A 72089-nucleotide genomic window follows, 5' to 3' on the forward strand; every position below is an offset into this window, starting at 1 on the left:
TGTTCAGTTGTTTCCATCCTGTCCCACTCTTTTCGTTGTAAAGATATTGGAATGGTTGCCATTTCCTTCTTCAGTTCCTTTTTACAGATGAGGAAACAAGGCAAACAAGGTTAAATGACTTGTCCAGAGTCACAGGGTTAGTAAGTGTTTGAGATTAGATTTGAACTCAGGAAGATGAGTCTTCTTGACTCCAGAGCCAGCACTCTCTCCACTGCCCCATGCTTTAGGCCAAAGATCATTTCTGAGTTTAGCAGGCTTAGACTTGCTTAAACTGACCTTTGCAGTAGACAGCTCCGTTATATATTTTCTTCTTAAAAGAGCACACCCATTAAAATGATTTCTTGCAGCCCCTGTTAAACAGAGCACATCTGCACCAAATTGGGGAAAGAATGAAATGGCAAAGATTGAAGTTAGGATGATGGGCCATAGATCTCCAAGTCAAATCAGCCCTGTGATTTATCACCAAACCACACAGAAATTTAGCATCCAGCTAAGAGGGAAGGAAAGAAGACTGAGAAGAGGCATGATTTACAGATGCTAAGAGGTCATTGCTAAATGGAAGCTCACAGAGCATCTGTCATAGTATAGCCTTCCATGCTATGTATGGGGCCACTATGGGGATCTTGCTACTGCCCAAGGGAAAGAGTATTGAACAAAAAGTCAAGAAATCTGAATTTCTAGTCCTAGTTTTGCTGTTTTATGACTATAAAAAGGGAATATACTGCTTGGGCCTCAGTTTCCTCATATGTAAAATGTAAAATGAGGAAGCTTAATTTATATATTCTCTTTAAAAGGCAATGAGACAAAGGGGAAAGACTGTAGGACCTGGAGTTAGGAGAGAGGAGAGCACAGTTCAAATCTTCCATTGTAATATAGTAGAAAGAGTAGGCTATGGAATCAGAAGACATGGGTTCAAATTTACTGCCATTTACTACCTGTAAGCCTTTGGGTCAACTAGTCAAATTTTCTGGGTCTTCTCTTCATCACTAGGGTATTGGTCTCAGGGGTAAGCTAGTAAGCATATAATAACTGATTCTCCAAAAAGAAAATTGTATGATCAACATTATTTTAACATTAATCTCCATTTTTTTTATTTCTCTGTCACTTTCTTAACTTTGTCTAGCCAGCAAAATGATAAATAAAGATCTAATTTATAGCATCTGCTCATTTCTGAAGTGTAAATTCTCACACTGAAATTTAACTATTGACCAAAAAATCTGACTCCAACATAGATCTATTTGAACTAAATGATCTCTAAGGTCTAAATTCCAGATTAAATTCATAATTTATGATCATATAAACTTATTAGCTAAATGTGACTTAGAGTAAGAGTGCATATCCCTTTTTGAGTCAATGACCTCTTTGACAGTCTAGTGAAGTCTATGGGCCTTTTCTCAGAATAATGCCTTTAAATAACAAATGGAAATACTAAATTTCAGTTAGAAGTTAATGAAAACAAAGTTGTGATTTTTCCCCATCTGCTTTGATGGACTCTTAAAAATCTGTTTATCAACTTCTAAATCCCTGGATCTAAGGTTAAGAACCTCTATTTTAAAGACTAATTTTCCTCATCTATAAGTTCACAATAGCCTATGTTGGGAGGGCACAATACTTTGAATTTCACACTTCTTTTGAAAAAAAAAATTCTTGTACTACTCATCTCACAGGATTGTCATAAGAGAAGCACTTTGTGAAATTTTAAGTACTAAAAGATAACTGAGTTATCATTATTACTATCAATAATAAAACTATTATTAGTCAATATCATTCACAAACTATTATCGATAAGATAGTCAACCAATAATTCTATTATTATTATTAATCGCAAACATAAATGAAGCTGCCTACTATGTGCTAGACACTGTGCGCAGTGCTGGGAATGGAGACAAAAAACTGAACAGATCCCAAGTTTCATATCTCTAAGTGGGTGATGGGAATGGTAGTCTAACCCCAAAAGAACTGTCACTAACCAGACAGAAAGGCTCTTCCTGCTTTGACTCACTCTTGGATTTCTATTCCCTTACCCTATAGGGAAGCAATTAATTTTTTTAAAAATCAGCTCTTGGTTAGTCACATATGACTTATTTATTCACCTCATGGATTATTCACAGAAAAGGTTTAAGTTTGGCTTGACTTCCACTAGCTAAACCAGTGGAATCCTTCCTTCTAAAGTCAGGAAGATTTGTTCAGGGAAGAAATGAATTCCTGAAGGAAATGGGTGCTATGTAGACTAGACCAAATCACATTTCAAAGGTATTCTGGTTTGTGGTGAGCAGTCACAGTTACTGACTGTCCTATGCTTGGTGGGGGACAGGAAAGGGTTTAGTTGATGGTCAGTTATCTCAGGTGCTTAGACAAGTATGTTCCAAATATTTCCGTACTGTGATGTGCCAGTGAACTGAATAAGAGAGTCCAAAGTGAGCCAGTGAGTTTCTACAAGTTAGAATTGCCGGATTTATAGTCACAAAGAACTGCATAGGCTATCTAGTTCAACTTCTCATTTTATAGATATCGAAAATGAAGTTCAGAGAAGTTGATAATTGTTCAAAATAACAGATATTGCTAGACATGAAGCAAGGAAGACCTGAATTCAAATTATGCATCAGACATTTATTAGGTATCTGACTCTGAGCAAGTCACTTAATCTAGTGAAGTCATTAATGCTGCCTCAGTTTCCTCATCTGTAAAATGGGGATAACAACAGAACCTGACTCTCAGGGTTGTTGTGAAGACAAAACAAGATTTTTGTAAAGTACTTACCTCAAAATGCCAGATAACTGTTAGAGTTCTTTTTATTAATATTAAAAGATAAGATTAGAATTAAGGTCTTATGATTCCTAGTCCAAAGTTCTCTCAACTTATTGCAGCATGCTGCCATCTTCCCATCCAACCATGTCCCATAGTCCTAAAGACCTAATAAGATGAAAGGGCTGGTAGCCTTTCAATTTAGTTCACCTCAATAGAAAGTTCAGTTCCCTCTATGACCAGAAATGATAGTCCACTTATCTGACTGCATATTCAAATAATATAAAGTTTAATAACTAGTTGGGATTGGAGTTTTTTTCAGCTTCAGACCTGAGGCCAGGCCCCAGAGGCTGGCGGAGGGTTCTCCCACTCCCGTCTACTCTATCTCAGTCCAGTTTTGTCTTTTTTAGAATCTTAGCAGTAGACAGAAAGCAAACAAGAACAGGTCTAACATTCAGAAGAAATTGGACTTGAATCTTCAGGCTGAACCAAGAAAGAGACACACCACACCAGACTGGGCTGACAAACTCCTTCCTCCTCCAACACCAGGAAGCAAGTCCCCACTTGGCAGGAAGGAAGTGCTAGTCACAAGACCCAACTGCCACTCCCAGTTTGCCCCTTCCCCCACAAACTGTCATTCTTAATTTCCTTTCCACACTGGAAAGGTAAAAAGGTCTGGAATAGCATCTGAGGTGAGTTGGATAGTAAATTTGGGATCGATGTGGAGGATGGATTGGATAGTTGAAAGAAGCCTGTTATCAAGTCTAAGCAAAATACACTGGGGCCACTAATAGAGTGGCTGAGTGGTAGGGAAGGAGATAAATATGAGAGATATCATAGCAGAATTTATAAGTCTGGGAAATTCAAGTCAAATCAATAAACATTTATTAAGCAAACAACTACTATCCAGTAGGTACCATGCCAGTGTTTGGATATGTGGTTTGCGAGAGAGAGAAAAATCAGTGATAACTCCAAAATTGCCCACCTGAGTAAATGGCAGGACAGTGGTTCCCTCAACTTTGGAGGAGGGATGATTTTATGAAACATGTAGAGTTTGTATTCTTATCTGGGAATAAATACAAAGCAGGAAGTTGATAACATGAGATTGCAGTTCAAGAGAGAAATTAGAACCAGATATTTTTTGCCCTCATCTATTTATGGAATAGTTTTGTTTAATAATTTGTGACACATTTTAAGAAGGACATTTATCACCTGGAGAATATCTAAAGAATAGCAACCAGATTGGCAAAGGGTTTGAGTATAGATCTTATGATTATAAGTTGAAGACAATGAATATGTTTAAAAGTAGAGAAGACTCATGGGTGTAACAAGGGAATCACTTTAAAAGACTGATATATATTAATTTAAGGTCGCCAAGGAATCAGCTATGTAATTCCTAAATGAAAAACTCAAGTCAGCCGTCAGCCTTTTTTGGAGTTTAATTACAATAGGAGTAAGAAAGGAATTAGAGATAGAGAGAGAGAAAAAGGGAGAGAAGGGAATAGGGCTTAAATACCCCTTCTGTTTAGGCTGGGCCAAAAGGCCCAAGCCCTTAGATAGCTGGGGCAAAGAAAAGAGATCAGTCCCTATTACTCACGTGTCCAAAATGGAGAAACAGTCTCAGAGGCCCCCACCTTCAGCTTCCTTCAGAGCAAGCCTTCTCAGAGCCCACAGGAACCACCCCGACCAACTCTCCACCTCCCCTGGAGTCTTCAGACCCCCTATCTTTAAGGAAACCATCCAAGTTCCTCCCCTCAGTTCTCCCATCTACCAATCACTGTTCATCAATTTCCCTGTGCCAATGGAGGCTCTAGCTTAACCCAGAACCGCCCAGAGGTTTCTGACTTTTGCACATGTCTGTTGAAGGTTATATTTTCAAATGATTAAATCTTTACTCCTTTGCTACAGCCCTTTCTAAATCCTGTTAACCTGAGTAGGGTAGAGATTGGAATAATTAAATTTTGATCTAGGCTGCAGCCCTTACTCAATCCTATTAGGACTGAATAGGGTGGAGATTTATTCCAAGTATCTCCATTGTATCAATTCTAAAATCAATCAAGACTCAAAGAAATTCCTGTTCTATGCTTAAGCATAGGTCAAAGTCCTTTCCATTGTTCAGCAAAGGGTTTCTGTCCTAAAGTAATCTTAAGAAGGGAAGAGAAGGAACCTCCCATGCCAATGGGGTTCCCATTCCAATAGACTATCAGTAAGAAATTTTCCAAGTATGAAATATCCCAATGGTGAAATTTGCAACATTTATAAGTCTAAGGAAATTTGAGGTTTACATGGGGCACATGAAGCTATCTTCACATAAATTTAGAACTAGCATGTAGAGGAGAAATTAGATTATTTTTATTTGGTACCAAAAAGCAGAATCAGGAACAATGGGAGGAACTTGACAAGAGATCAATTCAGACTTGACGTCAGGAAAAAACTTTCTGAAATTTAGAACTGCCCCAAAATGGCAGGGTAAGATAAGGTAAGGATGGTGACTCTTCCATGGAAATGTTCAAACAGGGTGAAAGACCACTTGTTGAGTATGTTACTGAGGTTATTCTGTATTCATGTGGGGAAAGGCTGTTGAAGTTCCTTCTAACTCTCAGATTTTGTGGATTTGTATTAGAGGACCTGAATTCGAATGCTGACTCTATCACTTACTTTCTGGATGACCCTGGAAAATTCACTTTAACATCTATAACTTTTAGTTTCTCCATTTGCAAAATATGGCAATGGATGACCTCTGAATTCTCTTTCAGATCTAAATTTATGATCCTACATATATATATTTGGGAGTCAAGTTCATGGGTACACAGGAAATAATGCTGACCGGTAGAGCAAGAGGACCTAGACTCAAAATCTGCTCCTAATGCTTAACTATGTGACTTGACTTTGGACAAATCCCTAGATTTCAGTTCCTGCTTCTGTAAAATAAAAGGGTGTGTCCAGGTGGTCTATGAAGTCCATCTATCTACAGATATGATCCCAAGATACAGTGAACTCATGGAAGCTGAGATTGCCATGATAGAGAAGGCAGAGAAAAAATAGAAAGGTAGATATCCCATTAGAAAACCTTGGGAAATATCCACACACAGAAAATGACTTGGCAAAGAATGACTAGAGTTGACAAGTGTGGGGAGAGAGAGGGAGAGAAACAGAGAGACAGGAAGAGACAGGGAGGGGTGGGGGTTGAGATCAGTATCATGAAATTCAAGGAAGGAGAGAGTATCCAGAAAGAAAAGAGGAAGGGTTGACAATTTCTGTAGTGGCAGAGAGCTCAAGCAGAATGAAGATTGAAAGAAAACTGGTTTTTAGCAGTTGAGACTACTAGTAACCTTGGAAACAACACTTTCAATTGACTGGTGGAGTCAAGCCAGAGCTCAAGGTACTGAAAAGTAAGTGGGAAGTAAAAAAATATAAATAACAAATACAGATAATTTTCTATAAGAGCTTAGTTGTGAAAGAAACTCAATAGGGTAAGAGTTTGAAGGAATAACGGGGTCAATAAAAGGTTTTATAAGAAAGAAGCAGATTTTGGCACATTTCTCTCTATCTTATATCTTATATATTTCTGGTATTAGGTAGAAAATGATAGATAAGGCAGAAAATGATAGATAAGGAATATTACTGATCTTGAGAACAAAATGATTAAAGTCAAGATATCATGATACAGAAAGTCATAATTCAGCTTCATAACTTATAATATTATAGAAAACCTTCAGAAAAACCAAGATCAAGGTCCCTAAATTTGTATAAACTTCTCCCAAGTGGGTGTGGGCATACTTTGTTCCTAATTTTCTTGGCTATGGTAAGACCTAAAAAGCACACTTATGAGGAATGATCTTGCAAGGAAGAAAGCATAAGGGTCTAAGTATGTAAGAAAATACAAAAATTTACATTTATTCCTATTGGGTATCATATTAGTTTCAGCATGATGACCTTGACCAGAGGTGTCAAATTTGTCAAAATACTCCTGAATGTAGTAGGAACCAGATTGAGGTATAATGTGGGACAGCTATGTAGCATACCAGATAGAACACCAGACCTGGAGTTGGGGGGATCTGAATTTAATTCTGGCCTCAGAGAGTTCAGGTGTCAGGAATCTTGAGTTTAACTTCTGACATTGCCTGCTACTTGCTATGCATATCATTGGATACTATGCATGTGTCAGAGCCCAATAGAGGCAGAGGTGGAAGGGGAAAGGAGAAGTAAAAGGAAGAGCAATTTATTAAGCATTTACTATATACTAGGCACTGTGCTTTAAACTTGTAATAGTTGTAAAATAGTTGTAAATTTATTATCTCAATTGATCCTCACAATGACCCTGGGAGGAAGGTGCTATTATATTCTGCATTTTATAGGTGAGGAAATTGAATCAGAAGTTAAGTGACTTGATGAGGAGGGTCACAGAGTTTGCATGTGTCTGAGACTGGATTTGAACTGAGATTTTCTGTCCAAGAAGCTGAATTAGGTGGAAGTTTAGTTGGCAGCTAGGTGATACAGTAGATAGAATGCCAGTTCTAGAGGCAGAAGTTCCTAAGTTCAAGTCTAGCCTTAGTGTGTGACTCTATACAAGTCACTTAACTGTTTGCCTCAGTTTTCTCATCTGTAAAATGAGCTAGAGGAAGAAATAGCAAACCACTCCAGTAAAAGTCAGATACCACTGAAAGACATGAATAACAACAACTTGGTAGATACAAATATCAGCAATGGAGATTGGGGAAGTGGAAGGATGGGAGATGGAAGTGGAGTGGAGAGTTGGAGTAGGGAACACTTACCACTAGGAAAAAAGCCAACACTAACACTTTGAGATCATATCAAGTAATAAAAACAGTCAAGGTCACAGTGCTACCTGCATTTTGACTTCTTAATCTCATATGATCCTGCCGAGTTCTGAAACTCTGCCTAGAAATGAATCCTCCCTCTTAGATGATGATGATTTAGTAAGGCATGATCATTTTGGGTATTGTGCTTACCTCCTGAGCCTAAAGAATTATGAAGTGAATGATTTTTTAAAAGTTATATATGGTCTGAACTCTCAAATTATGTGACCTCCTAGGTCTAGACAATGGAATCATCTCCCACCAGACAAAGTGAATATCTACTTCTCTTAAATCATTTGGATTATTCTGGACAAAACACCAGAGAATATCTATCATCATCAATACTCTTGACTGGACAAAGGCAGGTCCCAAGTGCTTCTTAAGTATTACTGAGTTATGCTTTTCACAACACTGAGAGGCAAGGGAAAGGCAACTTGTGCTCCTGTCTCCCTGAATTACAACTAATTCTTTGAGATGAGGAGAGAGATGGAAAAAGAATTTAATGTTCTTGTGTGATTTTCTGGCCTTCCCATGACAGCACAACCCTTCAATAAATATAGAAAAAGGGCCACTCAACTAGGTGGCTGCTGTCCTGGGTACTCAGGGACCAAAAATGTCTCCAAATTCATATTTGCTGAATTCTGAAGAAAGCAAAAGGCAGGGCAATGGATAGAGTTCTGAACTTAGAATCAAATAACATCTAGGACTAGTTGTATGACCCTGCGTAAGGACTTGAACTTTTCTAAACCCCAATTTTCCCATCTATAAAATGGGGATCACAATATCTATAGTACCTATAGTGTCTATATGTAGTATATAGCTAGTATATTATATATAGTATGCATATATGTAATATATATATATGATATATTGTTGTGAGGTTCAAAATGGTTAATGATAATTAAGCACTTTGCCAACCTTTAAGATTTGTAGAAAAGTCTGTTATTATGATTATCAGTCAAAATCTAATCACATCTAGAAACTCCATGCCCTTGCCCTCAGGGAAGTTTCCCCCCTTGAAGGACAAGATGAGCATCTATAGAAAAGTCCAGTCCTCCCCTCTGTAGGAGATAATTAAGGCAGCGTTCTCTGAAGTGAAACCAAGCTTTCGATGGCTATCCACATTATATATATTTTCCCAAACATTCACTCATGCAGGTGGATTGCTTCTGTATATAGTCTTCACTTCCAGACAGGATTGACTTCAATGCAAAAGCTTAGGAATCCTGTGAATGTTCTTAGTTGATCAAAATGTAGATGGTGAAATCAAAGGTGAGAGCTTGTTCCTGGAGAATTCCGTTCTGGTCAAACTTAATGGGCTGAAAACTAGTCAGGGAATTTTCTTCTGGAGGCTGCCATCACTTTCTGGAAACCTGAGTTCATGTTTTATTGATATTCTCTGGGCAGGACCTCTGCAGAAATTATTTATATCAGCAGCTTTGAGAAGAATGTCTAAGCCCTTGGTGAATGAACATATAGATTTAATTCCTCTGACTAGATATCGTTCAGTGGGTGAGGGGTTGGGTTGTTTCTAATGGAACAATAAAAGTCTGTAAACTTAGGAAAGTAATGAGACCATTCCTAAGACAAATGTAATAGAAAAAGTTGCCTCTGGAAAATGGGGAACATGGCTGTAAAAATGATGAATGCTGAGAAGCTGACATTTTAATACATTTAAGGAATATGGGGGATCAATGAAGAGAACAGTGCTGGACTGGGAAATGAAACCATGTAATAAAACTGCCCTTTAGGGAAAGGAGTGTTCCAAGGAGAGTCTTTGTAACTCTATCACTTGGCAAAAATCAGGACACCCCTTTGGGATTCTGTAAAAGTTATTTAAATCACTCGTTTTCTATAGTTTCCATCAATGAAACCTAAGGAGAATAGCCAGATGACTGCAATCAAATGTGGGTCCAGTTCCAACAGGTTGAACTTCCCCAGGAGTTGACTTGGTAATTTGTTTCTGAGTTATCTGATCATTTTTACAATCAGCATACATGCCAAGCACTAGGTTGGGTGCTGGGGATGTGAAGATAAAAACGAAATGGTCTCTGTCCTCAAGGGACTGCCATTCTTCTGGGGAAAATAGAACATCCTCAATCATTCAGCATTTCCTAAGCACCTACTACGTGCTAAGCCCTGTACTAAGTGCTGGGGATACAAAAAAAGAGAAGAGGCATTCTGTACAGATAGCAACTATATCTAACTGTATAAAAGAGAGGGGGAGAGAGAGAGAGAGAGAGAAAGAGAGAGAGAGAGAGAGAGAGAGAAAGAGAGAGAGAGAGAGATCAATGCATGGAAGAATAGATGGATATAGAACTAATTAAATATTTGTTATATGTCAGAAATAATATAAGCAAAAAAAGGCAACACCCTCAATGAACTTACATTCTATTAGAGGAATATGACATATAAGAGGGAGATAGAAAAAGGGTTGAGGGTGCTATGGAGGAGATGGAAAGGTCCAGAGAATTAAGAATGGAGCTGAGAGGGAAGTGAGCAAGGATGACTTGACATTTAATAAATGCTGATGCCAGCAAGAACTTCCAAACAGATGGAAGGGGTGTAGAGGTGGAAGCTTCTCCAGAGTGAGAAGGCTATTGGGGAGGAGTTAGAAAAGTCCAAAAAGTCAGGAATGAAACTGAGAGGGAAATTAAGTGAGATTATTCCCCTTCATGCCCTTTCTATCCTCTTAGTCAAACTGGCCTCATTGGTAATTATTACCCTTATATAACATACCATCCCCTGCCTCCATGTATATGCAAAGGAGTTGCAAAATGTCTGGAATGCACTACTCTCTCAGTTTACCTCTTAGAATTCCTGGATACTTTCTAAACACAGTCCAGGTGCTATGTCTTGCATAATTATTTTCCCAATTCTTTTCTATCCCAAGCTGATTCTCTATCACTTGAAATTACTTTGTATTATTTTGTGCCTACCTATTTGTATATATCTCTTGGCTCCAGGCATTTTCTCTTTCTACCTTCCATGCCTGGAATGTTCTCTGCTCTTCTCTGACTGACTTCCTTTAACTCCTAACTGAAATCCCACTTTCTGCAGGAAGCCTTTCCCAATCCCTCCTAATCCTAGTGCTGTCCATCATTTAATTATTTACTATTTATTCTATAGATAACTTTCTTTGTGTATTTTTGTTCACATGCTGTCTCCCCCCATTAGACTCTGAGTTACTTGAGGAAAGGAACTGTCTTTTGCCTCTTTTTGTATTCCCAGGACTTATCATGGTGCTTGGCACATAGTAGGTGGCCTGATAAATATTTATTGATGTTGCATCTTCTCAGGAGAGAATGTCAGTCTCTTGAGGGCAGAGACTATTTAGTTTTTATCTTAATATTCCCAGCACCCAGAACAATGCTTTATGTAGTATTTAAAAATAATAAGTACTTTATAAATTCTTACTGAGTTGAAAGGCAATGTTATTAATAAATCTGATTGGAAGTATGAAATGAATAAATAGTCAACAGAGCTCACCATCTAACTGAAAAGACAACAAACAAAAATATGTACAAACTAGCCATGTTCAAAATAAATAGGAAATGATTTATAGAGGGAACATGCTAGAAGGCATTGGCCAATGGCAAGCTGTGTAGCACTAATCATTCTTGCCAACTCAAGTACCGTGATTTGTACAAAATTAGTGTCTCTGTTCATAAATGTTTGTTAAATTGAATTGTATTATATTACTTCATTTCATTTTTCTTTTGAAAAATAGGCAAAGTAAAATTCCTGGAAAATATTTCACAGAATCATAGAATTAAAGCTGGAAGGAACCTTAAAAGTCTGAGTTCACTCCCCTCGTTTTATAGATGATAAAACCATTATCAAGCACCCCAAAGTGCAACTCACTGTCAAATAATGATGTGCTAATTACAAATCATTGTAGAAGTTATGAATTGGAAGGGACCTCTGTGGTCATCCAGGTGAAACTTCTGGCCTGTGAAGGAGCTGGTATTAGAGTTCTGTAGGAATCCCTCCTCTAACATCTGGATCAGATGGCTGGCCATCTATCCTCTGTTCTAACACTTCCAGTGGCAGGGAACTTAACTCATAAAGGAGCACATTCCTTTTTGGACAGTTTGAATTGTTAGAAAGTTTCTTGTCATATTGGGCCAAATATCATTTCTTTCCTTCACCCTTTGGCCATAGTTTTATGTTCTGGAATGACACAGAACCAATGTAATTTTTCAACCACAAAACAACTCTTTTAATATAAGAAGATATCTGTCTGTCATACCTTTCCTTGTTAAACAAGCTCAATTCCTTTAAATGTTCTTTATGTGATAAGGTTTCCAGCCCCCTTCTCATCCTGTTTGCCCCTTCTTTGCTCCTTGTCAATGCTGGGTTTAAAATGTGGTGCACAGAATGGAATGTAATACTTAGGATGTGGCTTGATCTGACTATAGTATACCCTTATCATTGCAAAGTAAAACCTCTTTTCTTCTAAACCAATTCTTCTACTAATGCAGTCTAACATCAAGGTGGTTCTTTTGGTTTGCATTTAGCACTATTTCCTATTCAGTAAAGATTTCACCTAAAAATCTGTTTGAGCTAAAACTGTTCTCTGAGTTATAGCTTTTACAAGAATTAGGAAGTAGGCAAAGGAGCACTTACTTATAAAGCACCTGTCTTGTGGTCAACACTGGCAGGTGAGCTGGAATTGAAAGTTTAAATAAGACAATCCCCACCCTCGTGGAATTTAGAATGTAATAGGGACATCAGATACCAATTTAAAAAGCTAGAATACAAATTCTACTTGGTAAGTGTGTGATAGACTGAGGGAAGATCGTGTCTGACAGTCAGAGGATCCAAGAACTCTGTAGGGAGGAGGAGGCTTGAACTGTGCTCTGGAGTGAGAATGAGGAAGAATTCAATAGTGAAGAGAGTTAGAGAGATGAAGATATTCTAGGCATAGGGAATCGTGAGCAAAGGCAAGGGAAGATCAGAAAGCAGAGTGCTGTGGGGGACTGGGAATTATTCTAGTTTGTCAACAGGGCACAAAAAGCATCGGGGATTGATATGAAATCAATTTAGAAAGGTAGGAGTGACAGCTGACAATTCAGTTTGGAATACCAAACCACAGAATTTAAAAGAAGGAGATTTTATGTCTTTGTAAATGTATGTGTATGTGTTTATGTATATGTAAACAAACACATATGTCACCAAATTTAATTTTAGTCTTAAACATACAAGTATGTGTGTATGTATAGGATCATCTAAAATCAGTACAGTTTTAGCTTTATATACATACATAAACATACACACACATATGTGTGGGTATCAATGTATGTATTTACCAAGGACCAACCCAGATCTATCCCTTCTCTGGTCATGTGAGTCCAAAGGAAACTTGGGATCCACTAGAAGGGAGAGGACCCAGCCAAGAAGAAGGTTTGTTTAATCCCTTTAGGAATGGGGAGGAGAGTTTTCTTGACTAAGAAGGAGTTTAGGCTGTATTTTTTAATTGGGTCAATTAAAACCTGTTCTTTCTGATGTCTTGTTAGCTTGAATGTTGGCAAGAAAACCAAGGGCACTTTGGGGGAGAGAAAGAACCAAATTCTGCCTAAGAGAAACACAGCAGGGTGGGGGCAGAAGGAGGGTGCAAAACAAGCCAAGTTCTAATGTTTGCTAGGCAAAATGAGCTACAGAGATTCTTTTTGAACAAAGTTCCCAAGGTAAGTCCAGACTTCTGTGTTAGAGGGTGAAGATTAGAGGATACATGTGTTATATAAATATCAAATGCATCTTTTCTATTCTCATAACATTTTAGAAGCCCTTTGGGTGAGAAAGCCCTGATCTTCACATTTTTGTATCATGATGATATGTAAAAGTGCAGCCGCTCTTTTAAAGTGCCTAATTGTCCCAGAATAAGATTAATCCTCTATCCACCTGTATACACAGCTTGATATTTGGACAGGATGAGCTATGAGAACTTCAAATTAGGCATCTAAAGAAATAGTCCCACCCTTCCCTAAAAAAGAAGAAAAAAAGTAAATGAGCATGGAAACTGCCTATGTGAAAAAATGCAGATACAATTAAGAGTTTTGATCAGCACAACCATGTTGAGTTTATTTTGGAAAGAACAAGAGAGATATAATGCTAAAGGGTTACAGTCACACCCTTTGAACCAATTGTGGAATCATTCCGAATTCTCTTTCCAAAGAATTAAGTGCCCTTAGTCTGACCTTGTTCAATGATTTCAAATTGGAGACGGAAATGAATCTAATCTAAATAAAAATTCTCCGTTTCTTGGCCAGACAGTGATTATGAAAGAAATTAAATAATAATACATATTGACGGAGGACTACAGATAATATTCTCCAAAATCTGTAACTGCAGGAAACATGAGCAGAGAGTTTGGCTGGAGGAGCTCTGTCAGAAGCTTCCCAAGAATGAGTCTTCTCTATTAGTCCAAAAATACATCCAGTGGTTCCAGGTGCTGACAAATGCAAATCTCTTTCCCTGGATGTAACTGAGTCTTAGTGCTTAAGATTCAAGCATCAGTAATGCAGAGGGGACTAGCCTTGAAGGAACACATGTTTTCAACTGCTGACTTTGGCATATGCTGGCTGAGTGACTGTGGGCAAAGCCTCTCAGTCCTCCAGACCAACTTCTAAGATTATAAACTACAGAGGAGTTACAGATGGAACCTCTACCCTGGGATAAGGCCATACTTGCAAAGAAATCACAGATCCAGAGGGGAAAAAAAAGCAAATAAAAAACTACATTTGATTTAAAATTAGAGATGTATTGTGGAATAATGGGCAGAGTTGGCCATGAAAGCAGGAAGGCATAAATTCAAATCCCACCCCTGATACATATTGACTGTTCCCTAAAACTATAATTGTAGAGAAGGTGCTGGTTGATCTACATTGGTAAAGGGATTTTCCTTCTGTGGGGCTTTAGGTATGGGTGGATGGCAAGGAGGGTCTCTATGCCTATCAAATCCCAGATCCAGTCCCTAGCACTAAAATGAGATACAGATTCTTCACTGACAGGTTGGGATAGGAATGGAGGTAGAGATAATCTCTATGAAGAGAAAGAAGAAAAAAGAGAGAGAAAAACAGAAAAAAAGAGAGTGAAGCAGAGACAGAGAGACCATGAAAAACAAAAAAGAAAGAGAAAAAATATATAAAGATATATAGAGATAGAGAGACAGAGAGAAACAGATAAAAAAGAATATATACACATACATATATACATATACATATATATATATATATATGTATGGTAATAGTCTCTCAGTAACCGAGGATGACGATTGTCTTTGTGTGTTTTCATCTATGATAGATGAGTGTGCACAAAGACACTTGTGCGTGAGGGAGATTTAAGTGGAAAAGCCAATGCACAGAGACAGTCCCACTCTCTCGGTGTTGGAAGCCTGGGTCCAGTGGCACGAAAAATCGTTACACCTGGAGACTTCCTCAGCTGCATTGGATGGCCGTGTTGTCTTTTGTGCTCCAACACGCTCTAAGCACTCCACAGTGCTTTGCTGCGTTGCCTTCTCAGCTGTTGGACCTTCTTATTGGTTTCTTCCATCTGTTCAGCCTAAGCAGTCTTCACACACACATACACACACACACACACACACACATACATACACACACACACACATACACATATATATCTAGAGAGAGAGAGAGAGAGAGAGAGAGAGAGATTAAACTTAGTCTGTTAACTTCTTCCTTGGGTCAAGACTCTTGAAAGTCAGGGAGAAGATCATGAAGATCCCTTTTCTTTTCTTTTCTTTTTTTTAATTTGGGTGATTTTATTTAATTAATTAATTTAGAATATTTTTCTATGCTTGCAAAATGCATGTTCTTTCCCTCCTCTCCTCCAGCCTCCTCCTATAGCCAATGAGCAATTCCACTGGGTATTAAATGTGTCCTTGATCAAAACCTATTTCTATGTTGTTGATGTTTGAACTAGGATGATCATTTAGAATCTACATCCCCAATCATATCCCCATTGACACATGTGATCAAGCAGTTGTTTTTCTTCTGGGTTTCTACTCCCATGTTTTTTTCCTCTGAATGTGGATAGCTTCTTTCTCATAAGTCCTTCAGAAATGTCCTGGATCATTGCAATGCTGCTAGTAGAAAAGCCACTACATTCGATTGTACCACAGTGTATCAGTCTCTGTGTGCAGTGTTCTCCTGGTTCTGCTCCTTTCACTGTATCAGTTCTTGGAGGTCATTCCAGTTCCTTCAGTTCATTATTCCTTTGGGCACAATAGTATTCCATCACCAACAGATACCACAATTGGTTCAGCCATTCCCCAATCAGAGGGCATCCCTTCATTTTCCAATTTTTTGCTACCCCAAAGAACGAGGCTATCAATATTTTTGTACAAGTCTTTTTCCTTATGAGATCTACTTTAGAAGATAAGGAACTTGGGAGCAGCTGGGTAGCTCAGTGGATTGAGAGCCAGTCCCAGAGTCAGGAGGTCCTGGGTTCAAATTTGACCTCAGACACTTCCCAGCTGTGTGATCCTGAGCAAGTCACTTAATCCCCACTGCCTAGCCCTTACCTCTTTTCTGTCTTAGAACCTATATGCAATGTTGATTCTAAGGCAGAAGGTAAGGGTTTTAAAAAAAGAAGAAGATAAGGAACTCATACCCCAGTGCAGACAGGGAAGATAGAATGCCCTTCTGCTTTGCCATCATTCTGTTTCTAGGCTATATTCACTCATTTACTTTAACCCCAGAAAAATTGCTTTCCATTTTTGCCCCCTTTGCACCTTGACATTTTTGTCCTAAAGTGTTACAAAAAGTCCATATTTTACTTTTAGTTCACTTCAGAGGCACCCCATCGTCCCTCAGACTTGCTATTCTCAAAATGCCTTGGGTTTTTTTTTTCTCTTTGACCTCCTCACACTGTGAGTATTTGTTCTTTGGCCGTATTGGTGGATCCCACATGTTATATCACCCATATGCTGAGCACATTCAATGGGGGAGTGGGCGGGGTGACTTCCAGAGCATTGTGTCTTCTGTTCTTTCTATTAGGGGTGTGATTTCAATGATGGATGTTTCTAACCTGACCCAAAGAATTTCATCCTTCTCTGGAAAACTGTGTAGGAGAGGATTCTTAATGGACAAAGAATAATGTCTTCTGGGACCCAGCCAGAAATTGGGAGTTGCTTTTAAAAAGCTTTCTGGGTCTATTATTTACAGTAAACATGATTCTTTCTATGGACTGTCTTGACAGTCAGAAGTAACCTGTGGTATTTGCATGGGTGTGTCATTGTTTTCACTGAGAATCACTTAGCAGCAAGGATGAGTTAGTTCTGTGTTAAAAGCCTGCTCTAACTGGCTACCTTAAAAGGCTATACTACTCTCCAAGCTTGTACACAGAAATTCCCATAACTGGTAAGTGAGCTGGGTGTGCTAGGGGAACAGGGGTGGGGGGAAGAAAAGGGATCTGCTTCCAAGTTCAGAAACACATTGTTATTGCCATTCCGAAAAACAGTCATTTGGGAAAATTAAATATAACCAAAGGGATACCCTTGAAATGCCCAATAGAATGAGTTTTGTAGGAGGGAGAGAATATAGATTTTAGTTTCAAGTGCCTTAAGAAGGGCCTTCATACAACATATACAGATAACATGTCATCAAGATACATGTGGGAGGAGGGAGTTTAGTGAGAAAATGTATCCAGTCAGTTGCCAAATCACTTCAATTCTACCTCCACAACATCTCTTACTTCCTCATTGCTCACATATCTACAGCATCCTTTTAACCTCTTTTGGGGACTATTAAAATAGTTTAATAAAATTATGCTCCCAGCTTCAAACTTCTTTCCTCCCCAATCCATCCTCCAGTTAGCTACCAAAGGGATATCCCTAATGTAATCATCATCATAATAATAATGGCCAACATTTATAAAGTGTTTTCAGTCTTACAAAAGTGTTTTACAGGGGGCAGCTGGTTAGCTCAGTGGATTGAGAGTCAGGCCTAGAGATGGGAGGTCCTAGGTTCAAATCTGACCTCAGATACTTCCCAGCTGTGTGACCCTGGGCAAGTCACTTGACCCCCATTGCCTAGTCCTTACCACTCTTCTGCCTTTGAGCCAATACACAGTATTGACTCCAAGATGGAAGGTAAGGGTTTAAAAAAAAGTGTTTTACAAATATCATCCCATTTGATCCTAACAACCTTGGGAAGTAGGAGAAATTATCCCTATTTTATAAATGAGGAAACTGAGGCAGAGGATGGTAAAGTGATTTGCCCGGGGTTAACAGCTAGTAAGTAACTGAACCTGAATATGAGCTTGGACTTTCCTGACTCCAGGTAGCTGCTTCATAAAATCTGGTAAAAAATAAAGGTATCCCAGACTCCTCCTCTTTAAATTCCTTTGGCTTCTTTCTCTAGAATAAAAAACAAATTCTTCTGTTGGGTCTTGAAAGCTACTCATAAGGTGCTTCCGAACCCCTTCTTTATTATATTCTCTGTTCCTTCATATAATCTTTGGCCCAATAAAACTGGCTTTCTTACTGTTCCTCACATATAACTCCATCTTCCATAAGAAGGCATCCTCCCCTTACTTTCACCTCTAATAACCAGGAGTTTCCTTCGAAGTTTAGATCAAATGCCACCTCCTCCACGAATGGCATTTCCAAATATCCCCTTTCCCAGTACTAATCTCTTCCCCATTAGTTATCTTGTATTTATTTTTTGTGTAAAATTTGCACCTATCTGGGTGTGAGGGAGAGGTGAAGTATTTCCTCCTCTGACCTACCCTTGGAATGCAAGTGTTGCCAACTGGGACTAGCTATATACATTTTCTACTTTTCTTGGGTAGCTCTAAAGGCATGTTAAGCACTGAAAATATAAGAATAGATACTATACTTGCTCTCAAGGATCTTATAGTCTAATGGGATGGGGTGAATAGGACAACTACACAGATATTAAATGAGTTGAATTGAATTGAAAGATACATATTGTAAAGGAGAATGACTGTTAAGATGGGATCTAGACAAACTGCCTTAAGAAATTTGAGAAGGAAGGAAGTCATCTCTTGTGATCCTTGGATGTAGAGGGAGGAGCTATTTGGGAAGAACATGGAGAAGGCAACATCTGGGTTTGACCTTGAGAGAAAATAAAGGCTTTGTGAAAAAGCCAGGGTTACCTCTATAACATTAGGGCACATTTAAGTAAGACTTTGGTACATTTAGTATGGAATATTGGAAGAGAAAATAACATAACTGTGTATTTATCCATTTGTTATTCTAATGGCATTTTATATAGATTTTGATAATTACACTTTACTTTCTTCCTTCCCCCTTCAGTTCTTCTGTCCCAAGTTCACTCACCTTGACTGAGAGCCAACAGTTGCCCCTGCTTTTTTCTCTATACTTCTTCTATATCTTCCTCATTCCTCTTGATTTCTGTCTTCTACTCTGTTATTCCTTGTATTTTTGTTATTCCTTAACTCCTGTCTCACCAATGATTTAAGCTTCCTATTTCATACCAATTCTCTGCCTTTTTTCTTGACTTTCCCACCCCCAAAATTAGAAAAGCAAGAAAATATTTCACAGAAGATGCCCAGATGTTCCCTTCTAACAGTGATAGTGTTGCCTGCAAGTGGACTACAAGATAATAGAAGCTGGGTAAGGATGTGTGTATAAATTTATATCAACCTTTCTCCACCGATAGAAAAATTACTGAGCTTATTGTTCAATATGGAATAAGTACAGTAACCAGCAAAAAAAAATATAATATCAATAACAAAACATTTCTCTCAAACATAAACTTAGAGTACTGAAGTAATCATGACTGCTCACCTTCCTCTCTAACCACCACCACAAAACCTCTGTTATACTATTGATATAATCTTGTGAAAGTCACAACTTCCTTGGGCCTCTGTTTTTGCACCTGTAAAATGAAGGGATTGGGTTAGCTAGCTGGGTCCCTTACAACTATAGACCTATAACCCTATGAGATTATGTTGAATTATTCTAGATGATTCTTGACATGGAGGAGCAGACCATAGGAGGGGACACACACAGATGTGAATTCCCACAATCTTACCAGTGAGTATGCTCATCAATTTAAAGCATCAGGTACCAGATATAAAGACAGAAGGTTTTCCTTCTTTTCAACCTTCACAAAATATCTCCTAGAAATATGATAATTTATCTGGTTTTCTACTTTAAAATCTCACCAAGAATACAATATTAGTTTTTTAATTGGAGGTAAAGAAATTATAATATTTCAGGCACATGTTGTAAAAACTCTCATATTAACATATAAGTGGTAGAAGAGTCATGACATCCCTTATAATATATGTATTATGTGTGTATAAATGATACTTTATGGATGGATCTATAACTAACTCCCCTCTATTGATGGGGATTGCAACCCTTCATAAATAGTCTTGTCCATCCTCTATGCCCAGTATTTTCTTATAAATTCTCTAAAGGTGCTCTGCCCCTGGTGCTTAGTGCTTTCTTCTGGATCAAGGAGTCTAGTAAAGCCTATGGATCTCTTTTCAAAATAATATTTTTAAATGAACATAATAAGATATGTAAGATTACAAAGGAAACAAATTATATTGAAATAAATACATTTTTTTTTCATTTAAATACATGGAACTCATGAAATATATCCACAGACCTTATAGGGGTCTATGTACCTCAGACCTCTTGTTCTAGATTTTTTGATATTACAAGAAACCTATTGGAGTATGAAGGCTATATTTAGAGTTAGAAGGGGCCATGAAACATATCTAGTATAATGCCTTCATTTTGCAGATGAATAAACTGAGGCCCAGAGAAGATACACATTTTGACTACAAGTCATGAAGGTGGTAAATGGCAAAGTTGGATTCAAATCCATATTCCAAAACTCTTAACTCTGGTTCTAAATCTTATATTCTTTCCACTGGGCCATGATGCATATTTCAGACTTGATAATTATATAAATAAATAAACTAGTGTTAAACTTCATACAGATATGATGTGCATACAATACTTGGCAACTGCAGAATCCACCAAAAAAGAAATGGCATAATGGGTGCTATAAATGTGTCCTAGCCTATTTCCTTTAGTAACTTTCAAAATTATGGAGAAAAAGAAGATAAAGAAAATCCTTTTTTGTCCTTCTTTTGGGGGAACTGCCCCCAAAGAAAAATGCATCTATGAACAATAAGCTAGTCCCATTTAAGGGCAACTGGTTTCAATTCCAGAAATGCCTGACAATTTTCAAGAAAGTAGAATTGGTCTCCTTGCTCCCCAACCCTGATAGAAAATAATAAATTATTTATGAGAGATAGAATTCTCAGCAAAAGCCCCCAAAGTTCAACAGATAAGTCATATATGAATCATAAGCAATAGTCCCATTTGGCAATACCTGGCTTCGGTTTCTGAATATTTTAAAGAATTTCCAGTCCATTTTTTAGAAGAAAAATAGAATGGATGTCCTTGCTCTTCCATCCCACTAAAGAGCAAGCAATAGGAGATGAGGTATGCAATTCTCAGGAAAATTCCAAAAAGTTCAGCAGTTCAACTTGACAAAGCTTGGCTTGCAGTTCATTCATTCAACATTGATGAAACACTTTCTACAAACATACCTTGTTTTACTATGCTTCATTTTATTACAAATTGAAAGTTTATGGTAATCCTGTGTTAAGCAAATCTCTTGGTATTATTTTTCTAACAACAGGTACTCACATCATGTCTCTGAGTCATGTCTTGGTAATTCTTGCAATATTTCAAACTTTTTCATTATTATCATACCTGCTATGATGATATGTGATCAATGGTTTTTGATGTTACTATTTAAATTGTTGTGGGATGCCAAGAACTGCTTCCCTATGAGGTGGTAAATTTAATCAATAGATGGTCTATCTCAGTGATGGCAAACCTTTTGGAGACAGTGTGCCATGCCCCACCTTCCCAGACAGGGGAGGAAGTAAAGGAGGTGAGTGGCCTGAGAACTCCACTCAGGGTATAGATTGGGCTGCTGGGCAGAGGGGGTGGGGAGAGGTGCAGTGGAGAGGGAAAAGGGAGCAGTTCTGCCTGAGTCCCTCTGCCTAGTGCCCACAGAGAGGTTTCACTCTGTCATCTTTGGGACACTTTCCATAGGTTTGACATTGTGGTTTTATCTGTTCTGATTACTCCACCTTTCACCAGTCTCTCTCTTCCTCTTGCTTCTCTGTTCCCTGAGACTTGACAATCTTGGAGAACATTACAAAAATTTAGTTAATAAAGAAGCAACAGTATTTGAGAAGAATGACTCTGATTTTGAAAGAAATTCTACTGTGGGTAAAATGCTATCAAAGAGCATTATATGTTACAGAAAAATAATTTGTGAAAGAAGTAATTGATGCAGCAGACTTGTCTTATTTTAGGAAATTACCACAGCTACCCCAACCTTCAGCAACACCAGCCACCACCCTGATAAGTCAGTAGCTGTCAACTCTGTGGTGAAATCCTCCACCAGCTAAAATACTGTGCCTCACTGAGGGTTCAGAGATGATGGTAGACTTTTTGTATTAAAATATTTAAATTATAATGTGTCCATTCTTAAAGATATACTACTAGTTTATACTTAATAGACTATAGTACAAAAATAATGTTTATATGCACTAGGAAACAAAAAAAATCATGTGACTCAGTTGTGATATTTGCTTTATTGCAGTGGTCTGGAACTGAACACAAAATCTTGGGGAATGCCTGTACATTAGAAGACATTATCCTGGTCTCTAAAAAGCAAAACAATATAGAATTTTATGGATTACAAAGAATTTCTACTTACAAATTTTCAATTTCTATTCACAACAACCCAGTAAGGTAGTCTGGGTAAATATCTTTATCCCCATTTTATAGGTGCAGAGACAGAAACTCACAAGTTTTAGGGAAACCATGAACAGTTCCTAGAACTTGTTTCCAGTCTCTCCCTTTGCTTTTCATGTGGTACTCCAAATTAGATTGAAATCGAAATAATATCATAAGATAAAGCAGTTTTCTTTTCTTTTTAAAGAGTTTAAGCACAAAGGCCCACAATACAGAAATTAGAAGCCTAATGCTAACCCTTCACCAAGTAAATCCTTCTAATGAAATGAAAAATGGGGGTAATCAGCCTTCACTACCATACTGAAATATTTTGCAGGTCATTGGGTTAATGTATGAAAACATGTGGAAGAAAGTCACTAAAGAATTATTATTAGGGGCTCCCATAGGCATCATACTTATCCTGAACATAGAAGTTCATGATTCATCAAACAAATATGAACTTACTACTCCCATTTCCAACATTTATGCTGCTTCATCATCACAAGAGTGCTATGGATATTACATAGACACCATGTACCACCATAGTGACAATTTAATATGCAACCCATCCTATAATCCATTTATATGTTAAACCATGTATATATGGTTTAAAATTTAAATTCAGATAAAAGAAATTGTATTGAGCATCCATAGTATGAAGAATAAATATAAAGAATTGGAAGATATGATTTCAGATCTCATAGAACACATAGTCTAGCTGAGAAGACATGATATAAACACTGGAAAAACCAAATGACTATAGACATAAATGACTTGAACAAGGTTGTAGGATTAGAAGAATCTCTAGCAGGGATGCTTTTCTTGTCTTTCCCTTCATCTTTATCTCATCTGGGCTTCTTGTCTAGGCAAGTGAACAGGCTGCTGCTCACTCTATCTGAATGAACTGGCAATCACCAACCACAATCCATATAGTAAAAGGGAGGACCACTAGACCTTGCCATCTACTCTACTGCTGACCCTCAGGATTCCTGGGACTTTCCATATGTCTTGCAGCTAAACTTTCTTATATGTGTTGCCTCCTCTAAAGTATGAGCTCTTTGAGAGCCTATATTATACTGCTTTTTTCTATTTGTATCCCTAGCACTTGACACAGTGGTTGGCACATAGCAATTGGTAAATGCTTTTTTATTCATTCACTCCTACGAAAGAAAATGATAAAACACCAAATGAAATTTTATAGACTGTCATCATCACTATAGGAACTCAGTATTTTAACTGCCAAGAGGAGAGATAATTTGACATATTTGATAGAGTGCTGGATTTGGGGTCAAGAAGACCTAAACTCAGATTATAATTCAGAAAGATACTGGCTGTATGATCCTGGAACAGTCACTTAGCCACCATGACTCTTAGTTTCCTCATCTAAAAAATGAGGATAGTCATATTCACTGCATTGTTATGGGTCTCAAATGAGATAATGTACATTAAACCTTCTGCATACTTTGAGGGGCTACAAATCTTTTCTCTTTTCTTTATATTAACATAGTTAATTTTATAAGCTGCTGCCACTAAAGGCAATCTTTGACAAACTTTAGAGAATAGCCATGCAGTCCTGGGACTACAGATGAACTAATGATGCCTTGATTTTCCAAAAGGGCAAAAAATTCACGTTATACAGAAGATAGATCAGCATTCTTCATGATGGCAATTTGAGTAATTCTAGGCTACATTATCAAGGAGGTGTTTTAAGGACACCCAGAAAAATCACCCTGAGCCAGCATGGATTCATTAGGAATGTCAGACCATTTAGTCTAGGAAACTAAAACCTACACAATATATTTGATGGAGACCTAGAGGCAGGGTTAAAAAGTTTTATATGTGACCCTGGGCAAGTCATTAATCACCATTGCCTAGCCCTTATATTCTTCTGCCTTAGCACCAATAAACAGTATTAATTCTAAGATGGAAGGTGAGGGTTTAAAAAAGAAAAAAGGCTTTTATAGTTATGTGTTGAGATTAATTAAAAAGAATTAATTAAAAGAAATATAATTATTAGTCATATTTACTTATCCTTATTGGTGTTTATTCTTTCAATTTTAATCTTAAAATTTTACTATCTTTTGCCTTTTTGTCATTTTCATTTTCCCCATTATCTCTTTCCCCATCCCCTTCCAGGAAGCCATCCCTTATCGTAGAGAAAAAAATTGTTCAGAAAAATGAACTAAACTGAAAAAAAGTCTGACATTACATGCAACATCCCACATTTATGGAAGTCCCTCACTTCCATAAAGAATTAGGGAGAAAGTATATTGGCATGTACCTTCTTTGAGGTTTGTCTTAATGTTCATTCTTAATAAAATATTTTAATATGAAAGACATGAAATAAGTTGCCAAAGCTGATGCCTCCATGCACATTGACCTTTGAATTGCAGATAAAATTGACAGAAATTTAATGAACTTTGTAGATCAAAGGCTAAACCCATTTCCGTGGAATGGCTATGTGCAGGGCTCCTTTTTCCTTGCCCTCCCTCCCCACTGAATTTATTTATGAGTAGTCTGGACAGCAGAGATGGACTCTAACACCTGGGTGCCAGATGGAAAAGTCATACTGTACACCACACATGTCCTTGCTCATCCACTTCCATCCTCTCCTAAGCCAGTCTGCCTGAAACGTGGACAAAGACTTGTCTTGGCTGATTTGCTACTGTCATTTCCTAAAATGCCCTCTCCAGAAATAAGGCTTAGAGGGGAATTGCTTTCCATCCTACTTAGGGGTCAGTAGTCTGTTAGAGGCTGAATGAGCTATTGGCACTCCCAGACACTGAGGCATCCCCATGAATAAAGTGATAAGCTGAATCAAGGAACTTACCATTGTATTTCACTGAATGATAAGCATCCTATATCTTCAGAGAAGAACAGTCAGCCTCTTAACAGAGGATCCATTAGTTAGTGCTAAAACAGATGTTTCTTTAGTCCTCACATCTTAGGTGGCCACTTTCACGGGGTAGAAAAGGATAATCTAAACCTTCCTGTCCTTGCCAAAATAACCATGAGTAGTTCTTTGTTCTATAAGTCTCTGGAACTCACAAATAGATTTCCAAGCAGTGGGAACCTCCTGTTTGACAAAGTCGTTGGACAAACTCTCAATCTGCTGCATTTAAGTAAATTCTCAAAATTTGGCAGTAGGGTTTCTGCCACAAGAGATAGCATCTGTCTCCTCTAAGAAGAGTATTTTGAAACTAATGTAGACAAGACAGACAGTTAGGGACACAGAGATTTAAGTAGATTATGGTGATGACAGGTATTGCATCTATAGTCCAAGCAGGAATATAAGCATCCAAGAATCTGCCTTGATTTGGGCTTCAGTTCTAAGTAGAATGGCTTTGACCCAAAGCTGGAGTTCTCCAAGCCTGGCTAGAGATGGGTCAAGGTTAGGGGAGGTAGGGAACAACTGGTTGCTGGGACTATGGCTTGAATATTATTTTATCAATTGGATAGGAAAAGGCAGTGATGTACGATGGAAAGAGTACTGGATATTGAAGTCCAAAAACCTTGGTTCAAATCCTCCCTCTGACAATTCCAACCGACATGATTCTGGGCAAGTTAATTTTTTTCCTCAAGGTTTCTGTCTCCTGATTGGTAAAAAGGAAAAATAGCATCTACCCTAAAGTAGTTTGTGATCTATTATAGGCTTAGTCCTTATGTAAAGGAGACCTGAGTTCAAATCTCATCTCAGACACTTTTTAGTTGTATGACCCTGGGCAAGTTACTTTCTGCTCTTCTGTCTTGGAATCAAAACAGAGTATTGATTCTAAGATGGAAGGTAAAGGTTTAAATATATGTCAAATTTTATAAAAACCGGGAAAACAGAAGGCAGATGGGTAGGTCAGTGGATGAAGAGCTAGGGCTAGGGACAGGATGTGCTAGATTCAAATGTGACCTCAGATACTTCCTAGTTGTGTGACCTTGGGTAAGTCATTTAACATTGCCTAGTACTTACTACTCTTCTTCCTTGGAATCAATACATAGTATTGATTCTAAGGTAGAAGCTAAGGCTTAAAAAAAAACAACTAAGAAAGCATAAGCATTAAAATTATTAAAGTTTCAAATGCTACAGTATTTTTTTAAATTATTAAAGCTTAGAATTACAGGGGCATTTGGGTGACTCAATGTATAGAAAGGCAAGAAAGGCAGACCTAGAGATGGAAGGTCCCAAGTTCAAACCTGGGCTTAGACACTTCCTAATTGTGTAACCCTGGGAAAGTTACTTAACTCATTTGCCTAGCCCGCCCCCTTTTTTTGCCTTGGAACCAATATTTAGTATTAATTTCAAGACAGAAGGTAAGGGTTTATAAAAAATAAAAACAAATTCAAAACTGCACAGACTTTTGTTTTATGTTTTATAATATTCTTTTTATATCATTAGTTTTATATGTAATGTATATATAGAAATTCTTTCCCTCCTCATGGATCCTCCTATTTTTGGAAACCGTTGATTACCTAGGAGTATGCCTCTCTTGACTAGCAGGGTCCTCTTTTCCCTACCCTTTCTACCCTTACCCTTAGCATATCAATTATTCCAGTGCAGGACTTGTCTCCTGGCTCTCTACAAAAATCAAAACCTTTCTCCAGATCTCTACCTCCTACCATTGTTAATTATATCAAACAAGAAAACAAGTTCTTTGACATAAAGGGTGGATTGGGTGGAATGAGGAACAAGTTCATAAGTAAGTAATGACAGTAATGGGAGGCAATTGAAGAACAAATAATTTGCAAGAAAAAGCCCAGCTGAAATGCTTGATGTGGGGAATAGACTCAGCTTCTTCCCCTAAACCCCAACATTTCCTAGAGAGGGAAAAAAACAGGAGGAAATCATGTACCAACTTAATGAAATATGAGTTTTGAGATAATCCCCCCATAACTGTTAAGATGTGGAGGAGTAAAATCCACTAGTTTTAAACCAGGAGAAAGAATATTGCTTATTTGCTGACCCCCACCCCCCATCATCTTCAACTGGCAAGATTGCAAGGGCAGGGAGTGAGGAGCAGCAGAAATCAAATGGACCAATCAGTGCCTCCTGTGTGTCTCATTCAATAAAGTGAACAAAATGGTTAATCTTTCTTCCCCCAGAAGTCTTCAAAATGGCCCTGGAAGGTCAGATTCAAAGACATTTCTAAACCGATAAACTCAGCAATAGCATCTTTTTGAGTCTCCTAACAATGCTTGTAGGGCAGGTACCATGCCTCTGTTTTATGGATGAAGAAACTGAGGCTCAATGACAAGAAGTGATTCATTTGTGTAGGGACACACACTCAGCAAGTATAAATGGGGACTCAAATTGACATCCCTTAACTACAGAGCTTGAGGTTCATGGCTTCTTCATCTCCACCATACTGCTTTTCTGATGTTGGTAATTGTTCATCATTTATTTTCAAAGAGGACCAACAACATCATTGGGTAATGTCTTGACCTGGGCATGAATTTTGGTTGTAAGTCAGGCAGAGTTGCATGAAGTCATCAGCCTCACTCTCTCTTCCAAAGTCACCAAAGTCCAATGGCAAGACAAAGGTCAGGATGATTGGTGATGGTCTGGGATGCAGTGAATAGCTTTGGCTTCTTTGATGACTAACCAAGCTCCAAGAGTACTACACCATCTGCTTCAGCCTCCTTCATGGCTGTTGGAACAAATTGTTCTCATTCACCCATGTTTCTAGAGGAAGTCTTCACATGCATGTAATAGACATTTCTCTAATTCAACAATAGGTTTGAAGTCTATTTATTACTCTTGTAATTAAATACAATTTTAATTAAAAAAATAAATTACTCTTGTAATCTGATTTGGCTCATCTACTGAGATAGTTTTGCTTGGAGGTGGCCACTTTGCATGCTACAGCTTCTTGGAGCCACAGGTGAGAGTTGGATGAAAGGTGAACACCAAAGGTTGATAAGCAGCCCTGAAAAGGACTCAGAAAGCCCTCACACCAGGGGTGCTAGTCTTCCCTGAACACCCCATAGACCATGCCACACTGACTTATTTTGATGTCTCCCCATGGCAGGGCTTGCAGGGGCAAGTTTTTAGATACCTCTGGTTGGTGGAAAGCTGGCCCTGAGGTAACTTGTTCTCCCTTAGGGCATGGATCTATGTTTTCTGCATGTGGTCTAGGGTAGCAAGAGCTATATATAAGTATAATCTTTATACATACATATATTTCATAGTATTATATATATACATATATATATATAATTTATTAAAATAGTTTATATAGGTAGACCTAACTGAGAAAAAGGGGCAGCTAGGTGACACAATGGATAGGGCACTGGTTCTAGAATCAGGAAGATGAGTTCAACTCTAGCTTCAGACACTTAGTGCCTAAGAATATCACTTTATCATGTTTGCCTCAGTTTCCTCATCTGGAAAATGAACTGGAGAAGAAAATGGCAAACTTTCCAGTGCCTTTGCAAGAAAACCTTGAAAGAAATGACTGAACAACAACTGAGAAAAGTTGAGGCAAAAGCAAACTGAAGTATGGCAGGATCATCTTCCAAATGGCATGGTCCTGCTTAACAAACTGGGGCTATCGCTCATATCTCTTACACCTACCCACAGAACTATGGCTACAGACTGTGTGAAGGGAACCCTCCTCCCAGGATCACGTACTGGGGTCCTACCTGTGTAGGTATATACATGTCAGTGTGCTCCAACATGGGTCACGGGATAGTGACCAAGGCACATGACCCAGAAAGGATCAGGTTATAGATCCAATGTAAAGGAGCAGATATAAAAGAGGGGGTTCTGGGAAGTGGGGTGGCTCTCTATTTGCACAGGCACTCAGTGAAAGGACAGTGGTGGAGAAAGACAAGTTGGCTAGTTTAGAAGAGGCTTCCTTCTCTCTATCTGTCTGCCTTTTCTTATTCAAATAAATATTAATAAACTATGGAAACTAAGGACCAGAGTTTAATGAAGCTTTAACAAGACCTTACTCTCATCCATACTGGTGTGGGGAGAGCAAGGCACAAGCCTTTAAAGGGAAGCATAACTCTCCATTATAGCCCGAGAGTTAATAATATTTGTATTTCCTACCACGTGGGGTTGTCGAGAGAAATACTCTTTGTAAATATTAAATCCTTAAGTGAAATATTATTGTCATCATCAAACAATATTTGTTCATTATCAGGAAGAAGGCCTGCCATAAGCAGTTAAAGACATAATCCTCTCAAGAAAGAGAGCATTGACGTAGGCAAATGAACCTTGTGTCAATGGGTAAAATAAATGCCATATTAACACTGAGTGAAAGCAAAGGGGTAAGCTCATGGTGGGGAGTGGTGAGTGAAGCAGCACATTGGAGTTACATATTTAGACAGGGTGGAGCCAGGCAGAACTTAATTCCTCAGATTCAACAATGATACCTTTCAGCTCAAGAGTATGAGAAACTAAGGAGACAGCTGACAGTTAATATATAGTGTTCTTTCCCTGACATACAATCATATCCAAGACTCAGGGTTGCCCTTCAGCAGGGCAATTTTATACTGTTGTTTACAGCCAAAATAAAAGCTTTTCCAACAAATGAACCTAGAAATAGTCATGCATCTATTGATCATAACTTAGTATTGTGGTACAAAAGGAAGTGACCGATACACACTGATCTTTTTGAACACCTCTGCAATCAATCCCAAAGCTTCTTTCCTCTTCAACACCAAACTAGTCCAATGGGACTGACTTAGAGGATGTAATCCCATTTGTCCCAGAAACAGTATTCCAGCCTCTCCACATGGAGATTCGCAATCTGATGGAGTCTACACGTGCACCAGACTCCTGTGACATTTATTTTATTATTTATTTGAAAATTTTATTTAATTAGTCAATTTAAAACATTTTTCCTTGCTTACAAGAATCATATTCTTTCCCTCCCCTTCCACCATCTCTCCCTGTAGCCGATGTGCAATTCCACTGGGTCTTAAATGTATCCTTGATCAAAACCTATTTCCATATTGTTGATATTTGCACTAGGATGATCCTTTAGAGTCTACATCCCCAATCATATCCCCATTGACACATGTGATCAAGCAGTTGTTTTTCTTCTGTGTTTCTGTTCCCACAGTTCTTCCTTTGGATGTGGATAGTGTTCTTTCTCATAAGTCCCTCCGAATTGTCCTGGATCGTTGCATTGCTGCTAGTAGAGAAGTCCATTGTATTCGGTTGTACCACAATGTATCAGTCTCTGTGTACAATGTTCCCCAGGTTCTGCATCAATTCCTGGAGGTTGTTCCAGTTTACATGGAATTTCTCCAGTTTATTATTCCTTTGAGCACAATAGTATTCCATCACCATCCATCACATTCCATCAACAGATACCACAGTTTGTTCAGTCATTCCCCAATTGAAGGGCATCCTCTTCCAATTTTTTGCCACCACAAAGAGCACAGCTATGAATATTCTTGTACAGGTCTTTTTCTTTATTATCTCTTTAGGGTACAAACCCAGCAGTGCTATGGCTGTATCAAAGGGCATCTTTTAGCAACCTTTCGGCATAGTTCCAAATTGCCCTCCAGAATGGTTGGATCAATTCACAACTCCACCAGCAATGCATTAATGTCCCAACTATGCTACATTCCCTCCAGCATTCATTACTTTCCTTTGCTCTCATATTAGCCAATCTGCTAGGTGTTAAGTGGTACCTTAGAGTTGTTTTGATTAGCATCTCTCTAATTATAAAGGATTTAGAACACTTTTTCATGTGCTTATTAATACTTTTGATTTCTTTATCTGAAAATTGCCTGTTCATGTCCCTTTCCCATTTATCAATTGGAGAATGGCTTGATTTTTTTGTACAATTGCTTTAGCTCTTTGTAAATTTGAGTAATTAGACCTTTGTCAGAGGTTTTTGTTCTGAAGATTTTCCCCCAATTTGTTGCTTCCCTTCTGATTTTTGTTGCATTGGTTTTGTTTGTACAAAGATTTTTTAATTTAATGTAACCAAAATTATTTATTTTATATTTTGTAATTTTCTCCAACTCTTGCTTGGTCTTAAAATCTTTCCTTTCCCAAAGATCTGACAAGTATACTATTCTGTGTTCACCTAATTTACTTATAGTTTCCTGTGACATTTATTTAGATTAAGTAGTTCAGAATTTTAGTTAATCCTTTCCTTTCTTGAAGAATTATTGTGGAGGAAGGAAGAGTTCTCTCCTATTTCCTTCCTGCTTGAGTAAAGTCGCTCTGATACATGATTCCCAATTACTCTCCAACTCCAAAGAGTATCATGTCTCACTTAAAACTGACAGAGTGGCCATTAGCAATGTGGGCAGAGGAGGAGGCAAGACACCTTTGAGACTTTGTTTGAGGTTCCCCTAGAAAGGTTTGAGGTTTCCCTTTAGGAAAGTCCTAAAATAGGGACTCTCTATTACCTTATGAGTGATGCTTGAAACACTAACCTTAGAGTTTTCATTTATTTGGTTAAAACAGTTGGGTCCTGATAAAACGCAATTACCTCTGGGAAGGATTAGGATGTCCCATTATTAGCACCTTATTACTACTTGTGTATTTGATTTTCTCCAAGAAGACAACTGGCTGAGAACATTTTTTCTTCAAAATGAGGGAAATCATAGGTAATTTTTGTGGGAGTTGGGAGAGGAGGAAGATCCACAGTGAGAGTTAAAGCATTGCCAGGGGAGTGAAAGCTCCTCTGGTGAGGGGCTATAGATAGCATGGGAACACCAGACCCAGTGATATTCTTGTAAATGTTTAACAATGGATCTGTGTGGGAGAAGAAAGAAAAATGAACACACACAACAAATTTTTAAGTTTAATCTTCATTATTATTTTCTTCATCACTTACTGAAATCTAAACAATCGACAAAATGAGTTTTTGCTAGTTGGCAAAGTATAAACACTCGTCTTAAAAATTTAACATTCAGCTCTCTAGAGTGCTTCAGCACACCTCTAACTAGACCCTTAGGTGGATACTCCACCCTGATTGTAACAAGGTACACAACCTTAAGAAGCAGAGAGAAGAGAGCTGGATCCTGAAAGAGAGGATCTTGGTCTGAATCCTAGTTCTGCTACTTCCTACTGGTGGGCAAAATTTTTAATGCCTCTGTGCCTTAGATTCCTCCTCCATAAAAAAGAGGGTGTCGGACTAGATCACTTCTGAAGCCCCTTCCAGTTCAGAGTCTAGATGCCTATAAATAGAGGTGATAGGATGCTAATGGCACCCACTTCAACTCCAGAACCAAACCCAAATTGCAGTGCTTGGCATCAGGAATTCAAATATTATGCCATGTATGACACTAGACCCTTGAAACCAATTGCAGAGTCAAACTGATCAATGGCCTTGACTTTTGGGAAAGTAGCTGTTGAAAAGGAGAATTCTCTATGGATATGCATGGTCAGGAAAGGCAGGTAGGCAAATCACAACCTCTCAGGATCATCCAGGCAACTCTGAACTACAGAATGGTTGCTTACCTGCATTGGTAGAAAGAGTTTATTCACTAGTAGGACCAGAAAGGATAAAGACAGAACCCCTAGGCTTTGGAGCTGGATCTGGTCAAGGATTCCTAATCCATGCAATGAGTTCCCTATTGTAGGTTCTTAATAAATACTTGTTGACAATATACAAACAGCCCCAAGTAACAATTATTAAAGAAACCATTCATTCTGGCAGCTTGATACCTAAATACACAAATTGTCTAGTGGTGATTGATATAACTGTTTACTCTAAAGTCCAATTAAAAATTTCCATATTTGAACCTCTGGTTTTGTTTTGCTTAGCCAAATGAAATAGGAAAACATTACCAACTTTCTCCTCCCTCCAAGTCCTCCCCACCTCCAGAAAAAAAAATTGGCTTATGGTTGAAATAATAACAATCAAGCCATTTGCAGTCCATATGTTTCCACCCAGGATTTGCAACCAAAATTTCAGCATTCATCACAAAAGTTATAAACAGCCTTGTGGAAATTTCCCCAAGAGTCTCCATGAATAGCAACAAGGATGAATCTCAACCCTGGGCCTCAGCTGTTTTCATTTCTATGTCAGGCTGTGGTGTCTTTCCCCTAACATTTTCTCCTAAGAGAAATGACTTTTCAGACCTTTCAGGGAAGGTCTGTTAGGAGGAGTGCTGTTAGATAAAGTAAACCACAGAAAGATGCTTTCCTTCTAATGATAGCATCTAAGAACAGACAATTAGCAGATTGGCCCTAGACAAATTGTCCAAATGGCTACCACTACAATGGGATTGGCTTCTTTGTAATATAGCCCATTCTAGCCTGGAGTCTGGATAATGCATCTTCACCCTGATCTCTGTCCAGGAAGAATTCATCACAAGGGAATCAGATTCTGCTCGTAGTGCCCTGTATTTGTGAATTTATAGCATAAATCCTGGGGGTGGGGGTGGGGGCAAAGTTTGATAGCACAGTGGATAGAACATTGGGTTGGAGTCAGGAGGCTCTGAGTTTAAATCCAGTCTCAGACTTTTTCTAGCTATGTGACCCTGGGCAAGTCACTAAACCATGTTTGCCTCCATTTCTTCATCTGCCAAATGAGCTGGAGAAGGAAAGGGCAAACCCCTCCATTATTTTTGCCAATAAAACCCCAAATGAAGAGTTGGACACAACTGAAATGAGCAAACAACAAATCAGGAACCCTGAGGGTAGTAGTATAACAAGATTCTAATGTCTCTGTGCTAGGGATTCTTAGCTTAGAACCTTTTAGCAGTCTGGTGAGCCTTTCTCAGGATCATATTTTTAGCTAATCAAAGAAAATGCTCATTTCAGTTAAGGGCTCATGAAAGTAAAAATATATATGTTTTCTCTTCCAAATTTATTGTCTCTATAAAATCTGACCATGGATATTTTACCTTAAAGAAAAAGAGAAAAATCATTTTATTGGCTATGGGTATGTTATATCCATTGTTGTAGCCATCTTGTGGGTTATCTTTCCCCTAGTCTAAGTATTTGGATTCAAAAGGTCTTCTACTTATTACAATGATCATAGGCCAGTCAATGAATCTTTCCAGACCTCAGTTTACTCATCAGCAAAATAATGGGAATCAATTAGATGATATCTAAGGAAAGACCCTTCTAGTCATCAGTTCCTTTATTGTGTAGCAAGGCTGCCAGGCTTCTGGAGGGAATCAGAGCCAGATCTCTGAGTGAGTAAATGTTTGAGAATTCACGTGGGTAAGAGCATGCCATTTGGCTTTATCCCCAAACCAAAGCCAAACGGCTTTTGGATTATCTGTTGTCCTGGATTATCTGCATTTCTCTTCTCTTCCATTAGTGTGGTTAATTGAGAGTCACAGACTACATGTGGATCCCTGCTAATTCATTCAATCTTCCTTTCTAGCCCCAAAGCATCCTATGCACTCCATTACTCAGTCTTGAAAGGGCAGGCAAACCAGGCCACCCTCAAGTTATAAGAAGCCTCAGTTTCCTTATACTTGGGGTTCAGCCCAGGATCCAATTAACCTCTGCTCTGAGTCCCTTCTCATGTACTTTTGGCTGGAAAATAGCCTGGTGGGGCACATGCAGACCAGAGGATTTACTAAGATCATGGAAAGTGCCAAGCTTCAAACAGAAAGAAGAAATAAACACAAGGAAGGGATCTGAGAAGAGAAAGATTCTCCAAAGTGCAGATTCTTCTGGTATTCCAGGAGGCCAAGTGAAACAAGAATTCTCCCTTTTGTTCGTGGGCCCCTGGCACTGTTTACTTTCTTTTTATATTCTTCCTTGAACTTGGGGTATTGGCACCATTTCTATTCTGAAATCTCATTGTCAAGGGAGTAATTTTTCAGCTGTTTCAAATCATATATGGGTGGACTTTGATGGGTCCTGGGTTTTTCTCCCCTTTAAAGGTAGCCTTTTTTTTTACTCTAAAACTTTTCACCATCTAAACTTATGTTTGATGAATATGAATGTTTTCAAAATGACTTCTGCTAAGTTTTGTCACATTTTAGCAGCAAATTTCAATTTGCAAGTCTATTTTTGCTCATTACAAGGCAGCTAGTCAGCTAGGTGGTACAGTTAGATACAGTGTTGGTCCTGGCATCAAGAAGATGAATTTAAATCCTGCTGCAGATACTTACTGTGTGACCCTGGATAAGTCACTTAACCTCTATTTGCCTCAACTGTAAAATGGGGAATAAGAAGTGCACCTACCTCCTAAGGTTGCTGGGGGAGGTCAAATGACATAATATTTGTAAAGTGCTTAGCCCAGTGCCTGGCACAGGGTATGAGTCAAATAGATTCTTATTCCTCCCATTACTGTGGTCACATGCATTGATGATGCTGGTGTCTGTGATTGGGGGTGAAGATAGGATTGGTTAGCCCCTATTGTAGAAGGTAAAACTGCTATATTAGGTTGTTATTTTATGTAACTTTTTCTCAGGAGCAAAGGCTTTACCTATGGGGTGGTACAATGGGTCATATACTGGGCATGGAGTCAGAAAGACATGAGTTCAAATTAGACCTCAGATACTAACTGTATGACTTTAGGCAAGTCACAATCCCATTTGCCTCAATTTTCTGTCAATCAACAAACATATTAAGTATCCTACTAGGTGCCTAGAACTGCACTAAGCACTGGAAATAAAAATATAAATAAACACAAAAGAGGTCTCTGCATTCTTTTTTCTTTTTTTAATTTAATTTTTTCATTTGTTACATTAAAATACTCAGGTAACTCGTGCCCTTCCTCTCCTTCCTCCATTAGAGAAGACATCATTTGGCAATTATTTTGTATTTATAAAATATTTTATTTATAAAACTATATTTATATTTATTTATATATATTTATAAATGTATGTATTTATAAAACTATAGCTTGCTCATTTCTGTTTATTACTTCTTTCTCTGGTGATGGACAAACACAAGTCATTCTTCAAACAATATTTCTGTTGCTGTATAATTATATAATTATAATTACATAGAACATTAGTTCTCTTGGTTCTGCTCATTTTACTCTTCATAACTTCATGTCAATTTTTCCATGTTTTTAAAAAATTAACCTATCAGTCCTTTCTTATGGCACAGTAGTATTCCATCACAATCCTATGCCACAACTTGTTCAGCCATTTCCCAATTGATGGGCATCCCTTCAATTTCCAGTTCTTTTTTACCACAAAGACAGCTGTGGAAATAGTTTAGAACATAGAGATTATCTTCCTTTATCCCTGATCACCTTAGGAAATAAATGTAGCAGTGATATTTTCACTGCTTGGTGAAAAGGGTATACACAGGTATATATACATAAATAGGCTCTTTCAAAGAGTCCCGTCAGAGGGGCAGAGGGTACTGAGATATGAGGAGTGGGCCAATTCAATCTTGCAGCGTAATGAGATTTCCCAACAATGAGAAGCTCATCAAGGATGAGCTGCTCATAAAGTAGGGATAATAATTCACCTACATCTCTGGGTTGTTGTGAAGACTGAATAAAATAATCCTTGTGAAGCTTTTTGGAAACCATGAATCATTGTACAAATGCTAATAATCACCGTCATCAACCATCGTTATTTTTATCATCATTATTTTATGGGTACATGGACTTCCAAGCTAAGAAAGGTCACTCTGGTCAATGCAGATCAACTACTTCTCATCTTAGAAAACTGCTTAGACAAGGTAAAAGATTTGGCCTTTAGAGAAGGGAAGGGATTGGATCAGTCACAGAGCTGGAATGTATCAGAAGTTTGCATGCAGGTCTTTTTGTTAGATCTCTAGCCATGATGCCATACTGTCTCAGATAATGAGCCCTATTATAAAAGGATTTTACTGAGGGAGACAGTGTGGTGAACAGAAAGAATCAAAGAGTTTCAATGGTAGAAGGAGCTTTAGAGGCCATCTAGTCCCACCCATTCCAGAAAAAGAATTCTCACTATAAAACACCCAACAAATAGTCTTCTTCATTGCTATTCAACTGTATTTGACTCTTCATGATCTCATTTGGGGTTTTCTTGACAAGGATAGTGGTTTTCCATTTCCTTTTCCAGCTTGTTTTACAGTTGAGGGAATTGAGGCAAACTGGGTTTCGTGACTTGCCCAGGGTCACACAGTGAGTAAGTATCTGAGGGTCAGATTTGAACTTAGGAAGATGAGTTTTCTTGACTCCAGGTTTGGCAACCAATCCATTGAGCCACCTAGCCAGCACCCCCACCCCCCACCCCTGCCTGCCCAAATAGTCATCTACCCTTCACTTAAAGTCCTCTGGTGAAGGAGAACCTATTACTACCTCCTGATTGGGAAGTTTTCCCTGCTATTCTGCTACAATTTGCTTCGTACAACATCTGCCTAGTGCTCTTATTAAATGTCTTTTGGGGGCAAAATAAGAAAGGAGAGAGGGAAGAAGAAAGAGAGAGGGGAGAAAAGGGGAGTGGGGAGGGAGAGAGAGAGAGAAGGAAGGAAGGAAGGAAGGAAGGAAGGAAGGAAGGAAGGAAGGAAGGAAGGAAGGAAGGAAGGAAGGAAGGGAGAAGGAAGGGGGAGGGAAAGAGGAATAAAAGGAAAGAAGGCAGGAGGGAAATAGAAGGAAGAAAAGAATAAAGGAAGAGAGGGGGAAGAAGTAGGGAATAAAAAATTAAGGAAGAAAGAAAAAGGAGAAAGGGAGGAAAGAAGAAAGGGGAAGAAAATAAAAAAGGAAGGAAATTTTCTTGGGGAATTAAAAGAAATTCTCTGTAGTTTTAGGGTAAACTGCTAGAATACACAGTGGTTATATTCCTAAAGTTTATTTGCAAGTCAGTTTTTGGAGACATGGCGTGATTGTTATAGTTAGGTTTCCTATCCACAAAATCCTGTTTAACCCACAGTGTAGTTTAAAATATTCAGTCTCAATAATAATAAATAACAATAAAGCTACAACTTTCATAACTAAGTAAAATAGGAAAATGATATGATTGAATGCAAAATAGTTCTTGTTTAGCCTGAATGCTTGTGCTCAAGGAAAGGAAAGTTTTGGGTAGTGACATACTAATAAGTAACTAGTTTGAGACTTGTTAAGATACTGACCTAATTTCTGAGCATTTTAAGGGCTTTAAATGATTGATAGATTGTGATTGTTTCTTTTGTGCCTAATTTCACTCAAAATGTTGTTTTGCCTTTTCCTTAACAAGATGTTTCATTAGCATCATTCATGCTAATCTCCTGAAAAGTAGTTTTTATATTGCAGATGAAAAAAGAGAGAGGAAGAGGATGCATGAGGGAATGAGAGATTTTCCTTAGGACACTAATCAAGAGTTAGGAGACAGAGAATGAAGAGACAATTGCTGGAATCATAAAGCTTAAAAATCATTCAATGATTTGTTTTTCTGAAAGAGATCACCTGAAATAAAATTAAATTAGCAATGAAAGACAAATACAGAAGCAGAGAGTATTATGTTCCTTTTTAGAAGAAAAGAAGTCTGGATTTTTAATCAGAGGGCCTGAGTTTGTATCCAAACTTTACCACTTACTAGTAGCATGGCTTTGTATGTCATTCTGGGCTTTGTTTCCTTAGTCTTAAATTGAGGGAGTTGTATATATGATTGTAATGGAATACTATTGTGTCATAAAAGATGACAAACAAGATGGTCACAAAAATACCTGGAAAGACTTATAATAACTGATGCAAAGTGAAGTGAGCAGAACAAGAAGAACCTTGTACACAATAACAACAATAATATATGATGATCAACCATGAATGATTTAATTTTTATCAATTAGACAAGAATCCAAGACAACTCTGTGAGTCTTATGAGAAAAAACAATGCTATCAATTGCCACAGAAAGAACAGAGTCTGAATGCAAATTGAAATGTACCATTCTTACTTTATAGTCTTCATGCACTTTTCCCTAGTGTAAGAAACATATAACTTGTTTTACAACATGACGAACATGGAAATATGTATTATATAAAATATATTTATAATCTTTATCATATTACCTTCCTTCTTGGGGAGAGGGGAGGGGTGGGAGGCAGGGGAAGAATGAGAAATTGGTTTTTGGACATAGTTATGCAATAATTTGTTTATCTTGGATAAGCATATTTATTATATTTTATTATATATTTACAATTAAAAAAATGAGGCAGTTGAGCTAGGTAATCTCTGAGGTCCTTCCAATGCTAAATCTCTGAACCTTTGGTCTCCTAATCTTCAACTGAGCAAACTTATCTAATCGATATTATCACCAAATTGAAGTAGCAACCACTTGTTTTAGTATCTGAAGACATATCTAGAGTATAAGTTCCCTGAAAGCAGGGACTATTTTCTGTTTGTTTGTTGTTTTTTTTTTTGTTTGTTTGGTTGGTTTTTTTGTCTTTCAAACCTTAATGCTTAGTGCAGTACCTTTCACTGAGCAGGTGATGATTAGGTGCTTGTTGATTTGATTGAATGAGCTCAAAATAAACTAAAAATATTTAATGCCATTTCTGAAAGTACCTTGCTAGGTCCCCAGAAATGCCTTAGATGTTTATGAAAGATTCTTAGATCTTGACCGCATCTAATTGGGGAAAATGATAACAATCCTCTCCACCCCCACATTACAGAAACAAAAATAAGGGACATGAATGACCAGTTTGTATACCTACTTGAAACAGAAATAAAGAGAAGTTGTATAACTTGTATGAAACCACACTTAATGAAGTTACTAAAGTATCCAATTAACATTGCTATTATCCATGCTTATTTTCACCATGGATGAGCAAATTATTAATGCTCTTAATATTCACCCAAATTTTACATGAACTCAAACACACATGAATTCAGGTATAAGTGATTGGCAATCAATAAAAAGAAAAATACATAAAATAAAACTGCTTAATCTGAGCCATTTTCCCAAGTTTTGTAAAGTCTCAAAACAATTCACCCAATAACACTTATTCTCACTCTGAGAAGTGTAAGCATGAGTCATTACATTGTTTTGTGCCAAACATTAGCTCCTGCATTAGTCTTTGTCTGGAGTTCTCACTTGTAATAAGTCATGTCTGTGTTAGAACAGTGCTTTTCTTTGTTTCATCAGTGCTATTTATTTATTTCAGAAAAGATAATTTAAAAAATTAATTTTAAAACTATATCATTATATAATAACATGATATATATGATTTGATATAAATCTGTAATAAATTATAATACATATGTTTATTCGAAAGAAACAAATTCTCACTTTAGCTATGTCCAAAATTCTGTCTCATTCTTTCCTCACTCCACCTCACTTTTTCCCCCTCCCAAGAAGGCAGGTAATATGATATAAGTTGTACATATATTATCATATAATACATATTTCCATATTTATACTGTTATTAAACAAGACACATTGTTCACACTAGAGAAAAAATCAGAAGGAAATGTAATGAACAATGGTATATTTCAATCTGCATTCAAACCACATTTGTTCAATCTATGGCAATGGATAGCAATTTTTTTCTCATGAGTCTTGGAATTGTCTTGGAATCTTGCCTTGTTGATAATAATTGTCATTCACAGTTGATCATCATACATTATTGTTGTTACTGTGTACAATGTTCTCCTTGTTCTGCTCACTTCACTTTGCATCAGTTCATATAAGTCTTTCTAGGTTTTTTTGTGATCATCTTGTTTGTCGTCTTTTATGACACAATAGTATTCTGTTACAATCTTATACCACAACTTGTTCAGCCATTTGCCAGCTGATGGACAAACTTTCAGATCCAGTTCTTTGCCACCAAAAAGAGGGCTGCTACAAATATTTTAGAACATATAATTTCTTTTCTTTTTTCCTTGATGATCTTAGAAAATAAATCTAATATGGGCATTATTGGGTCAAAGATAAACACAGTTTTATAACTTTTTGAGTATAATTCCAGATTGTTCTTTAAAATGGTTAGATCAGCTCACAGTTCCACCAAAAATGTATTAGTGAAAAAATATATTATTAAAGAATGATATTTAGTTATTAGTAAAAGCTCTACAGTAAAAGAATAGTGATGGTCGTAGCTCTGATAAGCCTAAGAGAAGTCCTAAAGTGTCTCTCCATGTTTGTATAAGAAATACTGATTAATAATGAAGTTTGCTATTATACATGAATTTCAACTTATAAGGAGGATCTTGTCATGTATTGGTTACATAAAACAAGGTCCTATTGTATTTTCACTGGACTTAGAATAAAAACACTTGGATTCCAGTTTCAGGTTTGATGCTTACCACTTCTAGGATAGTCAAATTATATATTACCTCTCACCACCAGTTTTCTGATTTGTAAATGGAGACTTTACTTGCATTGCTTATCTCCCAGGGTTCTTGTGAAGAAAGTGCTTTGTAAGCTCTAAAGCACTATTTAAATGTGAGTTGTTATACCTGCTCAATTATAAATACCTGGGGTCTGGGATGAAATTCTTTTTCATCTTTGTATCACCAGCATTGGATATAGTCAGCACTTTATAAAAAAAAATGCCTGTGAAATTTAATCAAATTATTGGAGAATAGAAGGAGGGAGAGAAAGACAAAGAAAAAGTATCAAAACATGAGGGGAGGACAAAGAATTCATTTCCCTGGTGATTGTCCAATGAGGAAAAAAAAAAGTGCTACCATAGTTATATAAATTTAAACATACCTATCCCCACCCTTTAAATAATATTGAACCACTTGTGGTTAAACTTTCATTTGTATGTGACCAGCAGCTGAGTTCAATGGCTTATTACCATCAAACTGGAAAACAAATCAGAGATCTAGTGCCCCAAGGAGTGAGGAGAGAGCACATCTCTCCTGCCTTCTTCCCCTCAGAACATAGCACTGCCTCTCACCTTCAAATCAGAGGTTTTCTCTATCCAAAATATTAAGATGGTCTTCAAATTAGCAGGCTTCTTGATAATCAGGACAGAACATTCTTTCTAAGGAATAAACTTCTTGGAATACTATAAGCATTTTTTAAATGATGTCCCTGGGAGCATCTGTCCATACAGCCCAAACCTCCCAACTTACCACTAACCTTGTAATGGCCAAATTTAATGGCCTTTTCTCAATGCTCAATCTTCCTCACCTCTCTACAGCTTTTGAGACTGAGAATTGTCCCTTTCCCCACGAAGCTCTCTTCTCTCTAGGTTTTTATACCACTGCTCTCTCTTCATTCTTCTACTGCCTGTCTGACTATTCCTTCTCAGTTTTCTTCTCTGCATCTTCATTCAAGTTGTGCTCCTAACTGGATATTCTCAAGGCTCTTGTTCTCAGACTTTTTCTCTTCTCTCTCATCAGCTCCATTGAAGTCAATTAGCATCTCAGTGCAAATGATACTGAGCTTGATTTGTCTGCTCTAACCTTTCTCCTGACCTCTAGCATCATATCTCCAACTCCCTAGTGGGCATCTCGGACTGGATGTCTTATCAATCCCTTAAACTCAACCTTTCCAAATCTGGGCTTATTATCTTTGTCTCTATGCCCTCTCCTATTCTGAACTTATCTATTGTTATGGAGAGCATCACCATCATTTCCAGGCACCAGGACTCACAACCTCAACTTCTCACTCTCATTAACCCCATATCCAATCACTTGTCATATCCTATTGATTCTACCTTTAGCAATAACTCTTGTATACATGTCCTTCTTTCTTCTAATACTTGCCACTTCTGATACAACCCCCTTGATGTAAGTCCTCATCATCTCATGGCTAAATTGTTGAATAGTCTTCTGGTTGACCTCTTTGCCTTTGCTTGCTCTCTTTCTCTGTCTCTCTTTATCTCTGTCTCTGTCTGTCTCTTTCTGTCTCTCTGTTTTTCTCTCTGCCTCTCTGTCTCTCTCTGCCTCTCACTGTCTTTCTCTGTCTCTCTTGCTCTCTCTCTTTCTCTGCCTGTCTCTCTTTCTCTCTGTCTGTCTATCTTGCTGCCTCTCTGTCTTTGTCTCTCTCATCCATTCTCATTTTAGCTTACAAACTTATCTTCCTAAGGTCCATGGTCTTCCTAAGGTTTATGTCTCCCCTTTATTTAGTAATCAGTGACTCCCTATTACCCCACCCCCAATCAAATATAAAATCCTTTATTTGCCTTTTTTAATAATTCCAATGCTCTGTTGTTGGCAAGGAAATTAGTTTTAAGAAGCTGTCCACTAGGTGGCACTGCCAAATATAGTCTCTCCTAGGTAGAGCCTTTCCCTCAAATTCTACAAAATTCATTATTGATGAAGATGATGGCCAAGTTTGGAAATGTTCCTGTTAGCTATTATTGTTTGGGCAACTAAGTGGCTAAGTGGATAGAGTGCTGGGCCTGGAGTCCAGAAGATTCCTCTTCCTGAGTTCAAATACAGCCTCAAATACTTAGTAGCTATGTGACCTGGATAAGTCAATTCACCATGTTTGCCTTGGTTTCCTCATCTGTAAAATGATCTATACAAGGAAATGTCAAACCACTGTAGAAATTTGCCAATAAAACTCCAAATGTAGTCACAAAGAGTGGGACACAAACTGAATAGCATTATTTATTGTTATAATTTTAAATGTACAAAGGACACAGTTATGGAATCAGAGAGTTGGAAGAGACATTAAAGACAATGATTCAATCTGCACTTTAACAGGTATCTCCTCTACCACAGTCATGAGAAGTGTTCATCAAGCTTTGACTTGACCACCATTTTCTCAGATTTCTACTCCCATTTTACTTCATGACTGTTCTGGTTGTTCACAAGTTTTTCCTTAAGTCATGCCAAAGAGGGTCTCTCCATCCTTCAGACATAGATGGAGGCTCTGCCTTCTGGTCCAAGCAGAATAAGTATGTATACTACCTCATTCATTTTACAACTGTTCAAATACTTCGAAGGAGTAATATTCCCTTGCATTTTCACTTTTCCAGGCTTTCAAACATTCCTATTTTCTTCAATCCATGCTCATATGGTATGACTTCCAGCTTTTCATCCTCCTGGCTACCACTTCTTTGGGGAGGGGGGTTGTAGTGGAGGTGGCTGTCTTGCTGGAGTTTATGATGATAATTGATGCTGAATCTAATGTTTATAGGGAGATATTGAAATAGAAAATGATGTCAAAAATTCATTTTATAGAGACACCATGAGAGTACATAAATAAAATGAAGTAATATCTGGGAAAGATGTAGCAAAGAAAACTAAACCCAAAATGCCTTTCTTTATAGACCATGCTTAGCCAAAACTCCCATTGAGTTAAAGCACAGACTGCAGAATTATGTACACAGAATGCCTTTAAAGTTCTTCCATAAACCCCAAGAAAACAGAACGGTCTGTTTAGAGCTGCTTAGGCAGCAACCTTAATTCCTTTCTGTGGGTTTATAGGCACTGGTACAAGTGGTCCCCAAATACTCCTTTCTTTTAATTACAAATAAGAAAGAACAAATTCTACCCTCACAACTTCCACTCTGTTGTGCTCCCTCGGCACAAAGGACAGAGTTCATGGAAAAAAGGAAGACTTCATTCCAAGCTTTCTATAGTAAGGTTATAGACCAAGCACTAGTTGTATTTTCAGCTAACCTAGTTTTTTCATTTCAGACTACATATTCTTAACATCTTGAATGCTTTATGTTAAATTCAATGAAAAAGTCTTCCAATATTTCCAGGACTCTATTATAACAGTTTTCATTAGTCCTTTCTTTTTCTTTCTTTCTTGCTTGCTTGCTTTCTTTCGTTTTTTCTTTTTTTTCTCTTTCATTTTTTCTTTTTCTTTCTTTCTTTCATTTTTCTTTTTCTTTCTTCTTTCCTTTTTCTTCTCTTTTTTCTTCACTTTTTCTTTCATTAATTCTTTTCCTATTTTTTCTTTCATTCTTCATTCTTTCTTTTTCTTTCACTCTTTTCTTTCATTCTTTTTCTCTTTTTCTCTTTTTCTTTCATTCTTTTTTCTTTCTTTCTTCATTCTTAATCTTTTTCTTTTATTTTTTTCTTTCTATCTATTTATCTTTCTTTATCTTTATTTTCCTTCCTTTGCCTTCTTTCCTTCTTTTCTTCCTGCTTTCCTTCCTTCCTTCCTTTCATATTTTTTAAACAATCTAATTAAATGAATATTACTTGTGATGTTTCATGAACACAGTTTTGTAATAACTGTACACAGTTTTGTAGCCCAAGGATCTGCCTTCAAATGCCCCTCTTCTTACCCTGATTCTTAATGCCTGTGTGAGAGCATGACTGGGCATCAGTTTCCTATATGTTTGAAATGGTGGGTTTGAACTCCTTTGCTTCTGAGGTCCAGTCCAGCCCTGTAACTATGGTCCTCCTTCCAAGTTTAATTTAGGCAGCTAGTCAAAAGAACACTGAACTGATTATTAGGCAATAGTAATCCTGACTCTGTTGCCCATTAGCTATTTCATCCCCTCATCTTTTTCTTGTTTGGTTTTGACTTGTTTGGGGTATATGCCTAATAATGGGAAGAGGTGTTTAATAACTGCCTGTTGAATTGAATCAATGGGTCAAAGAGAATAGACAATTTAGTTGTTTTATTTGCATAATTTCAAATTGATATCCAGAACAGTTAAAAACTTCCCAGTTTCAATAGTAATACAAGGCACCTTTCTTCCCATAGCACTTCCATCATTGACTGATTCTGGTTTTTGGTCATCTTTGTCTATTTAGATGACATAAAATCTGAGAATTTAAATTTGCATTTCTCAACTATTATCAGAGGCAGAGTTGGTAAGAGTATCGACCTCAGAGCCAGAAAGAGCTGTGTTCAAATCCTATTTCTAGATCATAATGATTATTTGGCTCTCAGCAAGTCACCTAACCAATTTACCAAATTTAATTAATAGAGAGAGTTTGCTTGTACATCATTTCTTATACTAATGAGAGCACAGATCTAGTTCCTATCCATTCTCTATTAATGATCTGGGATATATTTTTATATGGTCATTTAGCATTTGTAATTCATCTCCTCTTTCATATATGAGAAGTTTAGTTGCTGAAGGGGGAATAAAATGAACTTTGGGGTCAAAAGCTGAGCTTTTGTATAAAGAGAAAGGATTAAATCTTTTTATGAAGGATGTCCTTTAGTAGGTGAACAATTTGGCTACTGACAGGGGTAGAAAAAAACTTTGTACACAAAGAAAATAAAACCCACATGTGAATATAATGTTTCTTTTAAAAAATATAAGAATAGATATAGGAGGTCCAGAAAGAGGATTAAGTTTTATTTGAGGGCAGGAAAATGATTGAGGTTGCCAAGTATTGTTGTCCCTCAGACTTCGTTTCTTTAGTACTTAAGAGGCTGAAATAATCTTTTGGAAATGAGAAAATTAATTAATTATTGTTGGTTTCTTACCTGAAAATTGGACTTTGTGAATTTTACTTCATAAAGCATAGTCACTGACCATCAGGAAGTTCTTATTTATTCAATCAGAAGTAGTAAACAAAGACAGCAAGAGAGGAGTCAGAAAGAGCAGGTGGGAAAATGGTAGAGGAGATTAGGCTTCTAGGCAGTGCAGTGGATAGAGTACTAGGCCTGGAGTCAGGAAGACATGAGTTCAAATTCAGCATCTGACACTTACTAGTGGTGTGACCCTGGGTGAGTCATTTAACTTTTTGCCTCAGTTTCCTCATCTGTCAATGAGCTCGAGAAGGAAATGGCACACTCCAGTATCTTTGCCAAGAAATACCCAAAGCTGGACACAATTGGAAAATAGACTAAAGACCACAACAAAACAAAAAAGAAGAGTTAAGAAGATCCCATTCCAGTAGGAGGGATCATCTGACAGAAAGGCATCAAATACGATTTGAGAGACTCCTGATTGAAATAGAAGCCTGGCTCTGAGAAGGCATACAGTCAGATGGACAGATGGAAAGATCCATTTCAATATTCCTTTTTCTTCTAAAAATCAGATATTAGGCAGAAAAGGGCATAGGAGCAGATGGAAATTGGAAGTCCTATTCCTCACTGACTTTGCTTTTTCTCTACCCTCAGGGGAGAGACATAGCAGGCAATAGAAAGCCATGAGGTCAAAAGAAAAGTTTTTGTCTTTGTAATGGTGATCCTCCTCTTCCTGGTTAGGAGATTAGATCTATAAGGAGTGACAGATTTGTCAACCCCAAATATGTGAAGATTTTCTATGATACAATGGGTTTATGAAAACAATTTTTTTTTCCAACAGCCGTGATAGGAGCTGAAGCAGATACTGTTGACCACTTAGAATTTGGTCACATTGAAGATGCCAAGTTTATCCACTGCATCCTGGGCCATTATAGGTCTTTCTGACTTTTTCCTTTGCCAATGGATTTTGATTACTTTGGAAGAGAGAGTGAGGCTGATGACTTTATACATACAACTCTTCACTTAAAACAGTTCACAAGCAAGTTAAGATATCACTCAATGATGTCATTGGTCCTCTCCAAAAATGAAGGACAAACAACAACAGGAGATCAGGTGGGCAGCAGATGGTAGAAGATGCCTTGAGCTGGCACAGATGGTAGTTGTTGCTCTGAGGAAGATGGAAGACACTTGGCCTGGCCTCTTACCACTTTCCCTCAGAGGACCCACAAAGCAGAAGACTGGAAGTCAAAGGGTTCTTAAATTGCAAGACCTTAGTTTCCTCATCTGTATACTAAGCAGGTTAGATGAGATGACCTCTGAGATCTCCTTTAGTTCTAGAGCTATGATCCTCCTTAATTACTATTTCTAAGTTTTGTCACCTGTATTCTAGCCATCATCTTCATTTCTTCTCTACCAAATCCTGATCTCCGACCCTGGAACAGTTTTCAACCCTGGATGATGACTTTGTCTTATCTTGCCTAGAACCCAGCTTCTAAATCATTTTATGCCCATCATTTCCAAACTGTGCTGCCTTAATTACTCTTATTATCCTCATTATTACTCAATTCCCAGCTTGCTCCCCTTTGTGTCTTACTTTTCCTATGTTAGAATAGAAGCTCCCTGGGGCAGCTGGGTGTCTCAGTGGATTGAGAGTCAGGTCTACAGATGGAAGGTCCTAGGTTCAAATATGACCTCAGACACTTCCTGGGCAAATCACTTAACCCCCATTGCCTAGCCCTTACCATTCTTCTGTCTTGCAACCAATACACATTATTGATTCTAAGATGGAAAGTAAGAGTTGTGTAAAAAAAATTTTTTAAAAGAATAGAAGGTCTTTGTGGTCAGTGACCCTCTTACTTGCTTATAGTTGTGTCCATCTTTCACTTGGCACAGTGCCTGGCATATATACTTTGTAAACTATGTTTGTATATATGGATCTATCTATTTATCTGTCTGCTGTCTGTTTTAAAGGAAGTAAGTCTTCAAGTCTAGCTTTAAGTGCCAGCCAAAATCCCATCTTCTACAGGAAGCCTTTCCCAATCTTTCTTAATTCTAGTGCATTCTTTTTTCTTACTATTTATTTACTATTAATCCTCTATAGAGATTCTTCTTATATAGTTATTTGTTTGTACCCTGTTAGATTGTGAGCTTTTTGAGGGCAAGAACTATCTTTCGTCTCTTTCCTATTCTCAGCATTTAGTGTAGTGTGCCCAGCACATAGTTTATTGACTCTCTCTCTCTCTCTCTCTCTCTCTCTCTCTCTCTCTCTCTCTCTCTCTCTCTCTCTCTCCCTCTCTCTCTCTCTCTCTCTCTCTCTCTCTCTCTCTCTCTCTCTCTCCCTCTCTCTCTCTCTCTCTGTCTCTCTCTCTCTCTCTGTCTGTCTCTCTCTCTCTCTCTGTCTCTGTCTCTGTCTCTGTCTCTCTCTCCCCACCCCCCCCATCTGTGATACTAAGATGCTATGTATATTCTAATGAATCTCTGGATTTATTTTGTATCCTGCTACTTTCTGAAGAAAAACTTATACTACAATATTTGTTTTTATTTTTATTTTTTTACTAATCCCTGGTATATTTTAAGTACACCATCATATCAGCTGCAGTTACCTGACAGCCTCATTTCTAGACAGTCAGATATATGAAACACATTATAGAGATTCAGTTTCTTTGAGGGTGAGTCAACAGTCAAGGTACCTCCTGTCATAGATGTGAAATTCCCTTGCCACTGAAAAACATAGAACCTGAAGAACGAATCTTGCAAAAGCTAATCCATTTAGCTTTTTGACTTTGCCCTTAGGTTAGATTATCCCAGTGGATGACTTGACCCATATATCCAATTAGATTCAAATTGTGCTTCACATTCCAATCCAGCCTTCTGTCAAGAAACCAGAGCCAAACAGGTACCTTTGCCATTTGTCGCCCTGCCCTTCTTGCCCTTTAGGCTGGAGCACAGTAATCTAAGCAATACCCTCATTACTGGCATGGGCATGACAAGTAACTATCCTATATAGCTCTACCCATTTCGACCTGCATGAAGGTAATTCTTCAGAGCCTTCCCTGGGCATCACTCCCTTTTATGTATTATCTCTCCCTACCTATCAGATTTTAGGTTCCTTGAGGGAAGCAATTGTACCACCTTGGCATTTATATGCCCACCTAATAAATTCTTTAAAAAATATTTATTCATCTCTAGCCTTTAACAGCTGTTTAAACACATGGAGGGAATGAGGGTAGGGAATGAGAGTGAAGAAGAGCAGCATCTCTTGGGAGGATTGCCTCCCTGTAGATAGAAATCTAAATTTGTACAGATAACATTAATTTAAAATCCAATAAATTTGTGCTGTAGGGCTATAGGACTGTGACTTTATTGGAATAGGGAGTTTCTGAGTCTGGAAAATGCCTAAGTCAATGTAGGTAGACATCTTCAATGCTATTCTTTCTTGGAGAGTTCCCTAGAGTCCTGAGAGTTCAGTGATTTGCTCAGGGTGAAAGATCCAGTATGTGACAGTACAATGAGACTCAGCTAGATGATGAACAGAATTGAATACTAGACTAGGAGTCAATAAGGCCTGAGTTTGAATCTTGTCTCAGACTTTTATTGACTCTGTGATCCTGAGCAATTCATTTAACTTCTGTCTTCATTTCTTCATCTGTTAAATGGGGGCAATACCTATAGCCTCTGTTTTCCTTAACCTTTATGAATCTCAATTACTTCATCTTTAAATGGGATCATAGTGGTACCTGCCTCACAGAGTTGGAGAGACAGACAGACAGACAGACAGACAGAGACAAAGATAGAGAGACAGAGACAGAGACAGAGAGAGAGAGAGACAGACAGAGACAGAGACAGAGACCCAGAGACAGACAGACAGACAGAGACACAGAGACAAAGACAGAGACAGAGAGACAGAGAGAAGAGAGGAGAGAGAGAGAGAGAGAAAGAGAAAGAGAGAGAGAGAGAGAGAGAGAGAGAGAGAGAGAGAGAGAGAGAGAGAGAGAGAGAGAGAGAGAGACAAAGGTAGATAACATTTATTAAGTGTTTATTATATTCTGGGTTCTGTGTTAAGCACTACAGATACAAATAAAAGCATAATAGAGTACCTGTCCTCAAGGAACTTAAACACTAATGGGAGAAGATGACAAAAAAAGTTGGGAAGGGAATAAGAAATATACCATAGCAGCATGGGAATGCTATTCAACTCTGGAACCGAGCAAGATAAGGCCCAAGCTAGTCCACCAAAGCCCAAGAAAATTTTAGGATCTTACATATTTACAGTCATATGTAAATGTTAGCCTTTATTGTTATGTCAGAGGCAGGTTTGCCTCTAGGCTTTTGTCAACCTAGACCTTCCAGTAAATAGTACTTTTATATTCCTAGAGATGGAGGAGATTACAGATTTTCTTTTCTTTTTGGAAAGGCAGAGAGTAAACAAAATGGACCCAAGAAGCAATTATTTTCTCATTTTTTTCCCTGGTTCCAAAGTGACAAGATAAGAGATGTAGCAACTTGATGTGACATTAGACTGTACATAGAAGACACCTTAGTCCCTTGCTACGACATCTTGACAGCTTGGGACACCCTACTCCTTCCCAGGATGAGCAGTATTAAATCCCTAGAAAACACATTTGAACTACATTTTTTGACTTCCAAATATGGCTTGCTAAGAAGGTTTCACCCTAGTTTCACAAATCAATGAGGGCTTTATTGGGATCTCCGGAGGACTTCTGCGATTCCCAAGATATGTTACATTCAGCAGATAGTTAACAATAATTTTCAGTAAGGTGGAAAGCTACAGGGAAGGGGCTTCTATGCCAAATAAGTTTTGGGGGAGGAGTTCCCTCCTTTTTTAGAATTTCTATGCAAGCCACATTTCTAACCTATCTTCTCATTGCTAAGACCAAAGACATGGCAAGATCCTAGAAAGTTGGTGCCAGCAGTCAGCCTGCCATAAAATGGGTAAAGTACACACTAAATTCTCTGGTACAGTGGCTGGGTCATAGCCACTTTAAAAATGGCCTGTTTTATGTCCTTATCCTCAAAGTCTTGGTGTACACTAGTGGCTTTTATTATTCCATTTGCCAAGACATTTCAGGCTAATAAATTGAAAAAAGAATGTCATTTATGATATGAAATCCCCTCTTTATCACTGGAGTTGGGCAGCATCCAAAAAAAATGGCTGGACATATTTCCATGATGCCAAGTCACATTACTGGGTAAAATTTCCATCAACCACTCCTGACATATAAATTCTCTCCCTTATAAAGAATTCAAGAAGTACAGATTAACCCATAGAGAGCTGATCCAGGACCTGATTGATCTAGGGGCATTGTTATAATTCTATATTCTGGGTCATTGCACAAGGTTAAAAAAGGAAGAGGTCTGGAATATAAAAGAGGATGGGAATGAGGGTTTCTTATCAGGAACACTTTCAGAATGAGAGATCTAAAGAGAAAGGCAAGTAAAAATTCATCCTTGGCAGAAATATTGGATCCATATCTAGAGAGAGATCCCTGGCTTATCACCTACTAAGCTAGCAGATCAAAATCTCTTGGACCTTTGGTTTCCTCATGTCAAGAAGACTTGAGGTCAATCTTGCCTCAAATACTTGCCTCCTGGGTGACTTAGGGTAAGTCACTTAATATTTCTCAGAAGATACAAAGAATAGTACCTACCCCACAAGGTTGTTGTGAAGTTAAAATAAAATAATATATGTAAAATACTTTGTAAACCTTAAAATATTATTATATAATTATTATGCTATGTAATGTTATATAATAATTACTCCATATAATAAATAGTATATTATGGTATATTATATATCACATTGTGTATTATATTACATAATTTAATTTGTGTTACATATAAGTTATACATTGTTATATTATATATACATTATTATTTCATTATATATAAAGTATACAATTATTACATTATAGAGAATGTTTAGTTCTTTCACAATGTGTTATTTATATTATAACCCATATATAATTGTATATATAAAATATATAATGTTGCTTTAAGTTTTACAAAGAGCTTTAAGGTTATATATGTATGTATAGATACTTTGTGCACATCCATGTGTGTTTATATATGGAAAGAGGGGGGAAAGAGAGAGTGGGAGAGAGAAAGGGAGGGGGGCAGAAAGAGACAGAGTCACAGAGAGAGGGAGCAATGGAAGAAGAAAAAGTTGTCAGCATTCAGAAAGAGCCTACTGTGCACCCATATGATATTCTAACCCTGACAGATATAACCATACACACATGAGGATAACAGAAAGAGACTAAGAAGATAAAGGAACCTTAGGGATAACTGGTTCAATGCATCCTCTCCCATTTTACAAATTAAGAAACTGAGACTTGAAGAAGTTAATTGATTTGTCCAAGGTCAGATAGCTGGTTAATGGCAAAGTCAGGACTAAAAGCTTGGACTCTTAAATCTATGGACATTCTCCTCTCACCACAAACTGATTCTAATCTATGACTCTATGAAGTAGCTGAGGGGCTCAAGTTTACCTTTAAAAATAGTTAAACTAGACAATTGTTTTGTGTGATTTCCGGGTTGTAGAGAAGATGCACCAGATGACAGACTTCCCCCTTACACATAGCTGGCCACCATAGTGTCTGCCTCCAGCCATTAGAGACACAAGCTTTTCATTTAAGCTAATACATTCTCTGTGAATCTGCTTTCAAAATAAATCTAGAGATGGTGCTATATTAAACTGGTCATCAACCATCAAAGGAACATGGATTTAGAGCCAGGGCAAATCTCAGAGAATATCTGGCTCAATCCCTTTATTCACACATAAGGAAATGGGGGGGAGGATGCTAAATTATTTACCTACCGTCACACAGGTAGTAAATACCAATGACAATACTTGAACATATATTGGTAGATTATTTCTTCCAGTAGCAGGTTGGGAGAAAGACATTGAAGAATTAAATTTTGATAAGGGTAAAGAAGAGCTCCTATGTATTATCTAGAGAGCATGGACTTGGGGGCTAGGTCTCTCTAGAGAATGTTAACAAGGTAAGGGCATCTTCAAATAGAGTTGAAGGAAAGAGAGGGGGTCCAGAAATGGAAATGTCTGGCACTTGGGACTTTGCCGGCTTCACATTCTTGATTCCAGTAGCCCTAGAAGTGTTGATTGGTCAATATCTGTCCTGGGCATGTTCCATCTCTGAATTTGAACATATTTGCATCCCTTCTTCCATTGACTGCCTTCCCTCAAGTTGATATCCCTTCATGGAGGGTTTTTTGAGGTGGACTAAACATCTGTAGATCTAAGAGAGAGAGAAGGAATTGATACATGTTCATTTCTCTTTGAAAATACCAGTGATGTCTATAAAGGAGATGAGAGAACAATCTTGAGTACTAAGTTCTGTGTGAAGATGTTTCTTACAGTATGGGTAAGACATGAGAAACCATTATTCAACAAGACTGTATCACTGAGTAGATTTTGTCAATACCTAAGACTGCTTACTATATGACTGAGTGACACTGATCCCAGATGACCCAACAGAGTTAGTCATCAAGCCACAGAGATTCTTTTTTTCTTTTCATAAATAGGCTTTCTATAATTTTCTCCCTCCTTTCACCCCGTCAGTTTTAATATGTTCCCTGTATAGGCCTGAATAAAACTTTACAACTGGAAGGTCATTAAAGGAAAGTTACTGCATTGCAAAACTGTTGGAGAAAACTTTCCTCCAATTATTTTTTTTCAACCCTACTCCCTGAATACTCGAGAAAATATGCAAGATGTGGCCAAGAAAATTAGAACACTTTCAGTGAGATGCCAAATTAGCTGTCACCTGTAAAAAGCAATACTTTAAATCTCCATTTATATCCATAGCCTTCCTTATATGTTTCCAAAATATCAAAATTATAGATTAAAATAACAAATAACTCAAAGGGTAATTGGGAGCATATGGCAAGCCATAACATGTTAATGATGATGGCACTTACCCAAGATACCACAGAAATGGCATTATCACAGCCCTATATGGTTGGAAATGAAGATTGTTGGTAATATGGTAAGATCTGAGAGACAACTGATAGATAATTCCAATTAAATATAATTGTTGTTTGTATTTTTTTCAGAGAAGACTCATGGCATCAGAGGGTGATGTCTTGGCTTGCATGTACACTGGATTTCAATGAGACAAAGCTGCACAAAGTCATCAGCACACTCTTTCCTCCAGAATCATCCAAATTCAGTGACAAGACAAAAGTCAGGAAAATTGGTGATGGTCTGGGATGCAGTGGATGACCTTAACTTCTTGGATGTTTTCTGACCAAACTCTAAGTACTCCATATCACCTGTTTTAGCCATCTTCATGGCCATTGGAACAAACTGTTCTCATCCATCAATTCCATGGGAGGCAGTCTTTACATGCTTGGGGGAGACATCATCCTATGTCACTGACAGATTTGAAGCCTGTCAAGTTACCCTCAACCTGGTTTAGCAATCTACTAAGACAGTATTACTGGAATGTGGTCATTGTACATGCTATAGCTTCTTGGAGCAAAAGGTCAGAGTTGGGTGAAAGGAAGACATCAAAGGTGACTGAGCAATCCTAAAAAGGGCTGACAAGCCCTCTCACCAGACAGGTGTATGGGTTGTTCCGGGACAATATAGTTGTACCATTGAGATAAAAAAGATAAGAGGAAGGATTGTCATGCATGAATATAGTATCTTTGGTGAACCAATAGGAAAACAAGGATAAGGACTGTACATGAGAGATGATGGCCTATGTTGGCAGAAGAATGACTTATACTTTAAAAAAATAATAATAATAGAGCCATCATGGCACCAAATCCTTTCCTTTTAAGGAATAGTTGAGGCATTGTGCTAGATCAGTGGGATAACAGGATGCATGCTTAAATGGACATAAAAAGAGTAAGCTAAATGGAATATTATCTATGAGTTTTCCAAAGGGAATCACAGAAGCAGAGATTTAGAAATAGAAACTCTAAACTCCTTGTTTCTCACATAAACAAATTAAGGCAAATAGAGATTAAGTGACATTACCTGGGGTGGTATAGCTCATAAGTGTCTGAAGGAGAATTTAAATCAAGATCTTGACTTTAAGATCAACTCCTTATCCATTATGAAACATGGTCTCCAGCCAGCTTTACCCTTTCTTTATCTAAAAAGCTTACTTTGTGTTAAGGTAAGTGCCAGTAATTTAATATATTAGCCCTTCTAGGAATGTGTCTTTTTAAATCAGAGGGTCATGCTTATTCCAGATCGATGCATCTGTCACAGTGACATACTCCAACTCACTTTGGGTGAAGAGAGACTTTGGAGGTTTGCTCAGTCACAACACTATAAGACTAGCTCTGATTGTAACTGAATATGTTAGAATTCAGGATCAGTGCATTCTATCTGAGTGTTCCAAGGAACTCAAAACAGGCACTCTAATGGCTAGAGGATGCCACATCCCTGAAAATGTGAGACTGTGGGTGGAGGTTCTACTGAGTACCACTAGGATTTGTGTTGGGAGGAGAGGAAGAATGGCTTTCCACCCTAAGCCAACTCAAAATGTTTGGGTATAGGAATAGAACTGGGAGGATTCCCAGGACACAGGAATCGGTAGGCTTGTGATTAGTGATATGGTGCTTTTAATATCAGAGAAGATGAGAGATGATATAGGGAGTGTGAAAGAGTGCTGTTAAACTCATGAGGATGCTTGTTAATATGTTAGAGTTTACATGAATCTTCTATAGCAACATTGGCAAAAAACATGAGAAGATTTAAGTTTTAGTCAATTTTTTGTCCCTCACTACCTGTGTGACCTTGACAAATCACTTAACCTTTGTTGATTTCAGTTTTATCATCTAGAAAATTAAGGGGAATAACCTAGATAATATCTAAAGTTTCTTTCTAATTCTAAAATCCTAGGATTCTATTATAGATTTTTCAAAAGTATCATTTGGAAAGAAACCTTCCCACCTTCAACTCTACTAGTGTGTTATATCTCCTCTACCCTCCTATGTGATCGGTCTCTGGTTTGATTCTTTTGTAAACCCTCAGCTGTGTGAGGAAGCAGGGCTTAAGCTACACCTCTTTAGCCTCCATTAATATTAACCCTAAGGATATTGTGAGAGTCCAAAAAGTCAGTTAGTAGTAAATGTACTTGCCCATAAAATTTGGCACATAGTAGTGCTTAATAAATGCCTATTGACTTAAAACATCAAGAATTTATTGAAAACTTATTATATGCTAGACACTGTGCTAAGTTCTGTATATACAAATGAATGAAAAAGCACAGTCCTTGCCCTTAAAGAGCTCCCATTCTAATAGGGGGAAATAACATGTAAACAACTATGTATGTATGAGTTTAAACTCCTTGTTTTTCATATAAGGCAACTGAGGGAAACAGAGGTTAAGTGGCTTGCCTAGGGTGGTATGGCTAAGAAGTGTCTGAGGAAGGATTTGAACCAAATTCTTCTTGACTTTAAGATCAGCTCTTTATCCATTGTGCAATATGGTCTCCAGACAGTCTTGCTGTTCTTTGTCTAAAAAGCATGCTTTTCAAGAAGGAAAGTGCCAATAATTTAAAGTATCAGCCCTCCTAGGAATGTCTTTTTTAATCAGAGGGGAGGAAGGAAGGAAGGAAGGAAGGAAGGAAGGAAGGAAGGAAGGAAGGAAGGAAGGAAGGAAGGAAGGAAGGAAGGAAGGAAGGAAGGAATGTAGGGAGGGAGGAGGGAGGGAGGAAGGGAAGAAGAAGGAAAAAGAAGGAAAGAAGGAAGGAGTAAAAGGAAGCAAAGATGGAAGGAAGGACAGGAAGGAGGGAAGCAAGAAAGCAAGGAAGACACATCAAAACAGCCCCAATAAATTGGCACCATGCTATTCATTTTACAAATATTATGTCATGTGATTCTCACTTAAACTCTGGTGTGTTATTATTTCCATTTTACAGTTAAGGAAACTGACATAGACAGTGGCTAAATAACTTGCCCAGAGTCTCACAGCTAAGTGTCTGAGACTGAATTTGAACACAGGTCTTCCTGATTCCAGATTCAGCATTTTATCCTCTGTGCTAACTATCTTTCTCTAATGTGCTAGCAATGTGTGTATTTATGGACATAAGAAGACTGGGAAACACCTAGAGAGGTGTGATTTCAGATGAGTTTTTCTAGAAGTTGAAGAAGGGAAGAAAGAGAAGGCAAGAGGGAGAACATTTCAGGTATGGAAACAGCAAATGTCAAGGTAAAATTCAAGAAATGGAGTGTTTTGTGAGAGGAATACCAAGAAGGTCAGTAGTTGGTGGATTGTAAAATACATGTAAGGGAAGAAATTTCTAAGAAGAAAAGAAAGGTAGAAGGGGGTCAGGTTGTGAAGGGTTCTAAACCTCCAAAAGAGGATTTTGCATTTTTCTTGTAGGTAATAGGGAAATAGTTGCAGTTTATTAAGTTAGAAGGTAACAGGATCAGAGCTGAACTGTACAAAAATGACTTAGGAAGTTGAGGAAAAGATGGCCAAGAATGGAGGGAGACAGGGAGACCAGCCAGAAGTCTATTGTGATAGCCTAGGTGTGAGATGATGAGGAACTAAACCAAACTGGTGGCTATAAGAGAAAGAGAGGTGGAACAAGATTTGGCAACAGAATCGCTGTGTGGTGTGAATAGGAGTAAGAAGTCAAGGATGATGCTGAAGTTGTATGTCTCGGCGACTAGAATTATAGTGCACTTAATTGTAGAGAAGTTTTGAAGAGGGCAGGATTTGGAGGGGAGAGGAGGAAAGATGATGAATTCTGCATGGTCCATGTTGAATTTGAGATGTCAAAGGGACATTCAGTTTGAGATATCCAAGAGGCAGTTATTGGTGTAGGTTTGGAGTTCAGGAGAGAAGTTAAAGCTGGTTAAATAGATTTGAGAATCATCAGGATTGAGGTGATAATTGAATCCAAAGATGCTGATGAAATCAATGATCAAGATGATAAAGATGGAAAAGAGAATAGGACTTAGGACTAATTTTTGGAGGACATCCATGATAGAAAAGATAATTTGGGAAAGTCAATAAGTTGTAAAGTCCTAAAGATTCTATCTTCACACATCCTCTGCATTCACAAAGTGATCAAGAAAGCCTAGAACCTCTAGAGTGAGGGCTTGCTAGCTCATTTTAAGGCTGCTCATCTCTCTTTGGTGTCTATCTTTCACCCAACTCTCACTTATGGCTCTAAGAAGCATCTGCCATGTTCTAAGCACATATTTTTCCTGACGATTTTGCCTCATTCTTCCATCCACTTCACTGATTTCACCAGGTGCAAGGAACAAATTACTCTCAATTCCACATTTGCTATTTTGTAATAAACTTCCTCCAGCAGCCAGGAAGGAAGAAAGTTTAGTGTGTTATGGTTTATGTGTATTCTATTTCCTTTTATTCACTTAGATCTCATTTCTTGCCCCATTCTCCAGCAGGGCAGGCACATTGAACACAAAGCTCTCATTGATGTCAATGGCCTGGGGTTGGGTTGATTTCAGTGAAAATGAAATATGTTCACCTCAGCTCTATGGAGCATGGAGCTTGATGAGAAATGAGCCCTAAATCCTAGTGCACAGAATCAGAGTTGACAGCTCTCCTTAATTCACTCCTTGTCTTTGGGCCAAATGCAGGCAGTCATTCTCCCTACAGCGTAATCAAGTTAATATTTTCTATGATTTTTATTAGTTAGTATAATTGTTATTATTTTGCACAGTAGTTCACAACTCTCCAAGTAACCAGAGTTAACCTAGTAGATTTTGTGGATAGTAATAGACCATTACTCCATGAGGGCAGGGACTATGCCTTATTGCCTTTCTATGTTCAGCATATAATAGGCACTTCCTGGCACTAAATTATCCTTATGCTTATACTGTTTTTGTGGAAAATCTTGTCCTTTTCCACAAGCAATATAATTTACACATGCAAATATTCACAAAAATAAAATACATTTTGTTCCAGAAACTTTACAATTCCTTAGGATCACTAGGGAATATAAATGTTGGTTCAAGCCAGGGATTGTTATTAATGATTTTTATATTTTCCTTCTCATCAAGGCCTCCATTTTACAAATCCTGCCCCCCAGCAGTGCTTTGCACATTCATGTTGTTTTTTTTTCTCTAAGGAAGGGATTTTCTAATATCTGTGACACAGGTGTTGTCAATTGAATGAAGCCAGTGAATACATTTGAAGAAGTAATTCATAGTCTGGGTCTATCTCATGCTAGATAAAAAGAAAATCTGCCATCAAGATACTTGTGTTCAAAAATGAGACTAAAACCCAACCTCTAGGTGGCCTGTATTATGTCAGTCTTTTATTGTACAGAGTTATTACATCTTAGGAAACAGGATGGGACCTATGACACATTCAAATTCATGTCATTGTGACCTTGTTAAATGAATGCATGAGTGAATGAAATGGCACTTATTAAACACTTAATATGCGTTGGATGCTGTGACAAGCCCTCGGGATGTCAACCCTCAACTCTATTTCTATTTCAGTCCATAAATTTAAGGAACTCACTCGTTTAATTCATTCAACAAATGCTTATTAAGCAACTACTATGTGCCAGGAATATAATAGAAGAAGATAATACATGTAGGAAAAGGGAGTTTAAATCTCATGAGTAACAGGGATGGTGAGTTGAGATACAGGACCACCAGATGACATATCCCATCCAGAAACACCAAAACGATTTGATTCCTACTAAAATTTATTTCATGTATCCAGAATAATAAATGGAATGGAGGTGGGGTGACAGAAGCAGATGGAATGATGGCTTTGATAACTACCTGGAAGGTAAAAAATAGTCTGGTGTCTAGGACCAACTAGTTATTAAAAATGGGCTGGGTAAGTTTGTACTAACTCAGTCAACAGTCAAGATGGTTGGCCCCAGAGGAACAAATTCTGAATATGAATAGCTTAATTTTTCCAAGGACTGGAGGCAAAGATTCTGAAGGTACAATGGTAAGGTCTGATGCATGGGAGATACATGGTCCAGATAGATTAGTTGTGGGTGGGAGATGATAAAATGCTTGTGTTTGTGATGTCATTTTGCTTCTTTGTTGACCACTTGGCAGAGAAATTATAGAGTTCATTTGTTTGAGTTGGACCTGATAACTTCTCCAGACCTCTCCAAAATTCAAAAACTCTAGATTGAGTCACCCAGACATGATGACCAATCCCAGAAGCTATAATAGTGATTTATCAAGAGGATTATGAATTAGGAACAGGAAAAATTTTAGAGTTCATCAACTCAAATGATCTCATTTTACAAATGAATAGCTTGAGCTGCAGAGAGGTCAAGTGCCTTACTTAGCATCACCCAATATAAAGTAAAATTTGAATTCAGGTCTTTTTGAATCCAACACTCTATCCACTACACCATGCTGTATATCTTGGGAGACTGATACATTTCTAAATTAGTCTAGAGTCATAGGGATCATAAATTTAGAACTAGAAAGAACCTTAAAGGTCAACTAGCCCATCTTTCTCATTTTACAGATAAGAAAACTGACACATAGAAACATTAAATAGCTTATGTTAGGCCACCATGCTACTTCAGCACTATCTCCACATACATACAACTTCTCCCTCCCTTATAATTCTAGCTCTTAGAGTAGTCACTTAATCAACATAATTTTCCCTACTACTCCAATCACTGTTTTCTTTGTCTCTTCAACACTCCTCCCTGGTCACCATTTCTCTATATCTGCTTTCTTCTTTTATTAGATTATAAGTTCTCCCAGGGCAGAGTCTATCTCACTTGCTTATATTTGTATTCCTGGAATTTAGAACAGCGTCTAGCACACTGTCCTTCCTTCGTTCCTTCGTTCCTTCGTTCCTTCCTTCCTTCCTTCCTTCCTTCCTTCCTTCCTTCTTTCCTTTTTTCATTCCTTCCTTCATTTTCCCCACCTTTCTTTCCTTCTTTACCTCCTTCCTTCTTTCTTTCTTTTTTCCTTTTTCCTTCCTTTTTGTTCTTTCCTTTTCCCCCTCCCTCCCTTCTTTCCTCCCTTCCTCATTTCCTTTCTTCCTTCCTGTGCTTTCTTCCTTCCTGTCCTTCCTTCCTTCCATCCTTCCTTCCTTCCTTTTCAAGATCTAGATACTTCACACTAAATCCAATGACCTTTCGACTATTCTATGTATGCCATTCTGCCCTTGAGTTCATTTCTTAGTATATATTCCTTAGATAGACACCTTATACAGACAATTATCTCTTCCCATAATTGAATAGAAAGAGATGAGGAAGGTAGAGCAGCTAGGTAGTACAGTGGATAGAGCACTTAGAATCAGGAGGACTCAAATCTGACCTCAGACACTTACTATCTGAATGACCCTAGGCAAATCATTTACCCTGTTTTACTTAGTTAGGCATTTATAAAATGAACTAGAGAAGGAAATGGCAAACCACTCCAGTACCTTTGCTAAGAAAGCCCCAAATAGGACCTGAAGAATGAGACACAACTGAACAACAAAAGGAAGTTAGATTGCATTTGGGAAAGTGTGTGATGCTTTCAATAATCCCCTGGCATTAACATTATCTTTTCAATACTAGCATTCTCTCAAGAATGCTATATGATTTTGAATTATGGAACATAATGACCCCCAAAGATTACAGCTTCACAGAATTAGAGCTGGAAGGAGGAGCCTTATTGATCATCTAGTCCAAAGTTCTTATTTTACAGCTCAAAGTAGTTAAGAAATTTGCTCGAGGTCATACAGATGGAAAGCAGATCAATGCCCAGATTCAACCCAAATCCTCTGACTTCTGAGCCATTGTGCAGTACTGTCTCACCAAATTACATATAACTCAAAGGAGTTATATGTACAAAATGTACATGTACATTTGTACAACATGTACAAATGGAGATGTAATGAATATGAGTGGAGGCAGCTAAAGCATATTAATAGTAATTACTTGCCCAGAAAGAATGGAGTTAAAGATGAATGGAATGAGAGTAAGGATAATGGATGGGTGGCCCAAGTATTGTTATGGAATCCCATGGACCAAGGGAATGACCCTTGGCATCTTTAATGAAGGACTTAAATAATAGCACTAAAGAGAGACACTCAAGAATTGAAAACTTGGATGACTCATTATCTACACTATGGAAGAAGCATTCACATCAGCAAGATCACAAATTCATCAAAGTATTAAAGTAATTTCACTTCAAACTATCCTTTCACTTAGAGCAGACCCTTAACTGTCAGGACTGACCCTCCCTCTTTCCATCCCTATCAACCCCCACTCTACACCTCACCATAGAAGACCCATTATTGTGATCATTTTCATAGGGAACACTCTAAGGAAATGTTTTTTGGCAGAATTTTCTTGGTAATTTGTTTGCTTCTTCTCTTCTTCCTCTTTCTCAGCTTATCTTGCCAACTCTAGGATTTTCCATAGGGATTTGGTCTACCTTATCCTCTAGAACTGCTTTGATCTGAAAAGTTTTAAAAGTAAGCATCAATGGCCTTAGATTTCCAAAGAAAGCCTCCTTGTCTCTAATGCCTAACTTTCTTACACTAATGCTGGTTAATCACGTGACATTTGTCATGCAAAGTCCAAATCAAAATCCAATGATAAACACTTGGGTTATGAATTTGGGGTAAGATGAACAGCTCCAGATTTGCTATATGTAAATTCTAATTCCAGCATAGGCTTCCCAAAACTCTGTTCTACCTAGGGAAATGAGACCAAGGGAAATCAAGAGTCCTGGGATCTCATTCTGGATATGGTCTGTCAGTCAATCAGTCAACAAGCACTAACTCTAGTACCCTGCACCCTGACTGTCGAATACAAAATAAGCAAAAGTCATGGCAGTCCCTGCCCTCATTTTCATTCTAATGGGAAACATGAGAAGAGGAAAGAGGAGGTGGGAGGAGGAGAAGTAAGAGAGTGGGGCTGCTGAGGCATTGTGGTGAAGTCCAGGGAATATGGGATGGCTGGCCTGGATCACACTCCAAATTGAGAGTTCCAGGAAGGAACCTGCAGGGGCAGAGAGTGGAGGCATCTGAGGTATAGAATGAAATCTGCAGAATAAGGTATGATATGATATACTCCTAAGGAAATCATTCGCCTCCAAATTACTATGCCCCTTCTTTTCTATAGAATAAAGGGTCTTGTTTTTGGATTCTGATTTAGAAGTTAGAGCACTACATTAGTAAAATCAAAGTTGGGGGTGGATATCCACCCTCAAATCAAAAATTGCCCACCATTTCACAGTCACAGACTAATCTAATCTGAGCCTGTTTGACCAGGGATCACAAATGGTCATAAGGAAAGGTGGTCAGAAGAGAACCTGAGCAATTTGATGTTTCCCCAATCAACTTGAGGAGATGGTAGGATTTGAACCCTTATTTAAAGGTATTTGAAGGACACTTCCCTTTGCCAGGATAGGCATGCCCAATGGCACTTTATGAAGAGAACAGAAAGATTGGTTCCCAAAAACTGGAGCTGATCTCAAGTTAATTGGTTAACTGAAACTCAGGGAGACATATTTTTAGGTTATAGAAGCAAGCTTTGATATTACCTCTTTCTTTGTCTGTCTGTTTCTTACTTTGAAAAGAGAGAGCAGCAAAGCAGACCCAGGTTTGGGGAAGGGGCTGGGAAGATCCTGAATCTATCTCCAGTATCCTCCCTCTAGGTAATGAAATGACTAACTGGGAATAAGAGCACCCAGCTCCTGAACATAGTCAGAAGTTAAAGTTTCTTTTTCAGTCCAGTCTATGGCAGCAGTGTAAAAATGGAGATCTGAACCCCAGACTTCAATCTCCAGAAGTCCTTGGTACTTCCCAGAATTCCCTATAATCCCACCTGAGTCTCCACCTGGGTGAGATCACAAATTAGTATTTAACGGGTTCTCTGCCTCCCAAGAGCTCTCTTCCTCTCTACTTGGAGATTGCAAGGATGTAGTGAGCAAACTAAGCAGGGTTCTGAATTTGGCTAAACAGCCATGGGCACGTGGTTTATTATTTTGTATCCTTGATTTCTAATAATCTTTTAATAAACCTCATAAAATACAATGCTTTTTATTACTAAAGACTAAATTAACTGTTACAGCAGATAAGATATTTATAGAGTTCTTGCAAAAGCATATGGCACAGTTGCAGGTGTTTGTAGATTGCCTTCTAACGGGAAGAAATTCCCTCAACAGAATGCTTCTTGAAGAAGGCCTAGGTAGTGGAAACTCCATATTTGAGATTTCTTAAGCTCAAGACATCTCCAATTCAAAAGTTTAGGAATGGAGATTAAAAAAAAAAAGATTTCTGGTGTAATATGGACAAAGAAGAGAATTGCCTACTGGGAGAGTAAAGACAGTGAGATATTTTGACAATGTTAGTCTGATGGGACAGCAGCCTAAAAATATATATTCCAGATAGAAGTTGAAGATAGCTTGAGTACTTTATGTATATCTTTAACATTTCATAGGATCCTGCCTTTTGGCATCTTTTTTCATTTTGAAGGGGATATGACTAGAGGAAAGAAGAAATAACAAATATTGTCCAGTGCTTGATATGTATTTGGTATCATGAGGACCTACATGGGAAAAACTCATTCATTTAGGGGGAAATTTAGACATGAGCTAGTAAGTATATGTTGGAGCTTTCTTGGAGTAAATCCAGCTAAGAATAATGAACCAATAAGAGAAATTAATACTGTTGGTATTAGGCCCCCTGAGATTGGACATGATCCACATGAGCTCAGAGATTTGGGGCCCTGGGCCAAGGGTAACAGATGGATCAATACCAAATCCATACCTATTGCTAGGAAAAATGCTATTAGTAAAAAAATCATTGTACTTGAGAGTTAGTACAGAAAAATCAAGGGTTTTATTGAGAATTCCAAGAAGTCAGAGACTTTTGGGTAAGGCAAAAATCACAAGAAAGAAATCTGTCAATTGGAGGGGCCAAAATCTGACTCTTTTTGACAAAATCTATATGTCAATATGTTATATAAATATAAATATATTAGGGAGAGAGGCTCAAGTAAAGTACTTACATACTCAAGTACTTACATACTTTGATATATCTATGTTCTTAATGATGTGATGCTTCTCTAGAATCTCTAGAATCACACAGCTATTATATTATATTATATATAGAGAGAGAGAGTCACAGGTCTTCCTAACTCTAGTCCAGGGTTCTATGCATTATGCCACATTTTCTTAGGAGCTATAATTCTTCTTGATCATATTTTATATTTTTACTTTGTTATACATTAATCTTCACTTTGGCCCTTTAGTATTTTAATTCTCCAATAAGTTAAAAGTTCACTTAAAGCCATTCTAGAATTCTCATTTGTTTCTCTTTGTTCTAAACTGTTTCTTCTGTATAACTAACAGTGAAACTTTTGCTACTTATCTCTATTTCCACTTGCATTTGGAATACTTTGCTTCATACTTAGTTTTAAGTAGTTTTCCCATCTTAAATTATTTTTACTGTCTAAGTAGTTGAATTTACCTGTATTCTTTTCTACTTTCAGTTAATAAGGAGCATTGGGCATTTGATAACAGGGAAGGTTCTGTTTTACATGGTTATTCCATTCTAGGAGATAGAGGAAAGCTATTCAGGATTTAGAAAAAAAATCCTTTTCTTTCAAATACAAACGGGATATAGGGGAATCCCTACTCAAATGTCTAACCAAAGAGAAATCAAAGTGTCTGCCACAGATGATTAGAGCTGCAAAGGATATCAGAAATTGTCTTCCACTTTTTCTTCCTGATTCTCCCCATTATATAGTATTAGAGCTGGAAGGGACCTCAGGATGCATGTCCAATCTTCTCATTTTGAGAAGTGAATCTCCTGACTTAAAATTAGTAAGTTACTGGCAGGACCACAACCGAAGTCAAAGTTTCTTCTCATTACTTTGTGCTTTTCATATGATGAATGAGATGCATAATTCAAGGAAAAGTGTTTTAAAACAGAGGAGAATTTGGAGTTGGTGGGTCATCAGCCACATTTTCCTAGCCTCAGTGCAATCAGGAATCTAGAAAGTAGACAATGAAAGCAGAATAGAGCTTAAAGGAGAGAAATTTCAAAATTCTGACTAGGTGATACCAAAACACACCAAAAAAGAATCTCAAAAAATGTTTTTTGTTTAGTGTCTATTTCTCAACATTCTGAACAATATTGATTTTAACAATATTGTAGTTAACTATTCATTGTAATGAGATTGGACTAGTAGAAGGAAAAAGGGTAGTAAGTATCAAAACGTTTAAAAAAAAAAACAGTGTTAATTGTAAGAGAGCAACCTTGGAAATGAATTAGAGATAAGAGTCATAGTAGGCTCCTGGAAGTAATGGACCAGGATTCTTTCTAAGAGAGAGATGAAAATTCATTGAAATGAAGTTTTCTTGTTGCTCTGAACTAAAGTGGATAGATCATACTAACAGAACCCCAGAGGACTGAGAAAAGCTTAAATTGACCAAAAATTGTTTATGCCAACATTTTGACCATCTTCTGCCAATTCCAAGAAGTTCTAACTGCATTCATAACAATAACTAATAACTAACATTATTGTGGGACTTTATGATAGACATAGCACTTTACAAACATCTTACATGAATCTTACAGCACCTCTGTGTGATGGCTACCCTAGGTATGCATTATTTTCATTTAAATGGAAACAATTGGGACTCACAGAGATTAAATGATTTGCCCATGGTCACAGGGCTTACAAGCAGAAGAGTCTGAATATGAACTCAAATCTCTTGTATTTTTTATTTGGGAAGAGGTAGTTCATATTATTTAATGCATTCTTAAATTAGTAACTTAGTCATAAATCCTTTACCAAGTCTATTGTTGTAAAAAAATATTTATCATGTTGGAACATTATTTTGTGTTGCCATCAAGTTATGATAGGATTAGATTCTGGGAAGTGTCTCATCCTCCTGAGGGGGGATTATATCCTAAAGGTCGATAGACTAAGATCTTCTTAAAGCAATTTTAGGGAAAGTTATCATTGTTAACCTGGACCAGAAAAGCTGATCTCTCAGAGAAGATGCTCTAAGGACCATCATGATTCCAGATGAACTAAAAAAGCAGCAATAGAGGATATCACCAGAGATCAATACTACATCATGAAACTCTGAGTGAGCATTTGGATATAATGAACTGAACTGTGGAGGAGTTGAGTCCTTCATCCACTTCTGTTCTTCCTGCGTACCATTATTTTATCTTGGTTGTAAAACCCTCATGCTAAAAAAGGAGAATACTCTCTAAGGGATCCTTGTAAATGTGCCTATCAATCATTTTTAATATGTTAAGAAACACTCAAATGTAGCTAGACTCTCCATGAAATGTATAGTATCTTTTATACATTCTGGTGAGATAATCCTAAAATTTAGAGATATTCTATATGGGATAATTCATTGGGAGACTAACATGTTAATCTCCCAAAGAATTAGAGTGGGGATTATTTAAATTTAATATAAATTTGCACCCCTCTTTCCTTTTAGAAAGGAAAGTTTTGAAAATTCATTTCAATCTCAGTTCTTCGTCCCACCCTTTGACTGGACATGCATGCATATTTTGGGAGGATTCTAAGGAATTCATGGCTCCCTGGCATCCCAGAAGACTCTCTCATCTTGTCCCATTTTACTCTTCATGTCCAGAAGACTGGCCTCTGGCCTAGACTGGGGTTAATCCTGTCCAATAAGGTTGGAGGGAGTAATATCACCAGGGTTATAAATTAGGAATTGTGGAAGCAGCAAGGCTCTTGGTCTTGGGGCTTGCCTGGTGGATTATCTTGCACATGGCTTTGGCCAAGAAGCAGAGGGAGTGAGTGGAGATGTGAGGTGAGCATCAAACTCTGATTAGCTAGGCATGTTCATGTGAATATATACCTTTTCTTTCTCTCCAACCAGATTTTACTAACTAATAATTAATCATATATTAACATTCAGTCTCCAGAGAATTTTAATCTGAATAATACAAAATATAGGCAAGAAAATTTGATAAGGGAATTCACCTTTAGATGGGCAGGATCAGGAAAAGCTTGGGATGAGAGGGTAACATTTAACCTGTTATGATTAAAATTCTCTGGATACTGTATATTAATATATAATTATTTGTTTATAAAGGTTAGAGAAAGAGAAAAAGATCCCATGATCCCCTGACCACTTTAATTTTTCAGTCACCCCTTCCAGGATGCCAGAATCACAGGTAGTCAAAAAGTGGGGCTGATACTGACCAAAAATGAGTTTTCAAGTGGAATAAGGGGTACAATTTATATTAAATTCACATAAAGAGAACTTTATGTGGCTTCTCTGGAAAACCAGAAAGAAAAAGATTAGGATCTTTTCTCTCCCACAGCATATTGAGTAACTATTCTTTCTCTTAAGGCGGAGAATCTTGTGCAAATGCTAGACTTGAGCCCCTAAGTTTTTAGAAATAAGGGCATATGTGTTGCCCATGTAGGTTGTGTGTCCATATGAGTCTGTCTAAATATGGATGTTGGGGGGGGTGCAAAAAAGATATCTCTATTCTCCTTACTTCTCCAAAAGAGACTTTGATTTCTTCCAAGAAGAAAAACAGGAAATTGGGACTAGAGGCAAGTCACACTGTTCTTCTCAGAGAGAAGGCACAGGGCTAAAATTATTTCTATTTGTTCTCTTTAATATTATTAGTTTAGGGGAAATAATTTTTAGTTTGTGATGTCATATATATATATAATATATATATATATATATATATCTGAACTCCTGATTACTCTCCCTCAATGTGGGAAGAAAGGAAGGAAGAAAGGAAGGAAGGAAGGAAGAAAGGAAGGAAGGAAGGAAGGAAGGAGGGAAGGAAGGAGGGAAGGAAGGAAGGAAGGAAGAAAGGAAGGAAGGAAGGAAGGAAGGAAGGAAGAAAGGAAGGAAGGAAGGAAGGAAGGAAGGAAGGAAGGAAGGAAGGAAGGAAGGAAGGAAGGAAGGAAGGAAGGAAGGAAGGAAAGAAGGAAGGAAGGAAGGAAGGAAGAAAAAGAGTAGAGAGGAATCAAGTTTTCCAGATGAGGGAGTACAACATGGGAAAATTCAAAGACAGGAGTCAGCCTGTTGTACCTGTGTTAGGACTGACCAGACCAGAGGATTCATGTTAGACAGTACCAAAGATAAAATTAGAAAGTTAGGTTGGACCAGATTGTAAGACCCTTGAATGAAAAGCAAAGAAGTTTTACTTTGATTTAGAAGAGAATAAGGCACCAATGTAGGACCTTGTCTTGATTTAGGCACTATAGTTTGCTCATTACAATGAACAATTCCTTGAAAAAATGTTTAGTCTCTTTTTAGGTATCATATTTTCTGACAAAAAAATAGTTTTGTGTGGAGTTCTCTCTGGTCAGTTTGCTCTTCTACTCAAATATATCCAGGGGCTTCTTCTTCTCTTTTTAAAAAAAATCTTACTTTATGTTTTAGAATGGATACAAATATTGATTCTAAGGCAGTAGAGCAGTACAAGCTAGGCAACTGGGATTAAATGACTTGCCCAGGATCAAATAGCTAGGAAGTGTCTGAGTCCAGATTTGAACTCAGGAGCATATCTTCTAGACTCTAGTCCCAGTATTCTAGCCACTATACCACAGAGTAAAAAAAAAAAGGTAAATGAGAGAGGCTGGAAACAAATATTCTTTATCATAGCTCAGTTCTAATGTCCCTCCACATAAGACCTAGACCCTTTTGAGCAGATATGAATGCTCCAGTGAATCCTTCAACTTTCCTTAAAATCAAAATCTTTTCCAAAAGTAAGTTGAAAGATTTCTTCCTGATGATGTGAGCACACTGGCTTGCTAAGTGAGGATTCATTATTCAGTGATTTATGTCAGTGACTTCACTGCAAAAATAAAACTGTTTTCCTAGAGATGTCACGAACAACAATTATAAGAAGAATGTGGGGTTTACTTATGATTAAGGATTTGATTCATAACATTGTCCTACCAAAAAAAAGGTTTGTGGTTGAAAAGCAAAGTGCATAGGCTTAACAAAAAGAGAATAAAGAAAACATAAAAGAAAGAATTCTTGCTACCCAACCAAACTACAGTGAAACAAGAACAAGACTCAAGAATGAAACATAAATGTCTTTGTGCATTTTTTCCACATTCAAATCTAAGTGGCTCTACACTTGCTAGTCAGCTTTCTATTACTCCACAGTGAATATCTATTCTTTCTGTAGTTATAAAAACATCTTAAGATATGCAAAGTCTATCTATCTCTGAGTCAAAGTGGATAAAATTATAATATAATGTGAATATAGATAAGAAATATTTTAATCAATATTTTGTATTGAATAGGATATTGGAGTCTTGATGGCTAGGATGGATGGGAAGAACAGCCCAGATCAATTAGTAACAGGGTCATATGGTTCAAAGTCTTCGGTAGCAAGGGATAGACTAGACCAAACCCAGTGGCTACAAAGTCACTGGGTTTGAGGTAGAAGCGGGAAACTGGATTGAGCAAGGCTAGGAAGATCAGAGGCAGAAAGATAAAGAACATCAGATGGCTTTCAAGTGAACAATCCAAAGCAGTCCAGTCAATACACCAAGATGGATGCTTTGGAACTAAGACCTTAGTATAGTATTATTAAAGATATGTTTCCAGTATTAAAGATATAAGAATAAGAAATATTCTTATAAGGAATAAGAATAAGAAAGGAATAAGAAAATGGTCATTTTCAGTTTTCTCTCTACCTTCCTTTATTCTTCTTTAAAAAAAAAATAAAACTGTGGTTAGTCAGTTCAATAGAACTTCATGGCCTCTAGGGAGAGGTCTAAAGTAGAGATTCAGGCAGTAACCTGCTCTTTTGGGGGTGTTGGGGCTTGTCTATTCTGTTTTGGGCTTGAAAATAGGAAATAGTCACAGTAAGAATCCTATCTCAAGGGGTTCTCCTTTATATAGGCTGCTCATCTCATACAAACAAGGCCTACTGCCAACAGTCAGGAATGACAAAAAACAAACAACCTATTATTAGTCTTTGTAAGAAATGGTTTAAGATATAACTATACCAAATAGGAAACCTCTTTGGCCCAGTTTGGGTCTTTTGACTTTAAAAAATTAAGAATTTAAAAGAAATTTAAATTAGCTACTGGAAATAAAACCCCCAAAGAATTTGATTATTGGTGTATTTGGGCCATGCTCCTTGATGAATCTACAAAGGTTCAACCAAGTAGCCAAAATTTTTACCAATGTGCCACTGATTTTTTTCCATTCTCCTGTTCTCGGGGCTCTCTGCTATTGTCTCAACCTGTCCCCCTTCTATCTTTTCAGGGACCCTTCCTGTTCCTCCCTCTCTAACCTCTTTTCCCATTGCCTCAGCCTGCTCCCTCTTCCCTTTTTAATAAATAGTGTATAAAATAATATGTATAAAATAGTATAACCCATCAAGAAGCTCCCAGTCTAGTAGGTGGAGTAGGTGAAAGAACAGGAATGGAAGAATCCACATTTATTATATCTTTAAATCCCACATAGCAGGAACCCAGCAGACAGAATGAATGACCAAGAAAGCCTTCCTTCACTTAGCTGTGTATCCTAGAATAAGCTTCTCTTGGCTCAAAGGATCCAGCTCATTAAGGCAGGCTTTGAACCTCTCCAGATAGAGAACTATCCACACCAATTTTGAGTCTTACTTCATGAAGTCAAG

At 37.7% G+C, this 72089-nt stretch overlaps 1 long non-coding RNA gene across 2 annotated transcripts; it reads left to right on the forward strand.

The window, feature by feature from the left end:
• The first annotated feature begins 3176 nt into the window (after nucleotides 1–3176).
• Nucleotides 3177–22905, forward strand: LOC103095057 (uncharacterized). 2 transcript variants are annotated; one of them, XR_008911419.1, is made up of 4 exons: nucleotides 3177–3437; nucleotides 19094–19188; nucleotides 19541–19611; nucleotides 22220–22905. It is a non-coding gene; the product is annotated as an uncharacterized LOC103095057 (long non-coding RNA). The 2 variants fall into 2 exon arrangements; XR_459354.2 differs by lacking the exon at nucleotides 22220–22905 and adding an exon at nucleotides 21930–22059.
• Nucleotides 22906–72089: the final 49184 nt, after the last annotated feature.

Source organism: Monodelphis domestica, chromosome 1, assembly GCF_027887165.1.
Source record: "Monodelphis domestica isolate mMonDom1 chromosome 1, mMonDom1.pri, whole genome shotgun sequence".
Classification (NCBI taxonomy): Eukaryota; Metazoa; Chordata; class Mammalia; order Didelphimorphia; family Didelphidae; genus Monodelphis; species Monodelphis domestica.